This window comes from Esox lucius, chromosome 22 (genome assembly GCF_011004845.1).
Source record: "Esox lucius isolate fEsoLuc1 chromosome 22, fEsoLuc1.pri, whole genome shotgun sequence".
Taxonomy (NCBI): Eukaryota; Metazoa; Chordata; class Actinopteri; order Esociformes; family Esocidae; genus Esox; species Esox lucius.
The window spans coordinates 22,374,943-22,435,890 of NC_047590.1; the positions used below are offsets into that span (position 1 = coordinate 22,374,943).

General features: G+C 40.8%; 2 protein-coding genes across 3 annotated transcripts; both read right to left on the reverse strand.

Annotated features, from left to right (window-relative positions):
- Positions 1–24,936: 24,936 nt before the first annotated feature.
- On the reverse strand, positions 24,937–44,585 carry cars2 (cysteinyl-tRNA synthetase 2, mitochondrial). Its single transcript, XM_010868185.5, has 15 exons — positions 44,262–44,585; positions 44,125–44,175; positions 43,918–44,035; positions 43,722–43,793; positions 41,636–41,741; positions 41,441–41,521; positions 40,052–40,181; positions 39,302–39,435; positions 38,753–38,820; positions 38,064–38,130; positions 34,694–34,832; positions 34,302–34,425; positions 34,094–34,192; positions 33,050–33,268; positions 24,937–28,994 (listed from the first exon to the last, which is right to left on the reverse strand). The coding sequence occupies exons 1-15, from the start codon at positions 44,504–44,506 to the stop codon at positions 28,929–28,931; spliced, it is 1,719 nt and encodes a 572-aa protein (XP_010866487.1). The 5' UTR covers positions 44,507–44,585; the 3' UTR covers positions 24,937–28,928.
- Positions 44,586–55,991: 11,406 nt separating this feature from the next.
- Positions 55,992–59,398, reverse strand: LOC105007763 (ubiquitin-conjugating enzyme E2A). Of its 2 annotated transcripts, NM_001303990.1 has the most exon segments (9): positions 55,994–56,466; positions 56,468–56,475; positions 56,477–56,492; positions 56,494–56,549; positions 58,007–58,095; positions 58,186–58,275; positions 58,397–58,422; positions 58,761–58,841; positions 58,996–59,355. In NM_001303990.1, coding segments are annotated over 9 exon segments (459 nt in total). In that variant the 5' UTR covers positions 59,040–59,355; the 3' UTR covers positions 55,994–56,417.
- Positions 59,399–60,948: the final 1,550 nt, after the last annotated feature.

Sequence of the window (60,948 nt, forward strand, 5' to 3'; positions counted from 1 at the left end):
ATTATAAGAACTCAAAAAATAATAAATAGAAAGGGAGTGAAGAACTGACTAAATTGTATGGTTTGTTGATAAGTGCGAAAATAGCGATATCTCCCTAAACTAAAACGTTATTCTTGTGTGTGTTATCATCTGTTTTCAGTACACGTGACGGGTGAGCGGATACCATGGGGACTGGCAGCAGTAAAAACAAAGCCTGCCTGCCGGATCCACTGATTGGACCAGTAAAGATAATGGTGGATAATTAGGGCACGGATGTCTCAGGACAAATGGCACAAAGTATCTGATTTTCCATTAAAAGGGAACATTTAGCGTGGCTAAGTTAAAAAAAATTTAGAAGGAAGTTAGAAGAATTTGAAAAGAGTAAGAAAGGAAAGAAAGATAAAGTAAAGTGGGATAACCATGGTAAGTGGGAGAGAGAGGCTGAGCGAAGGATAGACAGTGGGAGTAAAAAGGAAAATAATGGTAAAGGAAAGTGTGACAGGGTGATGAGAAAGTGAAGAAAAGGAACAGGAATAGAGAGGATGATGAGCGAGACATTCCACCTCCTTACTGTACTCATATCCCTGCAGTTCCTCTACTAGCACCGGTCCCGGGCCCCTCTCTATCTCCAACCCAGGCGCCGCCCCGCCACTCCTCTACCCAAAACTGGAAAACCTCATGGTCTCCCCTACAGGGTTTAACCCTCCATCTGCCTCCACTCCCTCTTCCCACACCGCCTTCATTCCTTCTCCTGAACCAGCTCCCATGACTACCAGGTCCGGACGATCAGCCGACCCTGACCAGGCTTTCCTTCTGGCTCCATTGGTGGCTTACCCTAACCCACAGCCACGGCCAGCCCAAGGACAGGCTGGCCATAACAAATGGATGCCTGAGGTCAATATCCAAAAGACTTGGAGACAGGATGAACTGAAGGACATTGTGGCCTGGAAATACAGTGGCCTGACCAGCTCTGAGAACAATAATAGCCTGCTAAAGGCTGCCCTGGTGCATGGCCTCCAGCCTGCTTTGAGCAAAACTGCGAAACTCAGTTGCATTGGGTGGGAGACAGTACCTCTACAGACTGTGATTGAAAATTGTAAACATGCAGAACGGCAGCAGCTGTCCGCTGATAACAGGGATACATCCAAACAAGAAAAGGAAAACACCAAGCTCCAGGCTGCTCAGCTCATGTATCAGGGACAAGGTCAGCAATTTGGCGGAAAAGGGGGAGGAACTGGTGGTTTTCTGAAGAGTGGAAGAAATCACAGCGGAGGACGGATCAGTTATGTTAAAATTGCGGTAAATATGGTCACTTATAGAGAGTGCTTAAACCGGAGAGACAGGAAGTTGTGGGTGGCAGATGGCAGACGGGACCACCACACAATGTCACACTCAATAAACCTAAGGATGACTCAAGTGTAGCGGAGACAGCTGACAAGTTTTCACAGAAGCAGTTCCTTAAGAGATTTACCAAGTCCAAAGAAGGTAAATCCTTAAGTGTTCTAGTAGATACTTGTGCTGCAATGTCTGTTATCATGCATGACTCCATGTTGAATTTTCCCATGTCAAATGAAACTGTGCGCACTGTAGGTGCTTCTGGTGTAGAGATGATTGAGTCTTTAACTATGCCTTTATCTGTAGATGGTATTCCAAATCACCACCAATTCATTTTATCTACATGTTGTCCCTGCAATTTGGGGTATAGTTGGGGTCGTGCATGATTTTGGTACTCAGTGGCGCCAGCGCAGTTTCCTAACAGCATCTGGTAAGACAATCTGTCACTCTAAGTTAGTTTTTAATCTAATGGACTCTATCTAACTACCGGACATTTCTGTGTGCAAATGTCAGGTTCATACTAACGCCTCTGATTCCGTCTCTCAAGGTAATGCTGTAACTGACATGGCTGCTAAAGCTGCTGCCACGTCTCCTGTCTCCCCCATTTTGCAGATGGTTTCTCTGCCTCCAACTGATGTTTTCTCTCTTAATGGCGTTTCTGACTTACAATCAGGCACTGACACTGTGGAGGTCTCTTGTTAGAAGCGGTTGAAATGCTCCTTTGACCAGAAGCTGAGGCGTTGGGTTGGTCCTAATGACCTCCCTGTCCTTCCTTGCTCCTGTTACCCCTACGTTGCTAAGTTGGCATGGCCAAGACCATGTTTCCAAGGGTGGGGTTGTGATTATTGTACATAACTTTTGGTTTGCACCAGGATTTTCCTTATATGCCAAAAATGTTTGTGCAATATGTGTGATTTGTATGACAAACAATGTGGGTAGAGGCACACTGATCCCAACGTCGGCCCACCCAAGGCCTGAGGGGCTGTTTGGTCACTGCCATTGATACAAATATTTCCTGGTAATGGTGGATGCATTCTCTAAGTGGTTAGACACATTTCAATGCAAACATGCCACAGCCATCGCTGTCGCAAAGAATTTGATGCAGACGGCCATGAAGGTTGCTGAGAGAGCTATGTGGTTCCATGCCAGTCACTGCAGGAAGGTGCCAAACGACGATGTATTTTCTGATGCCAGGACAACGACCACCACGATGGCCATGGAGTAGCGAGGAGGGCTTACTGAAGGTCACGTTCATTGCCTTCATCGTCTGTGTTGCTGTTTCTGCCATTATCTGGACCATAGATGCTGGGGGGAAATGGAGAACCTCAAGCGACCAACAGCAGCAGTATAGTCCAATGGCAGGACTTAAATAATAGACTATTTTTATAATCATTGCTTGTTGAAAATGTTTTTGTGACTGTAACATGAATAATAAAGTTTGTTGATTGTTTTATATCTAATCAATATTATTTTAATGATGATTAATGGTAGGAGATTGATTTTTTGGATAATAACATGTTGCTCTTGCTGGAATATATGTATGTATACTTTCTATTGTTTTGTTTTTCTTTAGATGTACTGTTTAAAATTATTTTTGAAATTGTAGTGTAAATACAGTGGAGAGAACAAGTATTTGATACATTGCAGGTTTTCCTACTTACAAAGCATGTAGAAGTCTGTAATTTTTATCATAGATACACTCCAACTGTGAAAGAATCTAAAACAAAAATAAATAAATAATTAATTTGCATTTTATTGCATGACATAAGTATTTGATCACCTACCAACCAGTAAGAATTCCGGCTCTCACAGACCTGTTAGTTTTTCTTTAAGAAGCCCTCCTGTTCTCCACTCATTACCTGTATTAACTGCACCTGTTTGAACTCGTTACTTGTATAATAGACAACTGTCCACACACTCAATCAAACAGACTCTCCACAATGGCCAAGACCAGAGAGCTGTGTAAGGACATCAGGGATAAAATTGTCGACCTGCACAAGGCTGGGATGGGCTACAGGAAAATAGGCAAGCAGCTTGGTGAGAAAGCAACAACTGTTGGCGCAATTATTAGAAAATGGAAGAAGTTCAAGGTGACGGTCAATCTCCCTTGGTCTGGGGCTCCATGCAAGATCTCACCTCGTGAGGCATCAATGATCATGAGGACGGATGGGGCCGACTGCACCGTATTGACAGGAGGATGGATGGGGCCAAGTATCGCGAGATCTTGGCCAACAACCTCCTTCCCTCAGTAAGAGCATTGAAGATGGGTCTTGTCTGGGTCTTCCAGCATGACAACGACCCGAAACACACAGCCAGGGCAACTTAAGGAGTAAGCATCTCAAGGTCCTGGAGTGGCCTAGCCAGTCTCCAGACCTGAACCCAATAGAAAATCTTTGGAAGGAGCTGAAAGTCTGTATTGCCCAGCAACAGCCCCGAAACCTGAAGGATCTGGAGAAGGTCTGTATGGAGGAGTGGGCCAAAATCACTGCTGGAGTGTGTGCAAACCTGGTCAAGAACTACAGGAAACATATGATCTATGTAATTGCAAAAAAAAGGTTTCTGTACCAAATATTAAGTTCTGCTTTTCTGATGTATCAAATACGTATGTCACGCAATAAAATGCAAATTAATTACTTAAAAACCATGCAATGTGATTTTCTGGATTTTTGTTTTAGATTCTATCACTCACAGTTGAAGAGTACCTATGATAAAAATTACAGTATTTCTACATGCTTTGTAGGTGGGAAAACCTGCAAAATCGGGAGTGTATCAAATACTTGTTCTCCCCACTGTAGATGAATAAAACGAAAATTATCTAAACGTTTTATTCCTAATCTACAATGTAGCAACCCACTCATTCCATAATGATTCTTTAGTTGTGGTGACTACATCACCCGAACTCCCTCTCTTGCATTGGTTCTCCTCCGTTCTGTAAGTTACCTTGATTTTGCCCTTGTTTTATCAGTTTATTTATTAAAGTATTTAGTCAAATTCATGATGGCTTAAGCATTGAGCTATGTAACCCACAAATCATAAAAATGCATGCTGAGGCAAATCGCAGATCACAATCTACGTACTTCAAGTACGTGCTTAGCGGATGATGGGATACGGACTGTTTTGTATAGTGAGCTAGTATGCCAGGATTGGGACCGATTGGAACGTACTGCCTCGTCAGAAAATTGTGTCTTGACATTAGATCATTTTGTCACACATTAACATCACACCAAGTTTGAATATTTAGCTAGACACCATTAATCATTGTGTTAAACCGACTAACGTTTCTTATTTAGTTTACCTCAAAAAGCATCTATGAAATGTATGGATTCTATTAGCCAGTAATAGGCTTACTAGTATCTACTTGTTACTTGGAATAGTCATAAGAATTGAGCAATTTCTAGCGGGACTGAAGATGAACTTCACACTGCCAAAGCTATTTAATTTCATGGCACAACGTTCGTTTTTCTTTCATCCATGAATGACATTGATACAGAAACTATCAATATAGGTTTAACTGATTATTTCGGCCAGTGAAAAGAGAGAATTGCGCAGAAAAAGACCCCTCCTCTTTTACTGCACAAGGGGCTGTGATCTATAGACTAATACCCCAAAAAGCATGGATGTACGAGGCGTACTTCGAAAATCCACCAGAAATATTTGCGATATATCTGTAAATAATTTAATGTTAGGCATACTATAACAAAGCTACTGAAGGTTGCAGCCAGCTAAGTTTTTGTCAATCCTGAACAAATCCTAATGCGTAATTTGTTATGTCTGTGGTAAGCCTTGAACACCGGTCACTTGCATGGGAAACCGTATCTCTAACCACTACAATATATAACAAGAGGGTAGGCAGTTAGTCACTCACTCACTCAGTGACATTCACTCTTCTTCGTAGGCAAAATGTACACGGTCTGGTAAAAATGAAGTCTAATTTTGCTGAGGGCAATGAGATGATTCATAATATTTACTCTTTATTTCAAATTTCCCCAAAACTTTTCCATATAATTTTTGTTTGTGGAATACAATAACCCAGTGGCATGTCCAGGATATTTCTCATGGGGTGGCTAATTCATAAATAGGACTAAGTTTCATTTCCAGAATATCTTATTTGCAACTTTGTAACAACATGAATGGCCAAATAATGTCGTTATTGTATTGGCTTCATACTAGCGCTACAGTTTGTAATACTTGTGAGATTTTGGTTGCAGTACCTAGAATCCAATCTGTTCAGAAATAATGATATGACATTAGTTAAAAATTATTCAATAATCTTACATGAAATGTAATTTGCATGAAAAATGTGAACTGATTTGAACTAGAAAAGCAGAGTAAGAAAATAGTGTGGACCAGATAACTGTACCTATAAATTACAAATTAGCAGGTATTCATTATAAATTAGCTCATGATTATTTAATACGTCCAATATTGAAGAACAGCAGGTTAACCAGAAATCTGAAGTTTGTTTTACAAAAACTTTAACTCTATCAGAAAATGACCTTGTAAACACTGTCAGAAAACAGTGTTTAGGCTAAGCAGTTCTAAAAGGGGCACTCACAGGTTCACTTTTGGGAGTTCAAACAATTAGCCTATTCAATAGATCAGTGAACCTTCAGATTATTGGACCCCTGACAACAAAATGGCTTTCATGTACAGTAATACAACATGAGAATAGTTGGGTTTCAAAATGTGTTAAATACCAGCTAGCAACTTGAAAACCAAAATAAATTTTAAAAAATGAAGGTAAAATATCCTGCTTAAACCACACACAAACCTGCTCTCTATCTCTCTCCCTCAATTATTTACCAAAGAAACTAAATATCTGCTTTTCTTTTCATTTAGGCATTCTGTGGCCCACATCACACAAGAAACAGCAACACAAATATAGCTGCAAGCAGCGATTAAGGGGACCAAGTAATGACAAAAGTAAACTTTTAAGACCCTTGGAATGTATATGTTACTGTAACTATGCAATTGTCTTTACATTTGCAGTTTCAATTAAAGCTGCAAGCAGCATTTTGTGGGTTTCAGCATTTAGTTAGCATGAAAATTATGCAATATGGTATGTAGGGTAAAAAACATTAAGCCAATGTTGGATGTTTTTTCCTGTCCAATTGTGATCCCATGTAGTTTTTTTACATACTGGTTTATACAACACTTGAAGATCTTCATACATAGATACCAAATGTCAAACTACATCAAGATTGGTCATTTTCTGCCATATGAGTAGTATTTTAAGTGTTTTTCAAAATAACTAAAATGGCTGAAAATCCATTATGGCAGTTTATGGGTCTCAGTGGCAAAGAGGAGATACACCTATGGATTGATTTCCAAGACCAGGTCAAAAGGGATGGGTGTGGTGAACTTTCAAAAAGTCAAACTTCACAGGCTTGTGTCACCATGAGGCTGATTGGCATGTCCACTGCAACAGAAGTTGTGTTTCTTGACGCTTTACTATATTAATCTGGGTACCTTTACACCATTTTAACTCACAGGAATTTGCAGAAAGGACAGTTTTTTGCCAGAAGAATAACAGGGAACTGGAACAAACAGAATATGATTTTGGCATACTGTTGAAACCCTAATGACACACTGTCAATTGACTTTGTTTGCAGAATAGCTTAGATTATAAAACATTCTCAGCATCAGTGTAATAAAAGATAGTAGATGAATGTCACACTCACAGAAATCTTATATAGTGAAAAGCTTATTTTTTCTAAGCTACACATTGAAAATGGAAATTACCATTTCAAAGGTTGCAAATAAAATTAAGACTAGCCGAGCTAGATAATGCAGGTAATAAAACATTACTTCTGTACATTAATAACAATCACACCATTAACAGAATTGAGTAGTTATGTCATTTTATTGCTAATTTAGCAAGTTTCTAATAAAGGAATCCATTTCCATTTTAGTTTTACTACACAATGTGTTTACACACAAATCAAATATATTCATATAAAAAATATGCACAAGTATACATTTTAGTCATTTAAGTAGACAATCTTATCCAGAGCGACTTACAATAAGTACAGGTAAAATTTCCTGGAATAAATTAGGGGGGAGTACCTTGCCCTAGGACACAACATTTGGCTCAATTGGGAATCAAACAGAACTTAATTACAAATTTCACTCAAACTATTGAGCCACTTGAACACATCTATAACACAAATATTGTTAGTCAATTTGAAATACATTTTATGGAAACCTTTATTTTAGCCATGGAATTTATCTGAAATCTTACAGGACAGTAAAAGTTATACACTGCGGGCTAAAAGTTTGAAATAATTTACAAATGTTGCTGTTTTGAAAGGACATTTTTACTCTTATTCACCAACGTGGTATTCAACTGATCAAAGTATAGTCGGGACATTAATGTAAAAAAAAATACTGTAAGTCTTTGATTAAATCTACTCAAGCCTTATTTCCAACAACCATTACTCCCACACCTTATCCTTGAGTGATCATGCCAAATTGCTAATGTGGTAATAGAACATCACTTAATTATATCAAACAGCTAAAAGCTATTTTCCTTGATAAATTAAGCTTTATATGGTCTTTGTGTGGAAGGTGGAAGGAGTACTTCAAGGATCTCCTCAATCCCACCGTCACTTCTTCCATTGAGGAAGCAGAGGCTGAGGGCTCAGAGGTGGACTCGTCCATCACCCGGGCTGAAGTCACTGAGGTGGTCAAGAAACTCCTCTGTGGCAAGGCACCGGCGGTGGATGAGATCCGCCCTGAGTACCTCAAGTCTCTGGATGTTGTGTGGCTGTCTTGGTTGACACGCCTCTGCAGCATTGCGTGGCAGTCGGGGACAGTGCCTCTGGGATGGCAGACCGAGAAGGTGGTCCCTCTTTTTAAGAAGGGGGACCGGAGAGTGTGCTCTATACCCTCTACAGGGTGATGGAGGGTTCATGGGAGTTTGCCCAACCAATCCACATGTGTTTTGTGGATTTGGAGAAGGCATTCGACTGTGTCCCTCACGGCATCCTGTGGAGGGTGCTTCGAGAGTATGGGGTTCCTTGGTCCTTTGCTAAGGGCTGTCAGGTCCCTGTACGACCGAAGCAGGAGCTTGGTTCGCATTGCCGGCAGTAAGTCAGACATGTTCCCAGTGCATGTTGGACTCCGGCAGGGCTGCCCTTTGTCGCCGGTTCTGTTCGTAATTTTTATGGACAGAATTTCTAGACACAGCCAGGGGCCGGAGGGTGTCAGGTTTGGGGACCACACAATTTCAACTCTGCTCTTTGCAGATGATGTTGTCGTGTTGGCCCCTTCAAACCAGGACCTTCAGCATGCACTGGGACGGTTTGCAGCCGAGTGTGAAGCGGTTGGGATGAGAATCAGTACCTCCAAATCCGAGGCCATGGTCCTCAGTCGGAAAAGGGTGGCTTGCCCACTTCAGGTTGGTGGAGAGTTCTTGCCTCAAGTGGAGGAGTTTAAGTATCTAGGGGTCTTGTTCACGAGTGAGGGAAGGATGGAACGGGAGATTGACAGACGGATCGGTGCAGCTTCTGCAGTAATGCAGTCGATCTATCGGTCTGTCATGGTGAAGAAAGAGCTGAGCTGCAAGGCGAAGCTCTCGATTTACCGGTCAATCTATGTTCCTACTCTCACCTATGGTCATGAGCTTTGTGTCATGACCGAAAGGACAAGATCCCGGATACAGGCGGCCGAAATGAGCTTTCTCCGCAGGGTGGCTGGGCGATCCCTTAGGGTGAGAAGCTCGGTCACCCGGGAGGAGCTCAGAGTAGGGCCGCTGCTCCTCCACATCGAGAGGGGTCAGCTGAGGTGGCTTGGGCATCTGTTCCGGATGCCTCCTGAACGACTTCCCGGGAAGGTTTTCCGGGCCCGTCCCACCGGGAGGAGACCGCGGGGAAGACCTACGACACGCTGGAGGGACTCCCGGTTGGCCTGGGAACACCTCGGTGTCCCCCCGGAAGAGCTAGAGGAAGTGTCTAGGGAGAGGGAAGCCTGGTCATCTCTGCTTAGACTGCTGCCCCGCGACCCGGCCCCAGATAAGCGGAAGAAGATGATGATAATGATGGTCTTTGTGTTTGTGTTTTGCCACAGTCTGCAGTAGACTGGTATGTGTTGAGGTCAATATTAGGTCAAAAAGTGCAAAAAAGAAATAGCTCACTGTAGAAACCAGCCAGTCAATCAATGTTTTGAGGAATGAAAGATGTGGAAGGAGCAAATGTACAACTAAACAAAAGAATAAGTACATCAGAATGTCTAATTTCAGAAATAGACGCCTCACGTCCTCAGCTTCATTTACAAACCCGATTCCAAAAAAGTTGGGACACTGTACAATTGTGAAATAAAACAGAATGCAATGATATGAAAATGTCAATATTTTATTCAGAATACAACATAGATGAAATATCAAATGTTTAAACTGAGAAAATCTATCACTTTAAGGGAAAAATATGTTTATTTTAAATTTCATGGCATCAACACATCTCAAAAAAGTTGGGACAAGGCCATGTTTACCACTGTGTGGCATCATCTCTTCTTCTTATAACAGACTGCAAATGTCTGGGGACTGAGGAGATAAGTTGCTCAAGTTTATGAATAGGAATGTTGTCCCATTCTTGTCTAATACAGGCTTCTAGTGGCTCAACTGTCTTAGGTCTTCTTTGTCGCACCTTCCTCTTTATGATGTGCCAAATGTTTTCTATGGGTGAAAGATCTGGACTGCAGGCTGGCCATTTCAGTACTCGGATCCTTCTTCTATGCAGCCATGACATTGCAATTGATGCAGTATGTGGTCTGGCATTGTCATGTTGGAAAATGCAAGGTCGTCCCTGAAAGAGATGACGTCTGGATGGGAGCATATGTTGTTCTAGAACTTGGATATAACTGTCAGCATTGATGGTGCCTTTCCAGATGTGTAGGCTGCCCATGCCACATGCACTCATGCAACCCCATACCATCAGAGATGCAGGCTTCTGAACTGAGTGCTAATAACAACATGGGTTGTCCTTGTCCTCTTTAGTCCGGATTACATGGCGTCCCAGTTTTCCAAAATTTACTTAAAATTTTGATTCGTCTGACCACAGAACACTTTTCCACTTTGCCACAGTCCATTCTAAATGATCCTTGGCCCAGAGAAAACGCCTGCGCTTCTGGATCCTGTTTAGATACGGCTTCTTTTTTGACCTATAGAGTTTTAGCCGGCAACGGCGAATGGCACAGTGGATTGTGTTCACCAACAATGTTTTCTGGAAGTATTCCTGAGCCCATGTTGTGATTTCCATTACAGTATCATTCCTGTATGTGATGCAGTGCCGTCTGAGTGCCTGAAGATCACAGGCATCCAGTATGGTTTTCCGGCCTTGACCCTTACGCACAAAGATTGTTCCAGATTCTCTGAATCTTTGGATTATATTATGCACTGTAGATGATGATAACTTCAAACTCTTTGCAATTTTTCTCTGAGAAACTCAGAGATTTTTCGCCGCACTATTTTTCGCCGCAGCATTGGGGGAATTGGTGATCCTCTGCCCATCTCCCTTATCTGTACATGTAACTTTTCCGGCCTCTTATTGGTACATGTCCCAACTTTTTTGGAATGTGTAGCTCTCATGAAATCCAAAATGAGCCAATATTTGGCATGACATAACAAAATGTCTCACTTTCAACATTCAATATGTTATCTATATTCTATTGTGAATTAAAAATAAGTTTATGAGATTTGTAAATTATTCCATTCCTTTTTTACTCTCAATTTGTACAGTGTCCCAACTTTTTTGGAATCGGTTTTGTAATTCCTTACTGCTATTTGTAACCTAATACCTACCTTAACACATGCCAGTGCATTACATACTGTGACAACTCAATAACACAGACAACATTAAGTTTAATTTAAATAAATCAAATAGTTTTCAGCTGGTTTAATATTTTAAAAAATATTTTCTAATACCAAACAAGCATTTTAGAATTATTTAAGGATGAGGTGTTGTAAAAATGTCCCTCATTGTCTGAATTCACCTAGCAAATGTACACACTGAAAAAAGAAAACACTATTGCAAAGATAATGTAAAAAATTATTTTAAAACTAGCCAAGCAACTTTGACATTTAAGGATTGGAACTTTTGTTTTTGTGATGGTGAAACATTTTTGTAATGCTCCTGAATTCTAAAATTGTACACAACTGAATATCCTGCTGAGACATGGTGCACCAAGTCATGTAGGCTGAATTACCATGACAGTGAATCTTTTTCTGTCCATTCTTGAGAGACACATGTACTAGTATGTTTCGTTTCATAGCTGTTTGATGTTCTATTTGGGATTAATGGACGTCTAAAGTCATAGACCCGCCCAGCTCAATTTCATTCACTGATTTCGGCCGTACTATTTGAGAAATAAACTTTTCTTATATAACTTTTAATGATAATGGTTCAAAGGTCCTTTACACCAAACAACATGCAAATCCGTTCTGCGGACTCAGAGGAGATGTCGTTAACATGTTTTTCACCAAATTCAAAATTGAGGAAAATCTAAGGGGCGAATTTGAAAGACCCCAGAGACTTATTTGGTCAACATGAGAAGGGGCATGTATGGAACTTGGCTGCATGACTCTATGACATTCGGTTCATGAGATATGCATTCTCAAACCTTCAACATTTGACTAAGTGCTACAGCGCCACCATGGGGTGTATAGGTATAGTAATTGCAGAGGCCCTTTGGGCCTCTCATGGCAACAAGTATGCAAAGTGTCATGCAAATTGAGCCACTTATGGCCGAGTTACGGGCCTCTGAAAATGGGCCCAGAGAAAAAGAATAATAATAATAATAATAATAAAACCTACAAAAACAATATGGTACCGTACCTACAGTACTTCGTCCTCTAAAAATAATAATAATAAAACCAACAAAAACAATAGTGTACCGTACCTACGGTACTTGGTCCCCTAATAATAATAAAATGTACAAACATAAAAGGGTTCCAGCAACTTCGTTGCTTGGCCCCATAATAAAACGTACAAACATAAAAGGGTTCCAGCAACTTCGTTGCTTGGCCCCATAATAAAACGTACAAACATAAAAGGGTTCCAGCAACTTCGTTGCTTGGCCCCCTAATAATAATAATAAAACCAACAAAAACAATAGGGTACCCTACCTATGGTACTTGGTCCCCTAATAATAATAATAATAAAACCAACCAAAACAATAGGGTACCCTACCTACGGTACTTGGTCCCCTAATAATAATAATAATAAAACCAACAAAAACAATAGGGTACCGTACCTACGGTACTTGGTCCCCTAATAAATATATTGTAGCTAAAACAATGACTCAGAATTAATAGAGTAAATCATAATAATTTAGCTAATGTTTTTATGTGGAATTATTAGCCGGAGTTATCAGATTAGCTGATGATTGTTAAATGATTGTTGCTGCATGTATGGCAGCAAGCTAGGTAGGTAGGCATGTAATTGTAATTTGTAGCTACTCTAGTCATAAATGTTCAGAATTTTCATTTCCAAATTAATACTAAGCAATGAACAGTGTTTACACTAAGAATATTAACTTTACAGCTGCTAGATGACAAAAATGTAGACTAACTGTTACGCTAATGTTAAGCCATGTTAAGCCACAGTCATATTAACCTTCTACACACCAGCATATCGGCCATGAAGGATTGTTCTATATTTAACTGTATCTAACGGCTGTCACTTTAATTAGACTGTGAAGAAAACATAAACTGCATTTTAGAAAAGTATATGCTTGGAAACACAAGGATGTTCATTGTAATATTATTGAGAAACCGACATAGCTTGTCACAAAAATCTTTGAGCATTTAGCTATGTGAAATGCTGAGCCATGTTAAGCTTGGTTAAACCATGTCTGGCTTTAGCTGTGGCAGCCAGGATTGAAACGATTTACAGTAAAAAAAATAATAATGAAACACTTTCATATGAATATGAAGCGTGTATTAGAATAGATATAAACATCTACAGAATCAATATCAGCCTACTCTTAGATCAGATTCAGCACTTATTTACTACTTACCAGTGTCCTAAACAAGAATGATGAACAGACTCATTTCACTCGACTTACTGCATGTCAATGCATGAGACAATCAGATGAGCATCAATCTTTGTCATAATGTATGTAGGGATTTTGAGAGCCATGCTAAGAGCCAAGGGACACGACAAGCAATGACCAGCACAGTCAACTTCTCAATTTTTTATGAATTGTTTTAATGATCTTCACCATTAAGTACAGTGACATTACAATACCCTAGTATACTGAAAACAAAACATACTGTACAAAATAAACAACAAGAAACCTCAAAAAGGTACTGACTGAAAAGTAAAGTTAACAGTTCCCGGTCATGCTATCAGCATCAAACAATGTAGTCTGAGTTACCTGATTATGGGTAAATTAACTCTTAACACAGTCATTTCCCAGGCAGGTCTAGTCACCTCTCTGCCGACCCTTGGCTAAGCAAAACCACCTGCTTAAATAGCAGCTCAACACACCCTCTTCCTTAAGACTCACCCAAGACCCACATTCACAGGGATGTTTTCCACCCTCACCTTAATCAGGTAACTCAAACATAGCACATAACCAAACACATCCTCCCACACATGGTAGGTGTCAGATATGATAGACACAAGCACATGACAATACAGCTAGTAAATTTTAACATGAGCTGGCAAGACATAAATGTGTTAGTGTAGTGTATGTATGGACAGAGTGCGGATGTGGTGTACAGCCACCTCGTCACAATCTTAGATACACATTCAGCTTTTTTAAAGATCCATGGTGGTATGTTTTGAGCCTGATAGTTTATTATTGTGTGCTATGATGTTTACCACTTCTGCTCAATACCTGACGGTGAACTCATTTTGGTTGCAATGACAGATACCACTGTGTAATTTTGTTGTTCGCTTCCCTCGATGATCAGTCTCAAGGGCAAATTCTTCGGTCTGTACTGTAAATGGCAATGTCTTTAGCACTGGGTCTTGACACATGCATGGCTTCAGATCCTGAAATGCTGCATCACACTCTAATGTCTAGGTCACAAAAGTTGGTTGACTTTTTGGTCAAGCCAACCAACCCAGGAACTCAACTAGAAAAGTTGGGGACTACTGTACCACCCCACTAAACCCAGAAAATCCCTCACCCTTTTCTTTGTTGTATGAGGCGGGCACCACATCACCGAATCCACCGTGTTCAATTGAGGTTTGAAAAGTTCTCCACACAACACATAACCAAGGTATTGCACCTCTGCCTTGGCCAGGTGTCACTCCACCTAGTGCTGAAGATGACGACATAATTTATGTTGGATGCTGCATACACCTCCGTCCCTGTCCATCATTAGTTTGTACTGGTTCAAATGACTTATTTTTACATACTCTGTCGTGACCTTGACTCTGTTACTCCTGCACCCACTCTAGGTTCTCATATGCCATTGTTGTCAACTGGTCCAGTTTGTCAAGCATTTTAAAGACGTGAGAAAGCACCTCGATGGGTCTTGATGCCTTCCCAGGCCTCCTTTGAAAAGAAAATCTGCCCTCTCACAAATTACGACCATAGAGAAGATCAAAGGAGGAAAAGCCTGTAGAGGCTGGGGGTACCTCACTGCTTCAGTCAGGAAGGGTGATAGGGCTCCCCTGATAAAACTGCCAGTCATTGATATAGTAGGGCCACTAGAACATAGTTCCGCCAGAAACTGATATACAGCTTCGTTTCCAAGAAAGTCGAAAAAGGAAGGTATTGAGAGAGGAACAGAGTGTGTACAGTATGCACCCAACAGCTTACCCCCAATATGGTAATGGTAATCAATGGAGGGTCACCAGGCTGTGATGAACGTTGCAGCTTGTTTTAATGCTCTTGTGTTCATTAACCCACTTCCTACGTTTCGGGTTGAGTGCCCGCATAAATTGTTCCAAAACAATGGTGTTGTCGAATCTGCTGTTTACTTTCCCTCTTGGCATTCATCCACTTGATGTACAGATCATGTAGTCTGGCTTGTACTGTAGCTCCTTCAGGGTTTACCCAATGTTTAGCACAGTGGACCTAAACTTCTCACGATAAGTATTTGCATTGATCACATATTTAAAGAGTATGGCCTTGTTACTGTCCAAAGCTAAATAAGCGTCACTAGCCCTACCACTTAACAGAGGGATTAAATGGATAGCCCAGACCTCATCTGGCCATTGACAGGCTAATGCACATAAATAATGTTCAGTGTCTTCATCCTCCTTAAAAGGGGGCATTTTAGGGCATTTCCAACCAACCTGTTTTGTTGAGTTGTGCCTTCTGCGCACTTGCGGTCTGCTTGTGAACTCTTCTTCCACTAAGGTGGTAACGGTAGGCAAAAGTCACGGTCCGGTGACTCCAAGATCCGGGGGGAAACTCTGAGTTTAGAATGTCAGTTTCCCCCCACCAAAAAATAATGTGTGTGGCTAAAACTAGACTATATAAAATCGGAGCATAATGCGTACTGAACCCGAATGCCCTGTACTGAACGGTACCCTGTGGGGTCTTTACGCCGCAGCCTCATCGCCGAGCAACTGCTGATGGTCCCGGTCCTCTCTGGAGAAATCTGCATGCAGATGTTGGACTTGCCGGTCAATCTAGGCACTCAGCCTCACGCTGCCATTGGTGCTCACTCTGCAGTTGTTGCCAGATTAATTCTCGCAACGTCTGTCCCTCGTCACCAATGGTCTCTGACGTCCTGGGCTCCTTCATTGGGTGCCACCTGGTCTCCCTACATGCTCACTTTGCCACTCCTTGAGCCTTTTTCCCTTCTTCAGGGGAGTGATGCTTGTAGAAGAGGCACTCTGTCACGCCCGTCGGGTCTGGATCCCACTGCTGTCACCAAATGTCGTAATGTAGGAATGCCGAGAGTCAAGGGAGATGAGAGGCCAGCACAGTCAACTTCTCATTTTTCTATGAATTATTTTATTTGATCATTGCCATGTTGTAAAGTACAGTGACATTACAATACCCAAGCATACTGGAAATGAAAACATACTGTACAAAAATAAACAAAATGGAACCTCAAACAGGTCCTGACAAGTAAACTTAAAAGTTCCCAATCATGCCAAGAGCAGCAAACATTGTAGTCTGATTTACCTGACTACGGGTACATTAACTCAATACAGTCATTTCCCAGGCAGGCTTAGTAACCCCCTGTCACCAGCCTCAACCCCTGGTTAAGCAAAACCACCTGCTTAAACAGCAGCTTAACACACCAACTTCCTTTGGACTCACCCACGTCCCAGGTGAGGGAGGTGTGTTTTCCTCCCTCACCTTAGTCAGGTAAGTTAAACATAGCACATAAAAAAACACATCCCCCTATACAGTGGGGAGAACAAGTATTTGGCTAACAAAGCATGTAGAAGTCTGTCATTTTTATCATAGGTACTCTTCAACTGTGAGTGACGGAATCTAAACCAAAAATCCAGGAAATCACATTGTATGATTTTTAATTAATTCATTAGCATTTTATTGCATGACATAAGTTTTTGATACATCAGAAAAGCAGAACTTAATATTTGGTACAGAAATTGGTACAGAGTTTAGACCAAAAAGCTCTATTTTTGTCTCATCAGACCACATGACCTTCTCCCATTCCTTCTCTGGATCATCCAGATGGTCATTGGCAAACTTCAGACAGGCCTGGACATGTGCTGGCTTGAGCAGGGGGACCTAACGTGCACTGCAGGATTTTAATCCATGACGGCATAGTGTGTTACTAATGGTTTTCTTTGAGACTGTGGTCCCAGCTCTCTTCAGGTCATTGACCAGTTCCTGCCGTGTAGTTCTGGGCTGATCCCTCACCTTCCTCATGATCACTGATGCCCCACAAGGTGAGATCTTGCATGGAGCCCCAGACCCAGGGAGATTGATTGTCATCTTGAACTTCTTCCATTTTCTAATAATTGCGCCAACAGTTGTTGCCTTCTCACCAAGCTGCTTGCCTATTGTCCTGTAGCCCATCCCAGCCTTGTGCAGGTCTACAATTTTATCCCTGATGTCTTTACACAGCTCTCTGGTCTTGGCCATTGTGGAGAGGTTGGAGTCTGTTTGATTGAGTGTGTGGACAGGTGTCTTTTATACAGGTCACAAATTCAAACAAGTGCAGTTAATACAGGTAATGAGTGGAGAACAGGAGGGCTTCTTAAAGAAAAACTAACAGGTCTGTGAGAGCTGGAATTCTTACTGGTAGGTAGGGGATCAAATACTTATGTCATGCAATAAAATGCTAATTCATTATTTAAAAATCATACAATACGATTTTCTGGATTTTTGTTTTAGATTCCGTCTCTCACAGTTGAAGTGTACCTATGATAAAAATGACATACCTCTACATGATTTGTAATTGGGAAAACCTGCAAAATCGGCAGTGTATTAAATACTTGTTCTCCCCACTGTACATGGTAGGCATCAAACATGATAGACAGAAGCATGTGACAATACAGCTAGACAATGTTAACATGATTAGGCATGATATAAATGTGTTAGTGTAGTGTAGTGTATGTGTGGACCCAGTGCGAATGTGGTATACAGCTACTTTGTCACAAGCTTTTCTAAAGATCCATGGGGGGAAGTTTTGAGGGTGATTGTTTATTAAGTTCAGATAATATTTTAATCAATGACTATGTGAGCAACAATTTCATTTTTTTAAGGTCAAAGTTGGGGTGGCAATTAGGGTGGCCACGCCCCTGAATAATCTATTTACCACATCACTACAATTCCAAACTCCATTGAAGAAAATAGGCAAACTTAAACCATACCCCATGTTGATACCTGTATCCCCCTTAGCAACAGAAGCAGTTGCAAAATTCCAGATTGCAAAAATACTATTTTCCACATTTGTCATGCCCAAGGCTTTAGGTACGTACCACAAGTGGGGTACTGCCATTTCTACCTTTCATTTACATCTCATGCAAGATTACAGGATAGCAATCCAACCTTGGTGGGTCAGTGTAAGGACAGCTTGCACCCCGGCCCGGTGTCATCACACTACGCCTTTAATTGCGCTTCTGTAGTCTCGGTTACAGTATGATTAGCTTAAAATAAAATTAAAACAGGGTAATTGGGTATCACTTCTGTATAAGTAGTAGCAATTTTTTTCCCTCATCCTCTCAGCATTTATGGCGCAAGCAGTGTTGCAAAATGGCAGTAAACCTTTGGGTTTTAAAATAAACTGATAACAATTTAGTCTTCTGTATTCTGAATATATTTTTGTTGTTCTTCACATATAAGGGAAACAGTTTATTTTCAGCAATCCGACAGCTGCAGTTTTGCAGGTTTTTAGAAACACTTTCTGTTCATTGTGAAAAAGGTAAGAATTGTGTCCAAAGTTGTTTGGAATTCATAGAATTCGAATGACCAAACAATTGTTCTGATCTAATGATCTAATTGTGTACTAACACAAAGTTTTACCTTTGTTTTTGGTGATATCTAAAATCACTGGTGTCTTTCCTGGAGCCAAATGCACTTACACCAAATAAGTCCCTGCTGAGGACTGTGGAGGGAAACCCAGTGGTGCCTGAAAAGGTGTCTGTTTACTTTGATGGGAGTAAAATATTCAGAGACAACACCATGATCATACACTGTCTTTTGTTTCTAAAGTTCAATTGACAAAGAAGCAACAACAGTAATTTTTTGTATAAAGACCACAGCACAATACAAATGTCAAAGTGTATATAACTGTGTGTTAAAACAACAGAATTTAAACTTTGCAATCCTAGACACCAACAACTGCCAAATAATGAACAAGGGCACAAGTGGTTGCAAATATGTAAATATTTGCCAAAAATATGTAAATATGCAGCTGAAGTTCAAATTCAGCCCCAAGAAGTTTGGTTCAGTCTGCAGCATTTTGTGGTCTTGTCTGTTGTAGAATACGCATTCTCTGTTCCACATTTGCTTTCATGGGAAACATTTCCTAAATTAGCACTGAAAAGCATTTTAAAGGGCATTTTACTAAAACAACTGCTTAGAGAATATATTTAGCTTGACAGTATTTTTTATTAAGATGTGCAATTTGGCTTTTCTTCAATGTTATGAGTTGTATTATATGTTGGGAGTGTTCTTAGACCATGCCTCCTTACAGACTTTTTCCCAGCTCTTTGATGTCCTGTGGCTACGCTTTTGGACAGCCCTCTTAAACTCATGCTTGAGATGTCAATAATGTAATTCATGCAGTGATGTATGTTTTAGTCTTCTTATTCATTATTATTTTATTTTAAAATTAAACCTGTTAGGAAATATAGGAGAGGGGAGATGGTTTACTAGTATAGAAAATGGCTGATCATATTGCTGTCTGTTCTGGAGGCAGTGGCTTAGGCTGTTAAGAAACACCAGGACACATTTTATACAGCCATTTCTATTAACCTTCATTAAGAATGTATAACTCTTTACCCCACTATATCTAGCCGCACACCAAAATAATGCGATACAGTGCCTATTCTTGGATGAACACATCTTACTTCTCACTTCACCAGCTAGTACTAAAACACTAGTGAGGTATTGCTACTCATTATGAGAGACATAGATGTGTCTATCCTCTGAGTCAGATGGCCAATCTCTCCCCATTTGTGTGATGAACCCTTCATTTTCTTGGTAGTGTTTGGTGGGGCAAAGGACAGCTGAAGACATTTAAAAATGGCGGTTGAAAACTTATGTGAGTGAACTCTACTACTATTCGACCAATCAGAAATGTTAAGCACCGCAAGCCCCACCGCAAAAGTTCTGCTACCTCCGGAGCAGGGATTGTTTTGGGGTTAAAATGTAGTTCCTGGCTCTAGACCCTAGTTCCAGCAGTGGAAATGCAGTGAGTTCCTGTAAAGGTTCCTAGTTCCTGGGTATAGTTCATGCGGTGGAAACACAGCTTAAGTCTCTCCTAATGAGTAGCAATACCTCACTAATGTTTTAACACTAGCTGGTGAAGGGAGAGGTAAGATGCGTTCCTCCATCATCCTCTTTGGAAATTATTTTGAGCTGTTTGAGGTGTTATATTTCAGCTGTTTGCCTTTAATAAAATGTTCACATGATGGTCTACTAAACTTAGTTTGATGTGTTTCCGAATTAGTTTTTGCTTGCAATGCAGCTTTGGCTATATCAGGTCAAACATTTTCAATTCATGAATTTAGATAAAGCTAATAAGCTAACTCCAGGCTGGGATGAAAGAATGGCTTATCATGGAATATGACACCACGTGCATTCAAATAACTAGGGTAAAAGAATTTCACCCAAATATGATTTTTGGTTGAACTATCCCTTTAAGTAACCAGACCTGTCCATTAAATAGTGTTACACTGATGGCAGTTACAAACAGATGACCTGCAGTTTGAATAAATCAACCATGCCTTGACAATGTTGATTAATTATATTCCTGCTGCAAGCAGCACTTACAGTATGTGTCTTATTCTGAGAACTGGGGTCCTCCATATGTGAGGCTTGGTATTTTTTACCGTAATCCGACACCATTTTGCACTAGGCAGTACTTAGGCCCCAATAAGGCTAAAAGAAAATAGTAGCAAAAGTTGGCACAAAAAAGGCATACACATATGCTTCTTTGAAAAAACTGCTCAGTTGTTTTGACAGATTTGTTATCTTTAGATTTTTTTGTGTTTATTTTGTCTTCTGTAACTCGTTTGTGGCACCTTTTGCTACCCGGTTTACTGATTGATTGGTCATAATTCCTGTTTCTGGAATGTAATTACTTTTATTCATGACCTGAAAAGCAAACTGATCCTAATCGTCACTCAGCATTTGTGGATAACAGCCCTGGTCGTCCTTGTCCATGTAGTCACATGTATAAGCTAAAAGGCAAAAGCACTTCTACTCTAAAACACTTGACAAACAGAACCCCCCCCCCCCACACACACACTTTCAAATCCCATACGGCATACACCCCCAACCCCCCCTTAGCGAGCAGAAGCATGCCACGTCAGCAGCAGCTGACGTCATGTGTTTACCATCTTCTAGGTCGGCGCTCGCTCGTTCTCTCGGCTCGAGCTCTCTGCCTGTGGCAAATAGAGAACTGTTATGCAACTGTTGTTATGAACCCGGCTAACTCTGCAGACCCACAGTGTAAAGTGAGACCGATGCCATGACGGACAGTGGATGTTGCTTTGGCAGAAGCTGCCGATGACAGAAAAAAAGCTAAAGTGAACCCAAGGAAAAGGGCAATAATTGCCATCACTTTTACGGAGCTTTGGGATGCAGCTCTTATGGTTTACCTTGGTATTAGTGATTGTTCTTTGCAGACAATGATCAGCAAGTCTGAAACTAACAACCACATAACAATATATAAATGAGTACAACTTTGTATTAAAAAAATAAATAATTGAAACATATCCCAGTGGTGCACCAAGCAAGAAGGACGTAACTGCTGTCTGGTGGGAAAGTCATGTGAGAGGACAGAAAATAACAAAACCACATAACCTATTACTAATTTGGTAGGAAAATAAAACTTCTAAGATTTTTTCTCAGTTCTACTATGAGCATCTATTGCCCTTTTGCTTCGTAAGGCATATAGCATAAGAATAGTATATTTTCCTGTGAGGCAGCTGCTCTGCTGCATAGATAAGCCATGTACTGTACCCCTAGGAAGAAATAAGCAGGCTCAACCAGTGTGCCCCTATGAAGAACCCGTACATGTGTGCGTTTTGTGCATGAGCTTATGTGTACTCATTCTCTATCCTGCAGCTTCATCTTTCCATGACTGACTCCTCTACTGCAGTAGCAGGAGAACTGGGTGTAAACAACTCTGGCTGTACCGCATGACTAAGGACTCCCCAGTGCGCAGTGCCCTCACTCTCCCACTCTCCCTCTTTCACTCTCACTTGCTCACTCAGTCCCTTACACTTCAGCATGCAGAGGGAGGGAAGGCCCCCTAGTGGGCAAGGTTACAATTGAATATTTTGCACTCCAAGCACAGATCTAGAATCAGAATGTCCTTCCCTTATGGCAAAAAAGCCCTTACTCTATGCTACTGACTACATCCCCTTAGTCAGATTAACTTGTATATATCACTGATATATCTGTGCTCACACAATGACTAAGTCTATAGTTTTTGGGATCTTCACGATGACTAGAGTTATTGGGATTATGCTAATAAGTAATTGTCTTAACATTAGTTGTCAACTACCTTGAAACTGAACACAGATATACAAATGGCTGTCACAAAATGTCCCTAAATATGCGTTAAAACATGTTAAAAACCTGTCATTCTATCCCTTAGAAATTGAACCAATTTTTTCAAAGATCAATAAGAATGTGTTCTCAGTCAATTTAACTGGGGAGTTCAGGAGAGTAAGATAATGGGCTATAGACTAGATTACCAAAATCCTGAACCATATCTTAATTTAAAAGATTACCAAACATTTTACCAAATGTTTGGGGCAACATGTACATTCTCTAGGCCAGACATGGATCACAGGTGTTTTGTATTTTAATTACTATATTATAACAACATGGAGTAGATGCTATATTATAATTACACATCTAGTCTCTTTATATAATAGCAGACCTATTTGTAGTTGGCTGAACTTGACTAATAAAAAAAAAAAACAGCAAGATTGTTGTAATATGTCTATGATACCTTTTTGGGTAACATAAACATGGCAGTTCATGTCAATATTTTTCTTAATTGGTTTGCCTGGTGAAGCCCCTCCTGACCTCAAGTAGATATCTTGGTTGTTATGGGCCAAGGTCATTGTAAGCAAATGCAGCGTTTTTTCAGGGCAGGCAGTGAAATGCACAGTGAGGAATGTCAATGCAATCAAGACAAGATGGGTTAGAACAGCCTTGAGGTGCTTTGGTATGGCAACACTGTGGGTCTATCACAATACTAAACACCTTGATCATTTAATATCTGTTTTGCATTTTACAAATGCTTTCCCAAATTTGATTATGTAGGAAAAATTATCAAATCAAAGTCAATATAATTGAAATCTTCTAATATTTTGACATTACAGTAATATGAATTAATGTAATAAAGCAATTTTATACATCAATCAGCCATAACATTATGGCTTTCAGGATGCACTATGGGAAGAAGGCAAGCCGGCAGAGGCAGTGGGATGCTATGGGCAATGTTCTGCTGGGAAATTTGGATCCTGCCATTCATGTGGATGTTACTTTGACACGTACCACCTAAGTAAGCATTGTTGCAGACCATGTGCACCCTTTCATGGCAACGGTATTCCGTAATGGCACTGACCTCTTTCAGCAGGATAATGCGCCTTGCCACAAAGCAAAAATGGTTCAGGAATGGTTTGAGGAACATAACAGCAAGTTCAAGGTGTTCACTTGGCCTCCAAATTACCCAGATCTCAATCCAATCAAGCATCTTTGGGATGTGCTGGACCAAATCTGATCCATGGAGGCCCCACCTCGCAACTTACAGGACTTAAAGGATCTGCTGCTAATGTCTTGGTGCCAGATACCACAGCACACCTTCAGAGGTCTAGTGGAGACCATGCCTCGACGGATCAGGGCTGTTTTGACAGCAAAAGGGAAACCTACACAATATTAGGCAGGTTGTAATAATGGTACGGCTGGTCGGTGTACATAAGCTTAGTACTCTGAGAAAATTAATGGGGAAAAACTCCCATGGAATTAAATAGGGAGGCCCGTCATTATTTACTAAGACAAGGTACTTCTGGTCCAGGAGTGCAGTTCTTTACCCACCAGTGGATGGACAGATTTGTTATTGAATGACGGGTGTTTGGCATTGGAATAACACATTATTTTGCTTTGGGAGGCAATTAGTGGTGGAGGGATGGGATAATTCCACAGGGGCAGCCTACTGTGGCTTTGATGAACTTGCTTTGCCGTAATTGGTCTGAGATTACTGAGATGGAGATGAGTTGGAGAGAGCTCTTAATCAGGAGAGCCACTCCTTCCCTGTGTAACTGGGTCCTGTCTCTGCTCAGGACATCACAACCTGAAAATGAGTCAAAACTGGGTGTTCAAAGCATTTAATTAATATAAGCAGCATGGCCATTTTTCTCAGTTAAAATATAAAAAAATTATTATGTTACCCTGTAGTCCAATGATGTTAGTGTGTAAAATATTAAAATGGACAGCAATTAATGTTCAGAATTGTTTTAAAATTAAAAAGACTTTTAGACTGAGCCTCACAGCATTTAATCTTTGCAAGGGCCCTGGAGTTCTTTCTGCATTGGTTTGGAGGCCTCAGTATCCTTTGGACTGGATGGGCCTGGTTTTTGGAGCAGTGGCTGTGTCCAGGACAGAAAGGCTTGGATGGAACATACTAAAAACAGGTGTTAGGGAACTGCTGAGATGTTGCTGAGTAGGCACCTCAAAATTTTGTGAAATTTGCATCATGTGTCTCTTTAAAACACATTTTGTGGGTGTTCCTTGCCAGATCTCACGCGTCTCATGGGGTTTGTGCAATTCTGTGCAGTGCGTTTAAAAAGCATGAAGTTTTAACATTGGGTAATACGGATGAATGTTTGATCTTTTCCTACCCTGTATTGAAAGAAATAAAGAATTATTTTAAGCAGTTGAGTAGTCTTCGGGCCACATTAGACAGCCCCTGTCAAGGTGTAGAGTGGTAAAATGTATGCAATCAATATTGTATGCAAGTCACTCTGGATAAAAGTCACAGCTGAATGACAAAAATAATGGTGGTTTGTTTATTCCTCCTGCTGGTCATACTATTGACTGTGTGGAAACACCTTGTTTCTGTAATTCCTCTATGATTTGTTCTGGGTCAATGGTGATGGAAAAGCCTTTGATTATTATTTGTCTCGGGTGTCCTGGCCGTTTACGGTAATTTTCCATTCCTTTTCAGAATGGCACTCCTTTAAAATAATCTATTGTCTATGAGGCCATAAGCTGGTCAGTCCCCACTGCCACAGTTGCAAGTCTAACATGGAAGGTCAGGACGTTCTTAGGCGTGTACTTCCTTGAAGGTGTGTGAGGTGAGGACAAATGACAGGCATTGTTTGGGTTCATGTACACTAACCGCTCCAGAAACTAAAATATAGGGAAGTAAAATAAGCATCTGACCGAACAGCAGGCACTGGTAGATTGGATGTGCAGAGGTTTACATAAAACAAGGGTAAATCTGGAATTGGCATTTAAAGAATTACAGCACAAGTTTGAAAAATGCTGCAGAGTTGCTGCAGAGTTGGCTACCCTTCTACAGAACAAGGAAGGTAACATTACATACATAATTTAGCTAGTTAGCCAAGTAAAGCAATGTGAAGGTTACTGATTGTTTGATGATGACGGAAAAACAATTATTCTACTGAGAAAATCATTAGTGGTTGTCGTTTCTTTTATTTCTAGGAAGCCAGACGTTTTAGGAAGGTTTCTCCAAAGTCTCTGGGCGAGACGATAAGATAACATTAGCTAGCTATGTTCCATTCCTTTTCCTACTGAAATATAGTATTACAACCTAGCTAATATTTGTGGTGTTCTCTACAAAAGATAAAAACCAACATGCACTGTGGGTTGTTTGACCAAGCCTAATGCAAAAAGCAACTACCGCTCGGAGGAAACAATTACATTGCCATTTAGCTAGATTTAGCCTTGTGCAAACTGGTCAAAACTTGTATATTATTGTTTCCGTGTTGATGATCTTACTGTAATGTAGCTAGCAAGCACAATTATGCTTTCAAGTCTGTTAGCTAGCCATCAACAAGCCATCTCTGAAATATGGAATAGAAGAAACAAAAGCCAACAGACACTCCATGGAACTAGTTTGGGGCATAAGTAGAGAATTGCTAATTTGCTAACCTGTGCAGGTGACTGTCATTCACATGCAAAATTAAATATGTGGGTGTTCCACTTGAGACAAGGCAAAAGGATTTAGAAAAAATAAATATTGTTCAGAAGAGCTTTGTCTTTAGGTTTTCTCACTTTGTTAAGACATGATTTGTTTTTGGAAAATCGGGTGGGTTACGCGTAAAGGTGAATCATTTTGTATTCTGTTTTGTTGTTATGTTAACAGAAGTGGGATGTGAAATTAATACTCTGGGAGAGGAAGTAATGAAGTGCACTGTAGAAAAGCAGGTAACAACAGTGCATTTGACATGACAACTGATTGTGACACAGCAATAAGAGTGCTAGAATTCTGTGGGAGATCACTGAGTAGGTTTCCACCATCTTGTGCCGATGAACACTGCTGGACCCTTTATTTATTTTATTTTTTTCAATTTTGCAGGCTTTATGGTCAAGAAATTCAATGGAAATCTCTGCTCTTCTTGAATGCTTTCTAATGTGCTTTTGTTTGATTAACCAAATTAACAGATCTACCCAGTGGGGGGTTAAGGGTTGGGTTTGGCCCATTTAAGGTAATTTGCATTGTGAACTCAACCAAGTAAAAGAACGTGGTTGCTTCCACCAGCAGAGGCTTGTGGTATATGTCCACTAGAGGGAGGTAAAGTCTGGAATCCAACAAACTTCAACAAAGTCTCCCTTGTTTGCTTTGCTCTTCGTGCTCTTTGACTGTAGTGACAATGTTACATCCCTGGACGTTTCAGAGTTTGTATGTGATTATTTGCTATTTGTTTCTGTCACCCTCTGTCCATCTCTGTTTTCACAGGTGTTCCTGTTCGTCCCCTATTAATTGATTACCCCTTCTGCATCCAAGGTCCAATCATGAACCCAATGCTCTCATTATCCTGCTTGAACCTGTGTTGCTGTTGTCCAATCAGTAGGTGTCATTGGTTTAAAAAATTTAAATACCCTTCCTTTTTTTTTTTTTTTTTGAGGGGGAGGGAAGGAGGACTGTTTTTTTCTTCTTGAGGATGATGGCAGGTGTTTGTGTGGACATTAGTTTGAACTAGTTACTGAGTGAAGTCCACATTTTGGTTTATCCCTTTGTTATCAAAATTGTGTTTTTTGTTTAACCTGGTCAGCCCCTGTGTTTTTTTTGTTTAACCTGGTACTGCCATATGATTTAGGGGAGACCAAAAAACACCCTCTGAAAATTGTACTTTCGGATGTCTGTAGTCCATTCCTGCCCTCCCAATCCTCTTCCTGTTTTAGCGTGTGTGGTTAGGCGTGTTACGTCTTCTCTAAGGAGGGGATATAACAGACAATATTTAACTTCCAGATCTGATCATCGTATATAGTTAGAAAATTTGGATCCAGTTATTCGCTTTCACATTTCTGTCCATCTAAAGACGCAGAAAGAATTGTACAGGTCTCACCTCATATGCCTTTTTACTAGAAATTCTACCTTGTTTTTATTTCCCTAAGAACTCCTAAATATTTGCCCTGCAGTATTTGGACGATACTGGTACATTGCCGGCATATTGGTTTGCTTTGTGAGACTTTATAGAGGTGCCTGAAATGTGCAAAGTTTACAACTGCGTAGGAGAAATCCCAGCCCATTTCCACAAAAATTATGCTGAAATCCTCGATATTCTACATTTTCATCTATGCTGATTTTAGACCGTCTATAACAGTGGTTCCCAGTCCTACCAAGGAAGGATCCTTGACATTGAGAAACAGTTAGTATTTCTGTGACAATTTAGTTGATGGCAAGCTAACTAACTTGAAATCATAATCATGCAAGCTTGCCCTAGCTATGTGATGGTAAGACCGTTGACCGTGAAACAACATCGAATGACTTCCTATGTCAAATAATTGTCTCTATGTCATCATCAATCTAGCAGTAATTTACACATAGCTTTCCTTGACTATCTCCTGTAGCTAACTAGCTAAATGATGTGTCTACTGTAACCTTACTTGTCCAGTAGAAAGGTAGCCAACTCTGCATAACTGTTCATACGTTTTTCAAACATCACCTCTCGCAATCTAATTAATGCCAAATCCAGATGTACACCGTTGTAGTCCATGCTTTGTCTGATGATCGCTTTGCTTCTGTTTATTTTTCATTTCTGGAGCACACAAACCCAAACAAAGTCTGTCATTGGTCCTCACCTCCCACACCTTCAAAGAAGTACACACCTATGAACGTCCTGACCGTTTATTGTTGTTAACTGATGTGTAAAGGTTATCGGATATTTGAAATGGAACATGCAGCAGAAGTCACTCTTTAAAAAAGAAGTGAAAAGGATATTCTATTTATGTGCACTAATGCAGGCAAGCATTATTAATCACTGCTTTTTATCCACAAACTCTGTTTCGCGTGAAAAAAGTGGAATGAACAAACTGCCTGTCAAAATGTATAGAAAGACATTAACATTTCCTGTTAGCATCCGCCTGATCACATGTATTAGGTAAATAAATCGGCATCAAATTCTTAGATGAAAACCTAAAATCATCAGAAAGACAAATTCTACTTTTTTAGGGCTAAGTATAATAAATAATCTGACAAAAAAAAGATGACATTAAAACATTGACATATTTAACATTCCCCAAAAACATTTTTTTGATAGCAAAAATGATAGCATTTAAAAGAAATTATCTGGGGGAAACAAAATCATACAATTTACACACAATTCGATGAACATTTTGCTGAGCACAATAGCATTTTGCGATGTCTTAAAAGTAAATTTCCTAAACATTGCAAGCATATCCCATACAATGCCAGTGACATAGCCCAAAGCGAGCATCCCAGTATTTACAGTGATGCTCAGTCTTAACTAGAATGTAATTGTCTATGCATATATGCACAACCCGTCCGCAATACTGTCCTACTTGTCCTGCTGGTAAGCTGGCCTCTTTTGAGAAATCTCCCACGTGGAGTTGGTTCCTCTGTCCTGAATAAAAAAAAGTAATAATAATCATGGACCCCTTTTTATTGATCTATCCAAGAGCAGATGTAAAAAGGCTACTTAAAAAAATATTTTGTACAGTTTGTAACAAAAACATTTTATAAAACAAAATGCTTTGACACAAAAAACTATGTTAACAATTACTATATGCAGTGAAAGATTTTTTATATTTGTATACCCAACCCCTTGAGGTCTCTTTCCACAACTTTCCCAAAAAACACCTTGGTGCTCACGGTAAAGCTTTTGTTTTAAAATTCTATAACCAACACAGTACATTTACAGAAACTGCTGAATCTGTCCTGAAATCATGTGATTCACTACAACTGATCACAGGTGAAGGTTTGTATAGAAGGGTTTTTACAATGGCAGTGGACACTTACCCAATTATGGTATTTTAAAGGCATGTTTTAGATGATTATAAGCAACTTTATTAGTGGAAAACAAAATCGTACCGCACATAACTGGAAGAGAAGTACTGTTTTGGTTATAATTATTTTGGATTATTATTATTGATTCACCATATCATACACCCTCAGCTTCCCTTTTCTTGGGACACATTTAAACAGGTTATGTTTTAAACTATACTCAAATTTGACTGAATTAATTATTGCAAGATGACTGTTAATCTTGTGTAAAGAAAATAAAAATGTATAAAATGAAAAATGATCCTTGCATAAGTTTTGAATGCCCACACATAATATTTGTTATCATAGTATAGTTGAATGCCTGTTGCTGATTGGCAAGAATGCATATACAGTTAGGTTCGAGATAATTGGACACTAACACAAGTTTTGTTATTTTGTCTGCTTACCAAAATATATTCAAGTTACAGTTGAATAATGAAGAGAGGCTTAAAGTGCAGTCTCTCAGTTTTAATTTGAGAGCGTTCACATCCAAATTGGAGGAAGGGTTTAGGAATTACAACTACAAATATGTAGCCTCCAAAAGTTATTGGACAATTTATTAAAAAGCTGTTTCAGGAATATTAGGAGTGGCCAAATCAACAGTTTGGTACATTTGGAGAACAAAATATGGCACTGGTGAGCTCTGCAACACAAAAAGGCTGGGACTTCCACGGAAGACAACAGTGGTGGATGATCGTAGGATCCTTTCCATGGTAAAGAAAAACCCCTTCAAAACATCCAGCCAAGTAAAGAACACTCTCCAGGAGTGTTCTTTAAAAGCCATTCAAAAGCCTCAAGAAATTTTGCCAAAAAACATCTTAAAAAGCCAGCCCAGTGCTGGAAAAGCATTTTGCCAAAAAACATCTTAAAAAGCCAGCCCAGTGCTGGAAAAGCATTCTTTGGACAGATGAAACTAAGATCAACCTGTAGCAGTATGATGGGAAGAAAAAAGTATGTAGAAGGCTTGGAACGGCTCATGATCCTTAGCATACCACATCATCTGTATAAAACACTGGAGGTAGTGTGATGGCATGGGCATGCATATCTTCCAATGGCACTGGGTCACTAGTGTTTATTGATGATGTGACAGAAGCAGCCGGATTAATTCTGAAGTGTATAGGAATATATTTTCTGCTCAGAATCAGCCAAATTCAGCAAAATTGATTTGATCGGTGCTTTACTTTAAAGATGGTGTTGTGGAAATTCTGAAACCTGATGCATTCTTACTGTTTAAAGGACTGAGTCCCATTGTTTGGATGTGAGAATGAATGAGTTACTAGTTAATGATGCTGAGAGGGATTTGGTATTTGTCCTAGTGGGACATCCTTGACCAGAATCCTTGAACGGCACAGGTGGATTAGAGTAGTACTCGTAAATCTGTATAACCCTTTAGTGTCTCTGTTGATTAACCAGACATTGTGTCTCCTCAGGAGTTGAGAAGGATAAGGTGGGGGGACAGCCCGGCATTTGGGTAAATGTTACACAAGACAGATGGCAACAACTTACCACACCCCTTCTAACATTTGAAATAAATACAGATTGTTCATGTATGGAGTTAGAGACTCCACGGATGATTATGTTTGTAAGCATTTGACGCGTCTCTCATATTTGCAAATATTAATAAAACTGTTAGAATGTGCCTAGAGAATTTTGTCTCTGTTTCTTACTCCTTTAAGAGTGTCGATCGATAACATTACCACCACAATGGACATTCTTGGAATTTGGCACTTCAATTGTATCACGGTTGTGTCATTTCAAATCCATTTTGGTGGTGTACAGAGACAAAATTCTGAAAATTGTGTCAGTGTCCAAATATACTATTGGACGGTTGGATGTCTTCGGGAACAAATACACAGGACACCTACTCATAGCATTCTTCCCATCAGCACTATCCCTACATTCAACTATTTATTCAATGCCTCTCTTCAATTTGCAAGATCCACATCAGTAACTCTCATGTCAGCAGGGAGTCTGTGTGTTTTCTTTTCATATTAGTCGTAGAGATAACAAGAATGTCTTTCCATCATTCAGGCTTAGGAAAACAGACGCAAAAAAGCTTGAAAGTCATCTCCAATTAGTAGGCTGATCGGTTACTTTGTTTCATGAAATCTTGGCGCTTAGTCTAGTTTAGTTTGAAGATGTAGTGGTTTTGTAGCCTATTACATCATTATTAGGTGTCATGTATATCGCAACCAGCATGGCAATGGAAAATTTAGAACAAACAAATGGGCCGTGATTGTAGTTACTGTAAAACACTTAACTCCTGTAGCAACCAAAACATGAGAAAGCATTTATCAATACAAAAGAAAATTCTACTAGTAAATGTTGGCTCATGTTGTTGTTTGTCTAATTTAGTATACACAACAATATATTAAATTCATTAGCTTGGAATAATGAATTTGGGGATGGCATCATCATTTACTTCTAAGGTATACTGTATGAGTGGGTTAATGCCTTACATAGTGCCACCATTGCTTTTGGTAAATATGTACCAACTTTGTCTAAGTAATTTTGGCCCATTCTTCTACGCAGATTTGCTCCAGGTTGTTTATATGGTTGGGACTGAGTGGGACTGATGACAGGACTTTGATCAACTGCAGGACATTCATCTTTTTGTTCTTCAGCCATCTGAGTATTGCTTTGACCTTCTGGTTGGGATCATGCTTAGAGGACTGAAGTAGATTTAAATTCTTCTCTGCATTTTGAGCAAATTTGAGCAAGAATCCCAGTCCTGTCAGCATGATGCTACCACCCCCATACTTCAGTGTAGGGATGGTGTTCATTGAGGCATTGGCAGTGTTAGGTTGGCGCCCCAGATATAGCCTTTGGGCCAAAACTCAAGGTGATAACTTGGTCATATCTAACCAAAAAATATATATATTGCTGACCTTTCTGTAGCTTCTCTCACAAGACTAATGTTTTGAGCACAGAACTTTGAGGGACAGAAATTTTTTTGGAAGTGGTGAGATGCAGCTTCAACTTCCTGATCTTTTATCCAACCGTGGTCACGGGGATATCCTTACCACTTGAATATTATTTCATATCCTTACATTTATTTATCTGTAAAGTCTGTAAAATGCTCTTTGGTCTTGGTTCTACTCCAGACTCACAGCCTGAACAATGATCCTTCAACAGTAAGGTTTAAATCCAGTCAATTTAATTTGTTTGAACTAGAAGCTTCCACAGCAGAGGTTGAACATGAGTAATATATTAAAGATAATTTTTTCATACATATGTCTTGACAAAAACAATTTACCTTAAAATAACAGATTGGTTGTCCATGTTTAAATAAAATATGAAACAGAACGATACTTCAGCGTAACATTTGTAATTCAGTAAAATAAGAGAATTAGTCGAGAGTCAGAATGCTTTTGTAAGACATTGTATATTACAAACATTTTTAACTTGCATTTTATCAACGTTAGCATTTAAAATTTTGATGCAGAATGTAGTCTTAGACACTAGACGGCAGAAAATATCCAAGTGTCCAACTTTTTAGTTTGATGTCTCTTATTTTGGTCCTCAATGTATTCAAATGAATGTAATAGTAACTATGTTACTATTGAAGTCTAAGTTAAAAGAATATCTAACGTGCCACACCCCTCACCCAACACACAGACAGGCACATATACTAACCTTGATGTGCACACCCAAAGGTGCAAGGTCTTTCCGAAGTTTGTCGCACGCCTTCAGGAGGGGTACTCTGTCAGGGTGTGGCCTTGGTCTGACATGGGAGGGCACTCCAGGGGGCACGTCTTCCACAGAAAGGGCGAAGGCCCGTACCTCAGTACGGAAACGAGCCAGCTGCTCCACAACGTTCTCTAAGGTCCCTGAACAATTTACAGAATGAGCTTCCTGAAGATAAAGAAGAATGGTGAGATTTCAGAAATCCACCAGTTGGGTTTTGAAAGAATACTTATATGCTTAAAATGTAGTTATCCCTTTTACCCAGAAAGAGTAATGTGTCAAAAACAAGTAATATCCATACAACCGGTCCTGTTGGCATTTACGTAAATGAGCTGATGGCAGTTCTTAGTAATTTATAGTAATTTACAGTAAAGTGTATACAACGTATGTAACATAATATGTTGCACTGGAATAGGGCTGGGATTGAATCCGATCAGTAAAAGATGTGCATAATAGTGCAGGATGGTTCAGCAGTTAAAGCTGCAGCATTCCGTGCATAAGGTATGTACTGCAGCAGCATAGGTTTGAATCTGGCCCTAAACTTATTCAGCAAACTCTTTCCTCAGTATTTCACCAATAAAGTTGAATTTCCTCTCTCTCTTAATTTCCTCTTTCCACTCCTCGGTACAGGTTAATCTTTGTCTCACCTGTCCAGATTTATACAGATGATCCATATACTTTTTTGCAAACTAGCCTGGTCATTCTTTTCAGTGGTTTGCATATTGTGGTAAACCCTCTAAAGTAATGTTGCTAGTCTGTTCTTTATGGAACTCTTTGTGTACAATGCTACAATAAAATTGTTTTGCATATTATGTTCTAGTTTTAAAATTTTATTTTATTATGCATACATTTGTCTCTGTGAAAACAGAAATATTGTCTTTAAGAGGTTGCATAGTGTAAACAGCATGAATGGCTTGATCACTGACTATAGAGGATAGTATTTAAGAGAAAGGCTATTTTGTAATTTCAGTCAGGCTTTATTTAACTTCTGACCTTAATGTCCACAAGGTCGATTCCCAGAACCTCGAAAACATCCCTGATGTAGGCGAGGATGGCCCCAAACACAGCTGGGCTTCTTGGTGATCCATCAGGCTACTTAGACAAGGCATAATGAGAAACATTACAGGCAATACCTTCAAAATATCTTACTTGGGTTAGTTACTTGTTGAATTTGTAAAGATTGCAATTGGTCACAAGTTACCTTGGTGATGGGCTGGAGATTACGGTTGCCTTGGTAAATAAGAGTCATGATGGCGTTGACAGCCCGCGGAGTATCAAAGTCATCTGCCAGAGCTTGAACAAAGCTTGATTTGGTTTGAGCTAACCTTGAAAATAAAAATGACAGGATATGTTATAAAGATGAGGCAGTTTGTTTTTTGGGCAGTTCAATCCATGATTGCACAAAACAAATGAGTTATGCTCATAATTCCTGCAATTAAGTGTAATTAATGTGAATCTCGTGAGGAACCAATGGAAAGGGATTGTTAAAGCTTCATAATGAAAAAAAACGGGAGCTTGATAGCTTTCGTCGGCTTGTTCAGTTTGGAGCATTCAGCTTATGAACTGTTCTGTAAAGATTATGGGAATCTTTACAGTTCCCATAATGCCTCCTCCTGCACAGCTTGGCACTGCAGCTGACCCCTCATGTAAGCCTTGGCATCATGGTTAAATGCGGCAATGGTTGCCAGGAAGCTCCGGGCTTCGTTCATGCTGGTGTCACTGTAGTCGATTGCTGTAAATAACAACAGAGATGATAACAGAGCAAAAATGAAAGCAGGAAAATACAAACCCGATTCCAAAAAAGTTGGGACACTGTACAATTGTGAATAAAAACAAAATGCAATGATGTGGAAGTTTCAAATTTCTATATTTTATTCAGAATACAACATACAATCACCTAAAGGATTATTAGGAACACCAAACTAATACTGTGTTTGACCCCCTTTCGCCTTCAGAACTGCCTTAATTCTACATGGCATTGATTCAACATGGTGCTGAAAGCATTCTTTAGAAATGTTGGCCCATATTGATAGGATAGCATCTTGCAGTTGATGGAGATTTGTGGGAAGCACATCCAGGGCACGAAGCTCCCATTCCACCACATCCCAAAGATGCTCTATTGGGTTGAGATCTGGTGACTGTGGGGGCCATTTCAGTGAACTCATTGTCATGTTCAAGAAACCAATTTGAAATGATTCGAGCTTTATGACATGGTGCATTATCCTGCTGGAAGTAGCCATCAGAAGATGGGTACATGGTGGTCATAAAGGGATGGACATGGTCAGAAACAATGCTCAGGTAGGCCGTGGCATTTAAACGATGCCCAATTGGCACTAAGGGGCCTAAAGTGTGCCAAGAAAACATCCCCCACATCATTACACCACCACCACCAGCCTGCACAGTGGTAACAAGGCATGATGGATCCATGTTCTCATTCTGGTAACGCCAAATTCTGACTCTACCACCTGAATGTCTCAACAAAAATCGAGACTCATCAGACCAGGCAACATTCTTCCAGTCATCAACTGTCCAATTTTGGTGAGCTCGTGCAAATTGTAGCCTCTTTTTCCTATTTGTAGTGGAGATGAGTGGTACCCGGTGGGGTCTTCTGCTGTTGTAGCCCATCCGCCTCAAGGATGTGCGTGTTGTGACTTCACAAATGCTTTGCTGCATACCTTGGTTGTAACGAGTGGTTATTTAAGTAAAGGTGCTCTTCTATCAGCTTGAATCAGTCGGCCCATTCTCCTCTGACCTCTAGCATCAACAAGGCATTTTCACCCACAGGACTGCCGCATACTGGATGTTTTTCCCTTTTCACACCATTCTTTTTAAACCCTAGAAATGGTTGTGTGTGAAAATCCCAGTAACTGAGTAGACTGTGAAATACTCAGACTGGCCCGTCTGGCACCAACAACCATGCCACGCTCAAAATTGCTTAAATCACCTTTCTTTCCCATTCTGACATTCAGTTTGGAGTTCAGGAGATTGTCTTGACCAGGACCACACCCCTAAATGCATTGAAGCAACTGCCATGTGATTGGTTGATTAGATAATTGCATTAATGAGAAATTGAACAGGTGTTCCTAATAATCCTTTAGGTGAGTGTAGATACCACCCAATGGTACATATCAAATGTTTAAACTGAGAAAATGAATTACTATAAGGGAAAAATAAGTTGATTTTCAATTTCATGGCATCAACACATCTCAAAAAAGTTGGGAAAAGGCCATGTTTACCACTGTGTGGCATAATCTTTTCTTCTTATAACAGACTGCAAACGTCTGGGGACTGAGGAGACAAGTTGCTCAAGTTTATGAATAGGAATGTTGTCCCATTCTTGTCTAATACAGGCTTCTAGTTGCTCAACTGTCTTAGGTCTTCTTTGTCGCACCTACCTCTTCATGATGTGCCAAATGTTTTCTATGGGTGAAAGATCTGGACTGCAGGCTGGCCATTTCAGTACCTGGATCCTTCTTCTATGCAGCCATGTCATTGTAATTGATGCAGTATGTGGTCTGGCATTGTCATGTTGGAAAATGCAAAGTCTTCCCTGAAAGAGACGACGTCTGGATGGGACCATATGTTGTTCTAGAACTTGGATATAACTGTCAGCATTGATGGTGCCTTTCCAGATGTGTAGGCTGCCCATGCCACACACACTCATGTAACCCCATACCATCAGAGATGCAGGCTTCGGAACTGAGCGCTGATAACAACTTGGGTTGTCCTTGTCCTCTTTAGTCCGGATGACATGGCGTCCCAGTTTTCCAAAATTAACTTAAAATTTTGATTAGTCTGACCACAGAACACTTTTCCACTTTGCCACAGTCCGTTTTAAATGATCCTTGGCCCAGAGAAAACGCCTGCGCTTCTGGATCCTATTTAGATACGACTTCTTTTTTGACCTATAGTTTTAGCCGGCAACGGCGAATGGCACGGTGGATTGGGTTCACCGACAATGTTTTCTGGAAGTATTCCTGAGCCCATGTTGTGATTTCCAATACAGTATCATTCCTGTATGTGATGCAGTGCCATCTGAGTGCCTGAATATCACGTGCATCCAGTATGGTTTTCCGGCCTTGACCCTTACGCACAGAGATTGCAGCATTGGGGGAATTGGTGATCCTCTGCCCATCTTGACTTCTGAGAGACACTGCCACTCTGAGAGGCTCTTTTTATACCCAATCATGTTGCCAATTGACATAATAAGTTGCAAATTGGTCCTCCAGCTGTTCCTTACCTGTACATTTAACTTTTCCGGCCTCTTATTGCTATCTGTCCCAACTTTTTTGGAATGTGTAGCTCTCATGAAATAAAAAATTAGCCAATATTTGGCATGACATTACAAAATGTCTCACATTCAACATTTGATATGTTATCTATATTCTATTGTGAATTCAATATAAGTTTGAGATTTGTAAATTGTTCCATTCCTTTTTTACTCACAATTTGTACAGTGTCCCAACTTTTTTGTTGTATGACAGGGGAATGTGACTTTTTCTGAAGGTCTAAAACAATTATGTTTACCACCTGCTTGTTAATTGCTTTCCAATGTTTAGAAAGAAATGATTTGGCTCATCGGGACTGCATTTGCCTACCCTCGCTGTATGGTGTAATTTTCAAACTCTCAAAAAGTTCCTGAGTGGTAAAGTCAGTGCCTCACAATACAGCTGCATCCTTGCGGCCAGGTGTTCGACTCCAGGTCACTGCATACCAACAACACTTAGGGTTTCAGCATAGGGCGGGGCTAATTGGTTCAGTGCTGCCCAGGTTGGATGGGGTGAGTTTAGCGACTCCTGGTGGTAAGGTCAGGAGCCTCTGAGCTTAATTATGGTTATTGGTAAGGGAATGTTTACCTATAGTGCGTGTGTACTAACAACACTGGTTGGTGATAAACAGAGTGCTTTGGTGAAGTTGAGTGGTTGTTAGAAATTAAATTTAAAATAAATCACAGTTGACATACCTGATCTGTATTTGGTCAACAAGCAGAACATTCGGAATTCATTGGCAGAATAAGATCCTAGAAAATCCTGTAAGGGAAAGAGAAACATTATGATATAACATCTTAATAAGGAGATACAATGGATATAAAAAGTCAACACACCCCTGTTAAAATGCCAGGTTCTTGTGATGTAAAATAATGAGACAAAGATAAACATGTCACAACTTTTTCCCCTTTTAATGTGACCTATAACGTGAACAATTCAATTGAAAAACAAACTGAAATCTTTGAGGAGGAAAAATAATAAACAATAACCTGGTTACATAAGTGTGCACACCCTCTTATAACTGGGGATGTGGCTGTGTTCAGAATTTACCAATCACATTCAAACTCATGTTAAATAGAAGTCATTACAGACCTGCCATCATTTAAAATGACTCTGATTAATCACAAATAAAGTTCAGCTGTTCTAGTAGGATTTTGCTGACATTTTCTTAGTTGGATCTCAGAGCAAAAGCCATGGTCCGCAGTTTTTTTCCACTTTAAAAGTGGAAAAGGTTCTGACGTGATTTATATATCACAAAAACCTGGCATTTTAACTGGGTTGTGTAGACTTTTTATATACACTGTATATATTTTCCAACAAATAACAATGTCAATAGTTCAAACAAAGCCTCAAACAAAATAGTGTTGATAGTGTAACACTTCACTTTTATGGTTATGAAGTTCTTCAAGGACTTTGACATTTTCTCTGCACTTCCTTTCAGATGTAAATGGCCTGCAAAAGAGAAAAAATTAATTCAAATAAGAATCATGTAATTGTGCAACAGTTTATCAACGACAGGTTACTGCCAACTAATACAATGGAAGCATTAATTGATGAAGATATTGGACCCTTGTTAACCCCAAAAATGTCCAGAAGCATGATGTGAATGATCAATGCAATTAAAATAAACAGAGCAAGAAAGAAAAGTGTAGCATCAGACCATTGTCACCTAGAGATGTCAAAAAGCCATACAAGCTTTGTCCATTTTTTTGGTAATTGAGTCAGGAAAAAGGAAAAACATTAGACATTTGTCACCAATTATTTTATTTTTTTTCCTTAAAACATTACAGTAAATGGTTTATGCAACTACACCTTCTGTCAAAATGCAAGTTGTTCATCGATGTTGACAGATTTACCCGCCACTAGCAAAATGTACCAGCATTTGGCAGGTGGTAGGTTTTCATTTCATTCGTGGGTGAGGACAAACACATACCTGAGTGCAGGAAGTAGTTGCCCCATTGCCCACACTGGTGGTAGGCCTCACACTGGGCAATCTCATTCTCGTGATGAGGGAATGCTAGGTCGATTCCCCCAGAGTGGATGTCTAACTGGCTGCCAAACACAGAGCTGAATAGAAGGGAGGGGAAAAAGGCAAGAGTGAGAAAAATGCTTGACCATTCACATCCAGTCCACTTATACTTTCATATCACCAAGGCGATTCTCTAGCTCTATTGTGAACTACATTTTCTGGCTGGCACAAAGGCATTACACGCTACAGCTGTGTAGATGCTTTGCTGGCTAGTGGCTAATCACTCAACCCCACAACTGTTGGTGTTATTCGTAAGTTTCAGCATGGAAATATATATAATATATTGATATTAAATAAATATAGCTTTATATTACATATACACACACACACACATTATTTACACAATTAAATATACATTTTATTATGTCAATATCTTTGCTGTACATTTCTTTGTGTAGCCATAACTGATATGCAATGCTGAAATGGCTATGTGTAATCACAGACAATGACTAATGCTTTTGTAGGGGGGCACTTCTCCAATCAGCAATCACAACTTGCTTGACCTGTCTGAGTGATACGCTAGACCACAATAATCACAAGATTTCTCAGCTAGTCCCTGCCTCTAACAATGGGCAATGCAAGGCCAATATGCCTCCCTAACTGGGCCGGATTAAAGGGGTTCTTCAATGACAGAACATTTAGAGGAGGGTGTACCTGGCAATAGTGGAGCATTCAATGTGCCAGCCAGGTCTTCCTTTGCCCCAGGGAGATGACCAAGAGGGCTCCTGTGGCTTGGATGCTTTCCAGAGGGCAAAATCCCTGCTGTCACGTTTCTCTGTATCCCCTAAAAAACTGTATGTTAGAGCTTTTATCTATTTTAATATTTAATTAACCGTTATTTAAACAGGTAAGTGATTTGAAAACCAATTCAAATTTTCATGGCCGACCTGGCCAAAGGCATTCAAAGGCAAGACCGTCCACAAAAACTAATATTTTCTTGTAAATATATACAAGCACTAAAACAAGTCAAACAGCAGCAGCAAACTGCAATGACTTAATTACTATTTAAGAAAAATATTCATTAGGCGTAACCAAAGTGATATATCTTCCAGATTCAGAGTGCAGGATTCTAACAGAGTAGCAGATTTTAGGTAGTGAGCTAAGGTACAAGGCATAAAAGTGACTTGACAATAAGTTGGATAAGTTCTAGCGTTGAGTGTGAAGAGGGGGCCAATTCAGGGTGTAAAGGTCACAGTGATGAGTTTAGAAGAATGGCATAATGGCAAATTAAATATTAAGTTTTAACCCAACTCAGTAGGGTCTAAAACATGTCAGTCAATTAGTCAGTCAGACAGTCAGTCAATCTTTTCCTTGCCTGTAGTCTTGAACAAGCAAACTGTTGTCTTAACCAGAAAAGGAACCAAGCAAGCCTAGTTCAGCCAGCCCTTAATTAAAACTGATAATTGTTGTTTCCCCTCAGTGGACTCGAACCCATGTCTCCCACGTGAGAGGCCTTAAAATCTATGCCAAGGTGCTATACGTTTTCCCAGGGTCTGTAAAGCATCTTGATATTAGATAACATTGTCATGCCAAGTTTGAATATTTCGCTAGACACCATTAAGCGTTGTGGTGTCCACCTCAAATAGCATCTATCAATTGAGCAATTGCTAGCAAGACAGAAGATGAACTATACATTGCCAAAGCCATTTAATTTCATGGCAAAGCTATATAATTTCATAGTTTTTCATTCATTCCTACTCTTTTACTGCCCAAGGGGTTTTGATCTAGCCTATATTAACCCAAAAAATGCATACTTCAAAAAATCCACCAGAAATTGTCTAAGTAGCTACTGAAGGTTGCATCCAGCAAGGTTTTTGTCTATCCGGAATAAATCCTAATGCAACATTTTTTTGACTGTGAGGAGATGCGGTCGCAGGACCACATGAGATTGCAAGTCTGCGTCTCTAACCACTACACTATTCAACAAGGGGTAGTCACTCACTCACAGTCATTAAGAGACTCGCTCTTCTTGGCCGGCTCCGCTAACACGGTCCGGCAAAAAACAAAGAAAAATCATTAAGCTTGACAGAAAAAGGAACTTACCAGGTTCACTGGCAAGATCGCTGGCACCCATTAGCTTGCCGTAGCGGTCCCCAATGGACCTGATATCAAAGTACACATCCCCTGTGGCAGAATGATCACACACAATTCAAATCCTGCAAACTCACTCAACTATTTGCACACTCATCTTAGTTTGAGAAAGTAGTTGAATATGATCTTTTGTGTATTTTAACATACCCTGCTTTGTGGCATATGCGTGTCCATTTCTCATGATGCCCTCAATGAAAGCCACAATTTGAGGTATATTCTCAGTGACTCTCAGGTATACTGCAGGAGGAAGCACCTCAAAAAAAATACAAAATAAACATGCAAACCCTCTACAGCAAATGGTGCCCTTAATAATTAGTCCCATTTGGTAGTGATCAGTAGGCTGTCAGGTTGTTTATCAGCATGACATTACTCAAAACTAGAGGAAAGAAATTTCATTCATACAAAGAAATACAATTCTCAATAAAGCAATATATACTTTTCTCAACATGATTATTGGCATTTCTGCACTTAGTACTTTAAGCATTTCCCTCTTACAAAGACATTGCACGCAAGGCTGCTGGTCCTGATCGCGCCCCCGGGCGTGTGCCCAGAGCATGTGCTGGGCAGTTGCACTGGCCCAGGCAACATGTCACTGGCCCAGGCGCTTGTCCCAACGCGCTTCAAAACCGCAACCATTGTGCCAGTGCCGAAGCATTTGACCGCATCTAGCCTGAATGACTTCCGACCGGATGCACTCACCCCCACGATCATGAAGTGCTTCAAAAGACTAGTTCTGGCCCACCTTAAGTCCTGCCTCCCACCAACAATGGATCCATATCAGTTTGCCTACCAGTCGAACAGGTCAACAGAGAACACCATCTCCACAGCTTTACACTCTGCCCTGACCCACCTGGACAAATCCAACACCTATGTGAGAATGCTATTCATAGACTTCAGCACAGCATTCAAAACAGTCATCCCCTCGAGGTTGGTCAACAAACACCATGACCTGGCGATCAGCACCTCTCTCTGCAACTGGACTCTGGACATCCTAACCAACAGACCCCAACCTGTCAACTTCACCTCCTCCACTCTGATCCTGAACACTGATGTTCCACAAGGCTGTGTGCTGAGCCCCCTCCTGTACTCTCTCTTCACCCACAACTGCGTTCCTGTACACAGTTCCAACACCATCATCAAGTTTGGAGATGACACCATGGTAGTAGGCCTGATTAGTGACAATGACGAGTCAGGCTACAGGGAAGAGTTTATGCACCTGGCCGCATGGTGCGATGAAAACAACCCTTTGTACTGCTCTGACACTGCCTTGGAAGCCGGTTAATGAACGTTTTTCAATTGCTGCAGGTACGTGTCTACCTCAGGAACCTCACCACTTCTGTCCCTGCATTTCAGTGGCACATGCACCTTGTACATTCAGTTTGCCTCTTTGCACATTTAGAATTGCCATTGTGCTTGCATTTATTATTATTTTTTTAACAGTTGTTAAACACAGGTCTACCTCTGGGACCTTAGTGCTGCCATCTCTGAATCCCAGTTGCTCATGCGACTCTAATACATCACTCCCTTATTTGCCTCCTTTGCACAGCCAGAATGCCATTTATCAACTACAATTTCTACCCAAACAACTATTAGAACAACTATTATCCCACTTGTAACATACACTATACCTAATACTTGTAAACTTTCAGCCCTCCTCTATTTGCCTTAACTGCACCTTTAGTACTGCCTTTTGCACCGAATTGGCGTTCATTGCACATCCCACTTGTAATATACATAATAACATAATATAATACATGTAATTTTTCTGCCCTCTATTTGCACTTCTGGTTAGATGCTAACTGCATTTCATTGTACTGTACTTGTACAGTTGAATCTAATCTAAAACATTTCCAAACAATTCAAAGTACAATACTCTACAGTCCGCCAGAACATGTAAAAATAGAAAAAATTCCAGACCACCGGCAATCTATATGTACTATTTCACATGACTGTAAAAAAGCAATAGACACATTTAATTATTAGCTAAACTTGACATCCCACCCTATATAGCCTTGTAAGAAATCAGAACTTTCTTTGAACAAACAAGTATGAAGGACATTTCAAATTATATATAACAAATTTAAAAATACCAAGTGGACACTGACGTACAACCATTTGTACAACCATTTCCATGCTACTAATATTCTAAGTTCTAATATGTGACCTTTTAAAGTCAGTAGCAACCTTGACTGGAAACCATTCACAAAATCAAGGTTTGACAATACTCACACACCTTCAAGGCTAGCATGTCATTTTTAAATTCCTCCTCGTACATTCTGGCCAGTACTGTTGGAGATATGCTTTCCTGAAAATGTAATAAAAAATATAAAAAATGTATAAAACATTTTAATATCATCAGAACAAACCACCAATACAGGGCCTTAACATTAAGGTTTAGACAGTTGTCGTAAAACACAAAAAAAGCCTACCTCTATCGCTCTTCTGATGATTTTATCATCAATGTCAGTTATGACCATGACATGGATGACACTGACTCCAAAGACTCTTGATAAAACCCTCTGTATAATGTCAAATCTGACATAGGAGCTATTCCCAGAGGGGAAACATAAGAGGTATCAGTACAGTAAAATCTGCAACATTCAACTGTTTCAATACCAAGACTGTAAGTGGATTACCATGCGTGCCCCAGGTGAGCATGGTCATAAACGGTAGGTCCACAGCTATACCTGCATTGACATCCATTGTTAGCAAATCCAAAAACATCAGTAGTAACATTAGTAGATACAGCGTATCAATCCCATGTTTTCCATACCAAGTAGCAATTCCTTCCTGAGCCAAAATGAGCGGTTCTTTCTGTTTTGTTAGACTGTTATAAGTCTTTAAACCCGTGTCGTGTCCTAATGGTTGAATCCAGTTGTTACGTACTCTCGTAAGTGAAGTTCTGGGTCTACTAATTTGTAATCTGCCTCGTAAAACCAACTGAGTGGCTCTGAAAAAAACATAATCGTTTCTTATTTTCAATAAAAAAGGGCTAAATGTTGTCATGTAGGTCCACATGGTTAAAACGCTGTGCAAAAATAATAGCACAGCAATATACTATCTGCGTCTTGTATCTGCGTCTTGTGAGCAACATTAAAGAAACACTTCCGGGTCACGAAAATCTGGAATTTTTCAAAATAAAAGAGACTAACGAATTACTTAAAAACTGAGATAAATTTAGTTTATTAATTTTTTGAGAACATGTACCTCTCAAAACATTGACAACAATTCAAAAATGATCATATTTAAGAGTAATTTCGATAAAAAGTGGGTGTTAGTCGGTGTTAAAACACGTTCCAAGGGTAAAATTCAGACAATGCCAATGACAGAATATGGAATACATATTGCCTCATAACTAATAAACTATTGAATATTCCACAGAGAAAGCAGTTTAGGAAATGTCCAGGAGAATGTGTAGAGTAAGACAAACCTGTCTAATCATGGGGAACAGTGTGCTACATCTAGCAACATAATATTTCCACACCCTCTTTTTCCACAATGTAACTTAATGGATATGAAATACATATTGGCCTATAAAAAAAAAAAACTATTCTATACGCCGCAGTGAATGTATTGTAGGAAATGTTCAGGAGACTCCATAGTATTTGCAATTGTTGCTGGTGTTTTACTCCTCCCACCCCATTGGCCATAATGTAACTCAATGCATATGAAATATATATTGGCCTATAAAAAAAAACTGTTCTATACGCCGCTGTGAATGTATTGTAGGAAATGTAAAGGAAGGCACTCTGTATTTGCAATTGTTGCTGGTGTTTTACTCCGCCCACCCCATTGGCCATAATGTAACTCATGCATATGAAATATATATTGGCCTATAAAAAAAACTGTTCTATACGCCGCTGTGAATGTATTGTAGGAAATGTCAAGGAAGGTGGATAGAGTAATTATATGCAAAGAAATCAAGGGGCACTCTGTATTTGCAATTGTTGCTGGTGTTTTACTCCGCCCACCCCATTGGCCATAATGTAACTCATGCATATGAAATATATATTGGCCTATAAAAAAAACTGTTCTATACGCCGCGGTGAATGTATTTTAGGAAATGTTCAGGAGACTCTATAGAATGATTATATGCAAAGAAATCAAGGGGCACTCTGTATTTGCAATTGTTGCTGGTGTTTTACTCCGCCCACCCCATTGGCCACATTCCAAATTGCTGAATAGCCTTTAGATCCATTATTCCTTTTGTTAATGGAGGTGATTATCACCACTTGTTGATTACTTAACAATTCAGCCAATGATCTAATGTAGTTGTCAATTACTTATATTAACTGGCCATTAGCCTTCTGTATCACCTTTAGAGATGTAGATGTAGGATTTTTTGTTCCAGTTTTTAGCTCCATCAGAACAGTACCAAATGTTTTTACTAATGAAAACACCAACATGTAATTACAGTGGGGCAAAAAAGTATTTAGTCAGCCACCAATTGTGCAAGTTTTCCCACTTAAAAAGATGAGAGAGGCCTGTAATTTTCATCATAGGTATACTTCAACTATGAGACACAGAATGAGGGGTCAAAATGATCACAAGAACGGTGAGCAAAAATCCCAGAACCACACGGGGGGACCTAGTGAATGACCTGCAGAGAGCTGGGACCAAAGTAACAAAAGCTAACATCAGTAACACACTACGCCGCCAGGGACTCAAATCCTGCAGTGCCAGGTGTGCCCCCCTGCTTAAGCCAGTACATGTCCAGGCCCGTCTGAGGTTTGCTAGAGAGCATCTGGATGATCCAGAAGAGGATTGGGAGAATGTCATATGGTCAGATGAAACCAAAATATAACTTTTTGGTAAAAACTCAACTTGTGTTTGGAGGAGAAAGAATGCTGAGTTGCATCCAAAGAACACCATACCTACTGTGACGCATGGGGGTGGAAACATCATGCTTTGGGGCTGTTTTTCTGCAAAGGGACCAGGACAACTGATCCGTGTGAAGGAAAGAATGAATGGGGCCATGTATCGTGAGATTTTGAGTGAAAACCTCCTTCCATCAGCAAGGGCATTGAAGATGAAACATGGCTGGGTCTTTCAGCATGACAATTATCCCAAACACCGCCCGGGCAACAAAGGAGTGGTTTCGTAAGAAGCATTTCAAGGTCCTGTAGTGGCCTAGCCAGTCACCAGATCCCAACCCCATAGAAAATCTTTGGAGGGAGTTGAAAGTCTGTGTTGTCCAGCGACTATAAAATGAACTTGTGCTATAGTTATCCCAATTGTCCTTTCAGTTGCCAGGTAGCATCTCGTTCACAAATCTCTCATTTGATAGGCCTGTAATATATAACCAGGTTAGTAGGACCAACCCCATTTGCAGACAGTCCTTGTTTGGACTCTGCTTGGATCAGCTTACATTTGTTCTGAATCACTGTTACATTTTTTTAAGAGGCTTTGTTTCTTCATCAGGTTGACAATTTCTTCTCAGTTTGTTGGTTTTGCTGTTTGATTCATGTTGGTATGCATATGTTGTTAATTTAATTTGCCTGAGCAAAATTCTGATTGATTGAATGATTTTTATAGCCAAATGTAGAGACAGAAAATCAATACACACAGCTTCTCCTTATTGGCTAATTTAGATTATTTACAATAAAACTCTTAAAAAGTATTCATAGCAATATTCCCAGAGAGGTCTTTAAAGCACCATGGACATCTCTATGTTAACAAATTTATAGCATATGTCTGCCCTGAAAGTTGGTCACGTAGGGCCAAAACCCAGGTCTTCATTCTCACATTACTGACTTTTTTTGACCGGGGATACCATCTGAGTACAGTTGAGTGGTCTGAGTGCTAACTTCCTCTAAGAAACAAAACAGAAAAGTGTTTTGCCCTTCCAGGACCAACATTTTGCAGTCCTGTAATATATTTGTCTCCAAGCAAATGTTCTCGTTCTAGACAGCCGGAAATAATATTGACTTTTCAGTCATGACAGGAATGTCATGACTGCAAAGAACTGACCACATTCGTAATACAATGCCCTTCCTAAGCATCATAAACTCTAAGACAGCCAAGACGGAAGGAGATCAACTTGGGTAGAAAGTTGAGTAACTGGTTTGATTAACTATATGTACTGTGTACCCTATCCTGTTATCATTTAGTACATAATCTTTTATATTGCATGTTGTTTGATGTAAGTTTGGAGTTGTAATGCCCCATATTAGTTGTATTTAGATAAAACCTAACAGCCCACATTTAGAATTTACTATGAAGGTTTTAGGATGTGCATATATTTTCAAATAAATATATATATATTTAAAGAAAAACGTAATTATTGGGTTAAATCTCTAATTTTCTTTCCTTATAATTTTTCCTGGTCATTGGTAATTCTCATCTCCATGCCTTAGTGGATAACATTGTCCCCATGCCAAATCAGATTGATTCCACTGGTCGATCTACCATGGCTTTTGGCTTCATGTCCACTCCTGGAGCAAGAGTTTCACATCTGATGTCAGATGTTCGTGGGGAGGTGTTACCCAGAGGCCTCGTCCCAGTCATAGTATGTCTGATCATTCCTGGTAACAACCTTGAAGCCAGCCCAACCATCTCCCAGGCAATACCAAGAAATGCTGGCCCTGGAGTTATGAAACCCAAGCATGGGATCTGGATGTGACTTACGGATTGGAGACGTCCAGGGCCTTCCAGGCCCTATGAGCAGTGGCTAAAAAGATTCATTTGAGCAATGATTTTGAGACACCAATTATGGCTACACTGATCAAGGACACTTTGTTTAAGGAAATACGGGTAATCGATACAACTAGACCTCGTTGTGCTGGGGTTCAAACTGCTCTTTGCAGATCTTCTCCAAGTCATTAAGCTTTCGAGGCTGACATTTGGCAACTCAAACCTTCAGCTCCTTTCACAGATTTTCTATGGGATTAAGGTCTGGAGACTGGCTAGGTCACTCCAGGACCTTAATGTGCTTCTTCTTGAGCCACTCCTTTGTTGCCTTGGCCATGTGTTTTGGGTAATTGTCATGCTGGAATACCCAACCAAAACCCATTTTCAATGCCCTGGCTGAGAGAAGGAAGTTCTCACCCATGATTTGACGGTACATGGCCCCATCCATCGTCCCTTTGATGCGGTGAAGTTGTCATGTCCCCTTAGCAGAAAAACACCCCCAAAACATAAGGTTTCCACCTCCATGTTTGATGATGGGGATGGTGTTTTGGGGTCATAGGCAACATTCCTCCTCCTCCAAACATGGCAAGTTGAGTTGATGCCAAAGAGCTCGATTTTGGTCTCATCTGACCACAACACTTTCACCCCAGTTTTCCTTCTGAATCATTCAGATGTTCAATGGCACACTTCAGACAGGCCTGTACATATGCTTTCTTGAGCAGGGGGACATTGGGGTCGCTGCAGGATTTCAGTTCTACACGGCGTAGTGTGTTACCAATTGTTTTCTTGGTGACTATGGTCCCAGCTGCCTTGAGATCATTGACAAGATCCTCCCGTGTAGTTCTGGGCTGATTCCTCACTGTTCTCCTGATCGAAGTGAGATCTTGCATGGAGCCCTAGACCAAGGGAGATTGACAGTTCTTTTGTGTTTCTTCCATTTGCGAATAATCGCAAATGGTCTTGTAGCCCATTCCAGCCTTGTGTAGGTCTCCAATCTTGTCCCTGACATCCTTGGACAGCTCTTTTTTCTTGGCCATGGTGGAGAGTTTGGAATCTGATTGATTGCTTCTGTGGACAGGTGTCTTTTGTACAAAATCAGCAGGGGATGAAATATTTTTTTTCCTCACTGTACTATACAAGCCTTCATACGTCTCAACTAAAACATGTGTCTTTCAATATAAGGACAAATACATATTATTTTTACAAATTAAGCTAAGGCTGGAATGTAGTTGCAATAACATATATCCTTCTAATAAGTTGACTTATTCTAGTACGTAATAGTTGGATATTGGTTATGATTTGACTCTGTTGTAAAATTATTTTGCTAATCTAAAAGGTATAAAACTGTAAATGGTCTTTTGGACTCACCTACATCTATAAAGGTGGTACAACAGGCTAATGACCAGTTAATGACCAGTTGACAACAACATTAGATCGTTGGCTGAATTGTTAGGTAATCACCAAGTGGTGATAATCACCTCCATTAACAAAAGGAATAATGGATCTAAAGGCTATTCAGCAATTTGGAATGTGGCAAAGGGGTGGACGGAGTAAAACACCAGCAACAATTGCAATACAGAGTGCCCCTTGATTTCTTTGCATATAATCATTCTATAGAGTCTCCTGAACATTTCCTAAAATACCATTCACCGCGGCGTATAGAACAGTTTTTTTTTTATAGGCCAATATAATATTTCATATGCATTGAGTTACATTATGGCCAAGGGGGTGGAGGAGTAAAACACCAGCAACAATTGCAAATACAGAGTGCCCTTGATTTCTTTGCATATAATTACTCTATCCACCTTCCTTGACATTTCCTACAATACATTCACAGCGGCGTTATAGAACAGTTTTTTTATAGGCCAATATATATTTCATATGCATTGAGTTACATTATGGCCAATGGGGTGGGCGGAGTAAAACACCAGCAACAATTGCAAATACAGAGTGCCCCTTGATTTCTTTGCATATAATCATTCTATAGAGTCTCCTGAACATTTCCTACAATACATTCACTGCAGCGTATAGAATAGTTTTTTTTTATAGGCCAATATGTTATTTCATATGCATTGAGTTACATTATGGCCAATGGGTGGGGAGGAGTAAAACACCAGCAAACAATTGCAAATACAGAGTGCCCCTTGATTTCTTTGCATATAATTACTCTATCCACCTTCCTTGACATTTCCTACAATACATTCACCGCGGCGTATAGAACAGTTTTTTTTTTATAGGCCAATATATATTTCATATGCATTGAGTTACATTATGGCCAATGGGGTGGGCGGAGTAAAACACCAGCAACAATTGCAAATACAGAGTGCCCCTTGATTTCTTTGCATATAATCATTCTATAGAGTCTCCTGAAGATTTCCTACAATACACATACATGGCTTATATTAATCGTTTTTCTGTATGAATCAATAGGTATTTCATATCCACTGAGTTACATTGTGGCCAGTGGTATAGGCAGAGTAAAATGCCAGCAACAATTGCAAATACACAGTGCCCCTTGATTTTCCAACAAATTTCGAATCTACTCTTTCCTGACCATTTCCTACATTACACACACTGCGGTGTATAGTTTTTTTCTGTTTGAGACAATATGTATCCCATGAACAGTATATTTTAGAGATTTGCCTAGAGCTGAAGAGGGTGTGGAAAATATTGTGTTGCTGAATATCACACACAGTGCCCATCCAAACCTCCTTTTCTGTGGTTAGTAGAGACTTCTGAAAATGTCCTACAATACATTCACTGTGGCGTATAGAATAGCTTTTGCACTATGATGCAATATGCATCCCATACAGTATATTATGTTTTGCAATGGGGGAGGAGGTGGAAAGTACAGTGTTGCTGGATTTAGCGAAGAGCCCATATAAAACTAATGCATAGCATAGCATAGCATAGCATCATCATCTTACGCTTATCCGGGGCCGGGTCGCGGGGGCAGCAGTCTAAGCAGGGATGCCCAGACTTCCCTCTCCCCAGACACTTCCTCCAGCTCTTCCGGGGGGACACCGAGGCGTTCCCAGGCCAGCTGGGAGACATAGTCCCTCCAGCGTGTCCTAGGTCTTCCCCGGGGTCTCTTCCCGGTGGGACGGGACCGGAACACCTTCCCAGGAAGGCGTTCCGGAGGCATCCGAAACAGATGTCCAAGCCACCTCAGCTGACCCCTCTCGATGTGGAGGAGCAGCGGCTCTACTCTGAGCTCCTCCCGGGTGACCGAGCTTCTCACCCTATCTCTAAGGGATCGCCCAGCCACCCTGCGGAGAAAGCTCATTTCGGCCGCCTGTATCCGGGATCTTGTCCTTTCGGTCATGACCCAAAGCTCATGACCATAGGTGAGAGTAGGAACGTAGATTGACCGGTAAATCGAGAGCTTCGCCTTGCGGCTCAGCTCTTTCTTCACCACGACAGACCGATACATCGACCGCATTACTGCAGAAGCTGCACCGATCCGTCTGTCAATCTCCCGTTCCATCCTTCCCTCACTCGTGTACAGGACCACTAGATACTTAAACTCCTCCACTTGAGGCAGGCACTCTCCACCAACCTGAAGTGGGCAAGCCACCCTTTTCCGACTGAGGACCATGGCCTCGGATTTGGAGGTACTGATTTTCATCCCCACCGCTTCACACTCGGCTGCAAACCGTCCAAGTGCATGCTGAAGGTCCTGGCTTGAAGGGGCCAACACGACAACATCATCCGCAAAGAGCAGAGACGAAATCGTGTGGTCCCCAAACCTGACACCCTCCGGCCCCTGGCTGCGCCTAGAAATTCTGTCCATAAAAATTACGAACAGAACCGGTGACAAAGGGCAGCCCTGCCGGAGTCCAACATGCACAGGGAACAAGTCTGACTTACTGCCGGCAATGCGGACCAAGCTCCTGCTTCGGTCGTACAGGGACCTGACAGCCCTTAGCAAAGGACCCAGGACCCCATATTCCCGAAGCACTCTCCACAGGATGCCGCGAGGGACACAGTCGAATGCCTTCTCCAAATCCACAAAACACATGTGGACTGGTTGGGCAAACTCCCATGAACCCTCCATCACCCTGTAGAGGGTATAGAGCTGGTCCAGTGTTCCACGGCCTGGACGAAAACCACACTGTTCCTCCTGAATCCGAGGTTCTACTATCGGCCGTATTCTCCTCTCCAGAACCCTGGCATAGACTTTCCCGGGGAGGCTGAGAAGTGTGATCCCCCTATAGTTGGAACACACCCTCCGGTCCCCCTTCTTATAAAGAGGGACCACCATCCCGGTCTGCCATCCCAGAGGCACTGTCCCCGACTGCCACGCGATGTTGCACAGGCGTGTCAGCCAAGACAGCCCCACAACATCCAGAGACTTGAGGTACTCAGGGCGGATCTCATCCACCCCCGGTGCCTTGCCACCGAGGAGTTTCTTAACCACCTCGGTGACTTCAGCCCGGGTGATGGACGAGTCCACCTCTGAGCCCTCATCCTCTGCTTCCTCAATGGAAGACGTGACGGCGGGATTGAGGAGATCCTCGAAGTACTCCATCCACCGCCCGACGACATCCCCAGTTGAGGTCAACAGCTGCCCACCTCTACTGTAAACAGCGTTGGTAGGGCACTGTTTCCCTCTCTTGAGGCGCCGGATGGTTTGCCAGAATCTCTTCGAGGCCAGCCGATAGTCCTTCTCCATGGCCTCACCGAACTCCTCCCAGGCCCGAGTTTTTGCCTCCACAACCACCTGTGCTGAAGTCCGCTTGGCCTGTCGGTACCCGTCAGCTGCCTCTGGAGTCCCACAAGCCAACCAGGCCTGATAGGACTCCTTCTTCAGCTTGACAGCATCCCTTACTTCCGGTGTCCACCACCGGGTTCGGGGATTGCCGCCTCGGCAGGCACCGGAGACCTTACGGCCACAGCTCCGAGCGGCCGCTTCGACAATGGCGGTGGAGAACATGGTCCACTCGGACTCAATATCTCCAGCCTCCCTCGGGATCCAGTCAAAGCTCTGCCGGAGGTGGGAGTTAAAGATCTCTCTGACAGGAGACTCGGCCAGACGTTCCCAGCAGACCCTTACAGTACGCTTGGGCCTGCCGAGTCTGTCCAGCTTCCTCCCCCGCCATCGGATCCAACTCACAACCAGGTGGTGATCAGTTGACAGCTCCGCCCCTCTCTTCACCCGAGTGTCCAAGACATGTGGCCGCAGGTCAGATGAAACGACAACAAAGTCGATCATCGACCTGCGGCCTAGGGTGTCCTGGTGCCACGTGCACTGATGGACACCCTTATGCTTGAACATGGTGTTCGTTATGGACAAACTGTGACTAGCACAGAAGTCCAATAACTGAACACCGCTCGGGTTCAGATCAGGGGGGCCGTTCCTCCCAATCACGCCCCTCCAGGTGTCACTGTCGTTGCCCACGTGGGCGTTGAAGTCCCCCAGTAGAACGATAGAGTCCCCAGTCGGAGCACTTTCCAGCACCCCTCCCAGAGACTCCAAGAAGGTCGGGTACTCTGCACTGCCGTTCGGCCCGTAGGCACAAACAACAGTGAGAGACCTATCCCCGACCCGTAGGCGCAGGGAAACGACCCTCTCGTTCACCGGGGTAAACTCCAACACATGGCGGCAGAGCTGGGGAGCTATAAGCAAACCCACACCAGCCCGCCGCCTCTCACCATGGGCAACTCCAGAGTGGTGAAGAGTCCATCCTCTCTCAAGGAGTGTGGTTCCAGAGCCCAAGCCGTGCGTAGAGGTGATCCCGACTACCTCTAGTCGGAACCTCTCAACCTCACGCACCATCTCAGGCTCCTTCCCCGCCAGCGAGGTGACATTCCACGTCCCTAGAGCTAGTTTCCGTGTCTGGGGATCGGGTTGTCTAGGCCCCCGCCTTCGACTGCCGCCCGATCCTCTCTGCACCGGCCCCTTATGGTCCCTCCTATGGGTGGTGAGCCCACGGGAGGGCGGCCCCATGTCGCTCGTTCGGGCTGGGCCCGGCCGGGCCCCATGGGGAAAGGCCCGGCCACCAGGCGCTCGCAAACGAGCCCCAACCCCGGGCCTGGCTCCAGGGTGGGGCCCCGGCTGCGCCATGCCGGGCGACGTCACAGAACACATGATTTTTTTCTTCATTAAGGGGTTTTTGAACCGCTCTTAGTCTGACCCGTCGCCTAGGACCTGTTTGCCTTGGGAGACCCTACCAGGGGCATATAGCCCCAGACAACATAGCTCCTAGGGTCACTCGGGTACTCAAACCCCTCCACCACGTTAAGGTGGCAGTTCAAGGAGAGGTAAAACTAATGAACACCAGCAAATTAAAAATAATTACATCATTAAGGATTCATAAACTGCGACCCGGCCCCGGATAAGCGGAAGAAGATCGTATGGTATGGGGGATTCATAAACTCATTTTTAAAATATGAAATGTTTACAAGTTTACTCCCTCTCCATTTCTCAGTGTGCTACACCTTATAATATTATACATCCTTTGTGAAGTACTATTTAAACAGTCTTTTTCTTTATTATGTAAATATTTCTTTCATTACCTATATCTTTACAATATACATGAAATTCAACACTACTGTTGTTTGCTCCTTGGGGTTTAAGGCCGGGTGTCTCTGTAAAAGCACTTTGTGACAACTGCTGTTGTAAAAAGGGCTTTATAAATACATTTGATTGATGAAGCAAAGCGGCAAAATAAATTCATATTAATATCGCGTTTAATTGCTGACCTTTATTTTGAAGGCAAAGTCAGTAAACCGGAAGTCTTATTGTTGCTACCTAATCTCAAATGTTGACAGTATAACGTTAGTAAACGCATTAGCTAGATTGCTGCCTTACTCGACTTCCTCCAGATCTGTAGTTCAGTCGTCCTTTGTCTCAGAACGTAAACTCGACATAGTTAAATATTGGATAAATGTACAGCATCTGTAAATAAAACATGAAAGCGGGTAGAATTCCTTCCACATTCAGATTCAATGACATCCGGCAGCACCACAAGTTGTCACAAATTCATTACACATGGAAAGCGAAGCCAGACAAGCTCGGTTTGAGGCTGACTCTATTTAAAATCGACCATCTAGACATATCGTGGTTGGGAATGTGTTTAATGATAAGCCAACCCTATCATAAAAAAAGCCACAGATATTTAAATAATCATAAAAATACAAGAACTTGGGTAAGATGTAAATTGTAGATAAACGGTGTTTATAAGATGCATCAAGTAATAAAACATGATCATGTTTACTATTTTTATTCAACAAAGGAGCTTGCCATCATGTCAAGTGATTCGATTCTGAAATAGTGATGAGTCGTTCTTTTTGAACAAATCTTTTTTGTAGGATCTTCGAATTTCGTTCACCGGAAAACGATGAACGATGATCCAGATATTCGAATCTCGTTCACCGGAAGGAACGATGAAGAAAATAAACAATGATCCATGGACCTTTAGGCACTTTGGATCACCTGAGAACAATGGAAAACGAATGACTTATGAGGAAATTCGTTTTCAGTCTTGTTGATCTCCAATATCTAATATTATCATCCTTAATGTTCCAAAGTAAAAACATTAGCTACAATAAATATTAGGACAGTAGGCTTTTATTCAGCTGTCAAGTGATTATGTTATGGAGAAGATAGCATAAGTCTTTTAATCTTTTGGATCTCAGAGTCTCTCATTTATTATCAGCCTAATAGACCAAAAAAGGTATTTTCTCTATTATCATCTATTAGATTAAAATAGTAGTATTAGTACATTTTAAAAGTTGTAATGATAGGATAATATATCATTACATTTAAAATACTATTTTCTAATGATTTTTTCTATCTAAATTGATCCTTAACTGGACAATGAGTTGCGCTTCAATCCCTGTATTTCTCTCTGAATAAATAAAACAAAAAATAAAGGAAGCCCTTTTTATTACAAGTGCAGAAAAGGACCATCCACTGTGCTGATACTGTACATTGTCATTTTTGTTCTAACTATATTTGAGACTAACAAAACACTGCCGGAGGCATATATATTTGGTCACAGAGTCTGGCGTGGCATGTTAGGGATGTATGTGGGTCAATCAAGTCTGCTGGATCAATTCTGAATGGGGGCAGGACATGCAGTAATAGTACATGTCCAGTAGATAAACCCCCCCCCCCACCACTAAACAAAATGTGTGTGATACCCTCACTTGGTAGAGCAAATCATTAAAGTGCATACAATTTCTCCAAAACAATGACAGAAACAGTAAAAAAAATGCTAAACCAATTCACTCAAGCTACTCTAAATTCCACAATGTTCTAACTTCGAAGGTAAGATGTCATTTTGGGGGGGGGTCAGCTGTCCCTCCAGCTCTGCTCGACGATGGCAGAGACTCTCTTCTCGTTACTCCCGTTTTGTTTTCCTGGTAGCAGCTGTGCCGCTTGGCTATTGGCCGGACTGTTGGGATTTGGCTCATCTAACAAAGACTGGAATGAAATAACAAATTCCATGATAAACAGCAACACTGAAAGATGACATGATTCAGGTATACTTTATATAGATTTTGTCTCATAGACATTATGAAGAGATCATACTAGTGTAGGGCTGTCTGAATCCCCCTGCACATATGACATTGCAGTCTTTCATTATAGCCCTGCAGTATGTTTAAATAATGTGTGTTACTGCAGGGCTCTCTAGGACAAGATAATAGAACATTGCGCTACTGTCCAAGTCAACTGTAAAATTCCGTACACAAAGGCTATTCAAAAGTGCCATTGTTGTTTCTCCTCTTTAATGGCATGTAGGTGACATCTAATTGTAGTTTTGGAGACAATGTGACCCCAATATTCAACAAATATCTACAATTCTACAAACTGGGATTCTTGGAGAAAACATCTTCAACCATCCTCCTCACTCAGCATAGATGCAAAATATACTTAGGTCTTCTTCCAGGCAAGTTCATCACAGCTTCAGCTGACTTAAACTTTTTAATGATTGCCCTATTAGTGGAGATTGGTTATTTGAGATGTGCAGAGATTTAAAATAGCCATTGACTATCTTATGCATGTCAACAACCTTTTGTTTTATTTAATTTGGGTGTTCTCTAACTTTCCCAGTGCTGATAGATGATGGAAGAAGTTTGGCATGTGTTTCACCAAATAGGAACTGAAACATGAAATCATGGATGAACACTTAATAGTGCCTAATAGATGAACTAGAGAAAAAACTAAAATAATAATAATAACCACACGAGTTGAGAATGCTGATAGTCTGATAGCTGTGTGGTATTTAAGACTCCATTCCACGGATATGACATCACATACATTTCACAATATCATATAATTGTGTATGGGCACAAAATACACATCCTCTTCCAGGCAGGTTGATCATAGATCCAGTTGTTTTACATTTCTTAGTTATTGCCATAATAGTGGAAATTGGTATTTCCAGGCATCTAGCTATGTTTTTATAGCCACAGCCTAATTTGTGAAGGTCAACAACCCTTTGTTTTATTTAATTTGTGTGTTATCAGGCCTTTCCAATATTAAGGGAGTTTAGCCTGTGTGTCACCACAATTTATTAACAAACGTTTATAACAGGATGTTATGGATGACCATGTAAGAGTTTCCAAAAACTCAAATGATAAGTTATCAGAAGAAACATCAATTAGATTTTGCTCATAAGAGGTGCCAATAATTGTGGCACAAATATTTTTGAATAATTATGCAATTCAATTTTGACTAAAATAATTTGTAGGGGTTCCGATAATCATACCATGATTTTGAGAAAAACGCACATCTTTATTAGGAGTCCTTTGTTGTTTAAGCAATTTGTTAATTGGTTAGATTTCTTATATTTGAGTGTCAAATCTTTTTTGCTGATTTTACCAAAAGCAACAATAATTATATGAACATTTACCGCAAAATTTGATCAGACAATGTACCTGGATAGAAGTGAGAATTGATGATACATCATATGTTGGACTCCAGCGGTTCTGAAGAATATCAAGACATATACTGCCATCAGCATACACTGGGGAAATAGAGGAAATCGTGAGAAAAGGACCAAAGTACAACAGTAACACATTTGATTCCTAAAAGGAAAGAAACTCAGACGGCATACCATTAGGATGAAACATCTTGGAGACAAATCTGACTGTGGGTGGTTTGTTTGGGTACTCTTCCGTGAACTCCACTGTAAGTTTAAATGTGCCTGTAATGGATCAGGGGGTTGTCAGATAAAAGCTTCTGCAGCCAATTTGAACCAGCTTCAATGGTTATTTTGACATAAGTAAAACTATAATATCTGTCCAAGGGCAGTTGGGTCTGCTTACCATCCTCAAAAGGTGTTCCCTCTGGCCTGGAATTAAATAACGCATTACATTACTTACTATTTGAAAACATGAATTTGACAATTATTAGACTACAAAATGTACCCTTCTTTGGACTGTTTAATAACTGCCAACTTGGTGATTGTAAAATGCAGTCTGCTTACATCAAATCGTCCATGACCAGCTGTTACAAGTTTATGTAGAATACATTAAATAGGTCGTTGGCAGAAGACCTATCCTCTCCTTCCTTATAAAACAAGTCTACACTAACCTCAGTTAACCCAAAACTGTACAGTCTCGCGTAATTTGGACAATGTTTAGTCCCTCTGATGTTATTATTGCATTTATTATAAATAACTTTGCATACCCAAATATGACAGCATTCCACACCATGATATTGTTCTCAGAGGGAGCGCCACTGACGCCAGCAGGAGGGTCTTCTTGCAATCTGTCAAATGAATAAGAGTCCTGGATAAATAATTGACGAGTGGACTTAGTGTTACAATGTAACTACACATTAGTACGCAAGCAATCGGATGCAGATCACACCGCTAGTTTGTCAAACAGGGCAAAAAAGTAAATCCATATCCGCAATAAATCACCTTTTGAAATCCCTCATAAGTCGTCTTCTTGCTGGAGTCGACATCACTAAAAATTTGGCACGTCTTGTTCTCTGTCTATAATATCCACATGCACTACAAACGAATATTAAGTAATCTTGTGTTTTAGCATCAAATTCACCACTTCCTGACAAAAACAATATTCTTTGTATGCCCCTAAATAATTAGCGGCGATACCATATTGTTTAAATAGTATCAGTCGATTCTTTCTATATCGGATGTCCAGAAATTAGGTTCCTACAAATACATACCAAAATACATTACATAAATGTATCTGAAGATGAAAACATTCAGGAAACATTTAATGTCCTTCAGATTAGTTAAAATGTCTACAGATACTTCAAATGCAGCCCCCTGTTGCTAAAGTAAAATGGAACACTCAGCTGGAGGCGTGGTTTTGGAATGTCAGGTCTTGTACAGAAAAGGCTGACTTGTACGCGGCAGGTGACGCGCGAGTTCATATACGTAAGTAGCACTACAGATGGTTACCGTAATCTATGGGATTGGGTGTACTTTCAGGATTTACATTGTCCACAGGGCAAATTTGCTATTGATTTTACCAAAGTTAGTCTTGAAAATCAGGACAATCCTTGACTGGTTGTATAAAAAAAAATCCTTATTTCAGGTTGAAAATAGATTTATTGTAGATGTTGTTATTTTGCCAGTGAGTTGTACAAATAATTGGACACTGACACAAGTTTAGACACTGACACAAGTTTACCAAAATATATTCAAGTTACAGTTAAATAATTAATATGGGCTTAAAGTGCAGTCTCTCTGCTTTAATTGAGGGTATTCACATCCCAAATTGATGGAAGGGTTTAGGAATTACAGCTCTTTCATATGTAGCCCCCTCTTTTTCAAGGGACTAAAAGTAATTGGACAATAAACTCAAAAGCTGCTTCATGGACAGGTGTGGGCTATTCCTTCATTATTTCTTCATCAATTAAGCAGGTAAAAGTTGATTCCAGGTGTGGCATTCGCATTTGGAAGCTTTTGCTATGAACCCATAACATGCAGTCAAAGGAGCTCTCAATGCAAGTGAAACAGGCCATCTTTAGGCTGCAAAAAACATCCATCAGAGAGATAGCAGGAACATTAGGTGTGGCCAAATCAACAGTTTGGTACATTCTGAGATAAAAAGATCGCACTGGTGAGCTCTGCAACACAAAAAGGCTCTTTTACTCACAAGCCCCCGGCTGAGTGCCGCTATGTTGGAGTTTACCCCAGTGGATGAGAGGGTCGCCTCCCTACGCCTATGGGCTGTGGGGGGGGATCTCTGACTGTTGTTTGTGCATATGCCCCGAACAGCAGTTCGGAGTATTTGGCCTTCTTGGAGACCCTGAATGGAGTCCTGTATGGGGCTCCAGTAGGGGACTCCATAATTCTGCTGGGGGACTTCAACGCACACTTGGGCAATGATGGAGACACCTGGAGAGGCGTGATAGGGAGGAACGGCCTCCCTGATCTGAACTCGAGTGGTCGTTTGTTGTTAGAGTTCTGTGCTGGTCATGGATTATCTATAACGAACACCATGTTCGAACATAAGGATGCTCATAAGTGTACGTGGTACCAGAGCACCCTAGGCCGAAGGTCGATGATTGATTTTGTTATTGTATCATCGGACCTGAGACCGCATGTTTTGGACACTCGGGTAAAGAGAGGGGCGGAGCTGTCAACTGATCACCATCTGGTGGTGAGTTGGGTCAGGGGTTGGGGGAAGACTCTGGACAGACCGGGAAAACCCAAACGGGTAGTGCAGGTGAACTGGGAACGTCTGGAGGAGGCCTCCGTCCGAAGGATCTTCAACTCACAACTCCGGCGGAGCTTTTCTGGCATCCCTGTGGAGGTTGGGGGCATTGAACCTGAGTGGTCGATGTTCAAAGCCTCCATTGCCGAGGCTGCGGTGAGGAACTGTGGTCTAAAGATCTTAGG

Bases quoted from the DNA above. Each gene is read 5' to 3' on its own strand.
- cars2 (XM_010868185.5), bottom strand. From the start codon at position 44,506: ATGTGGACCTACATGACAACATTTAGCCCTTTTTTATTGAAAATAAGA. The intron at 44,176-44,261 runs GTATGGAAAACA...ATGTCAATGCAG, and splicing joins CAGGAAGGAATTGCTACTTG to GTATAGCTGTGGACCTACCG. The intron at 33,269-34,093 runs GTCAGAAGTTAA...CTTTATCTTCAG, and splicing joins TCGACCTTGTGGACATTAAG to GAAGCTCATTCTGTAAATTG.
- LOC105007763 (XM_010866809.5), bottom strand. From the start codon at position 58,786: ATGGTGTGGAATGCTGTCATATTTGG. The intron at 58,423-58,760 runs GTATGCAAAGTT...ATTTAATTCCAG, and splicing joins TGGAATGCTGTCATATTTGG to GCCAGAGGGAACACCTTTTG. The intron at 58,096-58,185 runs GTATGCCGTCTG...CTATTTCCCCAG, and splicing joins CAAGATGTTTCATCCTAATG to TGTATGCTGATGGCAGTATA.